This window comes from Sciurus vulgaris, assembly GCF_902686455.1.
Source record: "Sciurus vulgaris genome assembly, chromosome: 5".
Taxonomy (NCBI): Eukaryota; Metazoa; Chordata; class Mammalia; order Rodentia; family Sciuridae; genus Sciurus; species Sciurus vulgaris.
In genome coordinates, this window is record NC_136465.1 from 86245146 (window position 1) to 86317234 (window position 72089).

Here is a 72089-nt window from a genome sequence, read left to right on the forward strand (position 1 = left end):
ATCATACCAGAGACTGCAGATTATAGAAGAAAAAGTAGGTCCCGATCTTCAACATGTCGGCCTAGGACCAGACTTCCTTAACAGGACTCCCATAGCACAAGAAATAAAAACAAGAATCAATAACTGGGATAGATTCAAACTAAAAAGCTTTCTCTCAGCAAAGGAAACTATCAGTAATGTGAAGAAAGAGCCTACAGAGTGGGAGAATATCTTTGCCAATCATACTTCAGATAGAGCACTAATCTCCAGAACCTATAAAGAACTCAAAAAACTCTACACCAACAATACAAATAATCCAATCGACAAATGGGCTAAGGAAATAAACAGACACTTCACAGAAGAAGATGTACAAGCAATCAATAAACATATGAAAAAATGTTCAACATCTCTAGTAATAAGAGAAATGCAAATCAAAACCACCCTAAGATTCCATCTCACCCCAATTAGAATGGCGATTATCAAAAATACAAGCAACAGGTGTTGGCGAGGATGTGGGGAGAAAGGTACACTCATACATTGCTGGTGGGGCTGCAAATTAGTGCAGCCACTCTGGAAAGCAGTGTGGAGATTCCTTAGAAAACTTGGAATGGACCCTCCATTTGACCCAGCTATCCCCCTCCTTGGCTTATACCCAAAGGACTTAAAATCAGCATACTACAGAGATACAGTCACATCAATGTTCATAGCTGCTCAATTCACAATAGCCAGACTATGGAACCAACCTAGATGCCCTTCAATTGATGAGTGGATAAAGAAACTGTGGTATATATACACAATGGAATATTACTCAGCCCTAAAGAATGACAAAATTATAGCATTTGCAGGCAAATGGATGAAATTGGAGAATATCATGCTAAGTGAGATAAGCCAATCTCAAAAAGCCAAAGGACGAATGATATTGCTAATAAGTGGAGGATGACACATAAAGGGGGGGAGGGAAGGGTTAATGTTAGGGTTAGAGTTAGGGTTAGGGAGGGGGGCAAGTATGGAGGAAGAAAGTACTGTATAGAGGGTAAAGAGGGGTGGGAGGGGTGGGGGGAAGGGAAAAAATAACAGAATGAATCAAACAACATTACTCTATGTAAATTTATGAATACACAAATGGTATGCCTTTACGCCATGTACAAACAGAGAAACAACATGTATCCCATTTGTTTACAATAAAAAATAAATAAATAAATAAAATGTCCCCTAGAAGGGACCCTAAGGAGGAAAAAAAAAAAAAGAAAAAAGAACGATGTTGGCCATGGGCTTAGCATAAATAGCCTTTACAATGTTGAGGTATGTTCCTTCCATCCTATTTTTTCTAGTGTTTTCAGCATGAAGGGGTATTGTATATTGTCAAATGCTTTTTATGCATCAATTGAAATAACCATATGATTCTTATCCTTAAGTCTATTGACATGATGAATTACGTTTATTGATTTACGGATGTTAAACCATCCTTGCATTCCAGGAATGAACCCCACTTGATCGTGGTGCACAATTTTCTTAATATGTTTTTGGATACGGTTTGCCAATATTTTGTTTAGGGTCTTAGCATCTATATTCATCAAGGATATTGGTCTAAAATTTTCTTTCCTTGATGTGTCTTTTCCTGATTTGGGTATGAGGGTGATATTAGCTTCATAGAATGAGTTCGGTAGGGTACCCTCCTTTTCTATTTCCTGAAATACTTTGGGAAGTATTGGAATGAGTTCGTCTTTGAAGGTCTTGTAGAACTCGGTTGAGAATCCGTCTGGTCCTGGACTTTTCTTGGATGGTAGATTTTTAATGGCTTCTTCTATTTCATTGCTTGATATTGATCTGTTTAAATTGTGTATGTCCTCCTGGTTCAGTTTGGGAGGAGCATATGTCTCTAGAAATTCGTGAATGTCTTCGGTACTTTCTATTTTGTTGGAATACAGATTTTCAAATTAGCTTCTTATTATGTTCTGTATCTCAGTAGTGTCTGTTGTGATATTTCCTTTTGTATCATGTATTTTAGTAATTTGAGTCTTCTCTCTCCTTCTCTTTGTTAGTGTGGCTAAGGGTTTATCAATTTTGTTTACTTTCTCAAAGAACCAACTTTTTGTTATGTCAATTTTTTGAATAGTTTCTTTTGTTTCAATTTCATTGATTTCTGCTCTGATTTTAATTATTTCCTGTCTTCTACTACTTTTGCTGTTATTCTATTCTTCTTTTTCTAGGGCTTTGAGCTGTAATGTTAGGTCATTTAGTTGTTGACTTTTCATTCTTTTCTGGAATGCGCTCCATGCAATGAATTTTCCTCTTAGTACCGCTTTCATAGCGTCCCAGAGATTTTGATATGTAGTATCCTTATTCTCATTGACCACTAAGAATTTTTTAATCTCCTCCCTGATGTGTTTTGTTATCCATGTTTCATTCAATAGCATATTATTTAGTCTCCAAGTGTTGGAGTAATTTCCTTTTTTTACTTTGTCATTGAGTTCTACTCTCAGTCCATTACGATCTGATAGAACACAAGGCAGCATCTCTATTTTTTTGCATTTCCTAAGGGCTGCTTTGTGGCATAACATATGGTCTATTTTTGAGAAGGTTCCATGTGCTGTTGAGAAGAAAGTGTATCCATTTGTTGATGGATGGAATATTCTATATATGTCTATTAAGTCTAGGTTATTGATTGTGTTATTGAGTTCTATGGTTTCTTTGGTTGGATTTTGTTTGGAAGATCTATCTAGTGGTGACAGCGGTGCATTAAAGTCGCCCAGAATTATTGTGTTGTGGTCTATGTGATTCTTGAAATTGAGAAGGATTTGTTTGATGTACAGGGATGCACCATTGTTTGGGGCATAAATATTTACTATCGTTATGTCTTCCTGATTTATGGTTCCCTTAAGCAGTATGAAATGTCCTTCTTTATCCCTTCTGACTAAGTTTGGCTTGAAGTCCACTTTATCTGATATAAGAATGGAAACCCCTGCTTTTTTACTGGGTCTATGTGTGTGGTAGGTTTTTTCGAATCCTTTCACCTTCAGTATGTGGATGTCCTTTTCTATGAGATGAGTCTCTTGCAGGCAGCATATTGTTGGGTCTTTCTTTTTAATCCATTCTGCCAGTCTATGTCTTTTGATTGATGAGTTTAGGCTATTAATGTTCAGGATTATTATTGAGAAACGATTTGTATTCCCATCATTTGGCTTATTTTTGTTTTTTAAGTGGCTTGGTTTCTTCTTTGACTGGTTTTTCTCTAAGATAGTTCCTCCCTTTGCTGACCTACATTGTCGTTTTTCATTTCCTCCTCATGGATTATTTTGTTGAGAACATTCTGTAGAGCAGGCTTTCTATTGTAAATTCTTTTAACTTTTGTTCATCATGGAAGGATTTTATTTCATCTTCAAATCTGAAGGTTAGTTTTGCTTGGTATAGGATTCTTCGTTGGCAAACATGTTCTTTCAGAGCTTGAAATATGTTGGTCCAGGCCCTTCTAGATTTTAGAGTCTGGGTTGAGAAGTCGGCTGCTATCCGTTTTGGTCTCCCCCTATATGTAATCTCATGCTTTTCTCTCGCAGCCTTCAAAATCCTATCTTTATTTTGAATGTTAGGCATTTTCACTATAATGTGTCTTGGTGTGGATCTGTTGTGATTCTGTGCATTTGGTGTTCTGTAAGCCTCTTGTATTTGATTTTCCATTTCATTCTTCAGGTTTGGGAAATTTTCTGAGATTATTTCATTGAATAGGTTGTTCATTCCTTTGGTTTGTATCTCTGTGCCTTCCTCAATCCCAATAATTCTTAAATTTGGTCTTTTCATGATGTCCCATAGTTCTTGGAGATTCTGTTTATGATTTCGTACCATCTTCTCTGTTTGGGCGACTTTATTTTCAAGATTAAATATTTTGTCTTCATTGTGTGAGGTTCTGTCTTCCAAGTGGTCTAGTCTGTTGGTGATGCTTTCCATTTTTTTTTTTTTTTTGAGAATCTCTATCTCTTTGTTGAAATGATCTTTTGCTTCCTGCAGGTGCTCTTTCAGCTTATTGGTATTATCATTCATTGCCTGCATTTGCTCTCTTATCTCATCCTTTGCTTCGCGAATCATCTGAATCATGTATAATCTGAAGTCCTTTTCTGACATTTCTTCTTATATACTGTCATTTGATTCTATTACTATAGAATCTAGATTTGTTTGGATCATTTTCTTTCCTTGCTTTTTCATGTTGTTCTTGTATCCTCCCTTCTAGCGCTGCAGATCTGGGGTATTGCAGATTTCCCCCATAGGCTTATAGTGGCCCTATAGGTTTCCAAAACCCTTTCTTTAAGGGGAGATCAATATTAGCAGTGCCCAAATCAAGCACTATGCAATCCTAGAGCAAATAGCCCCTATGGGGACAATAACATCATGTAAATAAGGGAGAAAGCAATTCTGAGGGAACAGGTAAACAGAAGGAAAAGAAAGCAAGAAACGTAAAGAAATAAAAGCTTAAATATTTTTTTTAAAAAAAAGGAGAAAAAAGAAAATCTACTGTATAATAGTCATATACTAATGAAACTTCCCAGTGTTCAGTAGCCTGATGTATGAGAGGTACCTGACAATGAGCTTCAAGCCTCCAGCAGGCGTCTCAGGATGGGATTTGCCCCATCCGAAGATCGGAGCTAGGGCTTCCAGGATTATATAAGATGGCTGCTCTGGCTTCTAAATGTGTTGGCAAATGGGGAGCTGCAGCTCAGGGGTGGACGTGGTCAGCTGGAGTTCCTGGAGACAGGATGCAGTTGGTCCGGCAGTGGTCCTGGAGGTCGGGTGTGTTTGGTGTGGTTGTGGGATCCAGGAGGCCGGGTGCAATCAGTTGGTCTGGGTTCCCGGTGATAGGGCACAGTCAGTTGGTCTGGGGGTCCTGGCAGCAGGGAGCAGTCAGTTGATGTGAGGGCCCCAGAGGCAGGGAGTGATCCATTGGGCTGAGGGATCCTGGAGACGGTACTCAGTCAGTCCGGCCAAGGGTCCTATGGGGCCTGGCTGTTGTCTCAAAATGGCGGCAGCCACGTGTAATCAAATCTGCAGGTACTGTAACAGTGAACTTCCAGGCAGCAGCAGGCAGCTGATTCTCCACTGGCGGTCTGCAGTCAATCTGCTGGCAGCTGTTGGACGATCGGGAGGTGAATCTCGAGTGTTGGTTGATGGATAGGTGTAAGGCAGGCGATGGACAGGCGAGAGGCAGGCAAATGGCAGATGATAGACGCCTGACAGTGAGCAATTTGCTCTCAAAAAAGGCGTGGATATGCTGGCAGATTGCAGGTGATCACAGCAGACAAATGGGGTAAAGAGCAGGGGATCTATAAGTGGCAAAAAATTGCCTCATTGAGAAACAGATATCCTCTGCTTGAATCCGGCATTGCGGAGCGACAAGGAACGCAGCCTCCCTCTAGACCTCCATCTTGGATCTCCATGTCATGTCTTCTTGAATTTTTTTGTTAGTTTGTTTCTCATGTTGATGTCTGTGCATTTGAAGAAGCACGTACCTCTTCCAGACTTTACAGACAGAGTTTGGTGAACAAAACATTTGTATTTTGGTATGAAAAAAAAGTATAGCTGGATGGGATATGTTGATATTGACTTCAGCTCTGAGGAAAGCACAATGGCATATGTCCCCTGCAGGTCTGACAAATGAGATCAGCATTGGTAATGACTGTGGAAGTCATGGCTATTGTATCTTTAGGATTTAAATCTGTGAGTACCTGTAATAGTAGTAATGGTTGTTGGGCTCCTCGCTGGCAAAAGTTTCTTAATCTTTTTCCATGGGAAGAAGTCATGGCAAGGGGGTCTTCTTGGTACCAAGTCTAGTGTACAGGAAGGGCATGGAGGTATTGTCTTTATTGGTTAGTGCATGGGCATGTGGGGAAAGGGACCCAGGTACCAGCATCTATGAAAAAAAAAAAGTTGCAGAGTTAAGGTCTAGAGTGCATGTGCACAGAAAGTGATCACATTTCCATTTTCCAAGGTATAAGGCACATTCAGATCAACCACGACTCTGGGATCTAGTGCATAAAAGGTTGATGATAGCAGCTATGAAACTAGTGTCTGGTGTTGGTATGTGTAGAATGGCCACAAAGATAGAATCTGGATCACAGACACACTTATGGAGTACCCACAGCTCTGAGGTTTGAAGTACACATGCTATTGGAGGTGGTGGTGGCTCTAACAATAGTGAGGTACAGCAAGGGCTACTTTCCTCAAGTCATGGTAGCAGCTTCTTGAAGATATAAAAGGTATGCAGTGGTTTGGAGGCTAGACAGCTCTGAGAGCTGAGATCAGCACCAGCAGACTATAGGTATACTCAGTTGTTGAAATGTGTCTGCATGGTACTGCTGAGAGCTACCGATGATCTCAAGCTTTCCTTTCTCCATCCTGGGGTGATATTGGTAAGATATATTTATTTTGCTTTTCTATGAGAGTTCTATATGGTGATTTTTGGTTTTGATTCTTTTTCTTTCTGTGTTGTGCTAGGTGTTGCTTTCTTTCTTCTTCTTTTTCTTGGATGCTGAGATTTAACCCAGTGATGTACTACCACTGATTTACATCTCCAGCCCTTTTCTTATTTTAAGACTGAGTCTCACTATGTTGCTGAGGCTGACCTCAAACTTGTGATCATCCTGCCGTAACCTCCTGAATTGCAGGGATTACAGGTGTGTACCTCTGTGCCCCTGCCAATACTTAACAACACTCTAGAGCTCTCCCAAAGTTATTTTCATTGATATGTATCTTCTTGTCAGTTATTTTTGTAGGAGGGGTGACCATTGAGAACTTTTGATATAAATCATGGTTATAATACTCCTGTTTCTTTCCAGCTCCTGACTATTGTGATTACTGATGCAAAGAATATGGTAGTGACTTAATTTCCTTTGAATTTATATTTGGAAATTAGAAAGGTCATTTAGTAGTTCTGCTCTTAATTTTTTGAGAGCTTCCATTTTGTTTTTCATGATGGCTACAAAAATGTATATTCCTTCCCATAGTGATTCACTGTAAAAGAGTTTATTTGGTTTTTTTTCCTTTTTTTTTTTTTTTTTTGGTTGTTGTTGTTTGTTTGTTTGATAATAGCCATCGTAACAGGCATAAGATAATACCTCATTTTGATTACAATTTGCATTTCCTTGATGATTAGAGATATTGAACATCTTTTCATATTATTGTTGGCCATCTGTATGTCTAAGATCATATTTTGGATTTTCCCCCAGGTTATATGTTTATTTTTCTTTTATTATTCAGTTTTAGGACTCCCTTATTTATGTTTGATGCTAACTCCCTATCAGATGTGTGGTTTGCATATATGTTCTACCATTCTATTGATTGCCTTTTTATTCCATTGATTGTTTCCTTTGCCATGTAGATTTCACCTTATTTCACCACATTATCACTGCATATTTCATGCTATTTTTTTCAAAAATGTTGGGCATAATCATTTTGTGAAACTTTAAAAAATGTGCTGCTATTACTTGAAAATCATGTATTATTAAATTCTCTTTGGTGCAAAATTAGGATGCATGGGATACTCATGAATACATGTTAAAATGGAATAGTCCAAATCAATGCACATCATTTCTTCATGACATTTAGAAAACTTTTTTCCAATCTGAAAAAAGACAGTTAACACATTAGTTGTTATTGATTTGTGCATTATAGGCAAAATGTTACACTTGATAAAATTACAGTGTTTTGAAGTATAGACTTACATAATTTAATCTCTGTGTCTGAATAATCTATTCTGATATCATTGGTTTTGTTATCTGATGCACCACCCTCAGTACCATTTACATGAGACATATTTAGTGTTAGTACTGCAGCCCTCTAAACAAACCATGCATGTCAATTTTTGGAAATATAGGGACAGTGCACATGTACTGAGAATTCTAGGCTCTCAGCTTGCAATATGCAAGAAGACAAATGCACATCCATATGCCATTGGTTAATATATTTCTTCTCTGTTTAACTTTTAAACAGGATGAGGAACTATACCTTGCAATGATTATGTGATAAAAGGTCATAAATTTTTCTATTGCAAAATATGACTCGGCCATCATACAGTGGTAATGATTGTGCAATGAAATAAAGTAGTTTGAAATAATTCCACAAGAACACTTCTGATTTTGTTGTCTTTGCTTTTGATGTCATACCTAGTCAGTCATTGCCAGTTCAAGGTTAAGAAGATTTTTCCAAGTTTTCTTCTAAGACTGTTATTGTGGTGGTTTTTATGTGTGTATTTTTATTCTGCTTTAAATTGATATTTGTATATAGTATGTGGTAAAGATCCAATTTACTGTTCTGAATGTAAATATTCAACTTTCCAACATCATTAATCCAAGAGAGTATTCAATGACCATTGGATATTATTGGCATCTTAATTAAAAATCACTTGACTGCAGATGCAAAAATTTATTTCTGGCTTCTCTGTTCTATACCATTGACCTATACTCGTGTTTTATGGTTGTAACATACAGTATTGATTACTTTACTTTGTAAGCTATTTTAAAATACAGGAGTGTGGTACCTGCAGTTTTGTTCTTCTTGCTCAAAATTGCTTAGGCTATTTGGAGTCTTTTGTTGCTCCATCTAAATTTTACGATTATTTTTCTATATTTGTAAAACAATGTCATGGGAATTTTTATAGGCATTATGTAAACTATATGTGGATTGCTTTAGGAAGCATGAACATACTAATAATAATTCTCAAATCCATAATTATGAGTGTCCTTTGATTTATTTGCATCTCTAAAATTATTTGGTCCATTTGTAGTGTTCAATGTACAAATCTTTTACATATTATTAATTTATCCCTCAATATTTTATTCTTTTTAACTCTTTCAAAAATAGAAGGGAGAACATTTCAATACTCATTTCCTAAACAACAATAGGTGTTGGCGAGGATGTGGGGAAAAAAGGTACACTCATACATTGCTGGTGGGGCTGCAAATTAGTGCAGCCACTCTGGAAAGCAGTGTGAAGATTCCTTAGAAAACTTGGAATGGAACCCCCATTTGACCCAGCTATCCCCCTCCTTGGCCTATACCCAAAGGACTTAAAATCAGCATACTACAGAGATACAGCCACATCAATGTTCATAGCAGCTCAATTCACAATAGCCAGACTATGGAACCAACCTAGATGCCCTTCAATTGATGAATGGATAAAGAAACTGTGGTATATATATATATATATATATACAATGGAATATTACTCGGTCATAAGGAATAATAAAATTATGGCATTTGCAGGCAAATGGATGAAATTGGAGAATATCATGCTAAGTGAGATAAACCAATCTCAAAAAAACAAAGGACTAATGATGTCATTGATAAGCGGATGATGACACATAATGGGGGGGTGGGAGGGAGGCAAGAATGGAAGAAAGAGGGACTGTATAGAGGGAAAAGAGGGGTGGGAGGGGTGGGGGGGGGAAAAATAACAGAATGAAACAAACACCATTACCCTATGTAAATGTATGATCACACAAATGGTATGCCGTTACTCCATGTACAAACAGAAACAACATGTATCCCATTTGTTTACAATATAAATAAATTACAAAAAAATACTCATTTCCTGAAATCAGCATCATTCTGATGCCAATGCCAGACAAAACATTACAGAAAAAGAAAACTAAAAGTCAGTATTCACAATGAACATAGATGCAAAATTCTCAACAAAATACCAGCAAACTGAATACTACAGCACATTTAAAGAGTAATTCACCATGACTACATAAGATTTAACCATAGCACGAAAAGATCGTCCAATATATGAAAATCAGTATTATATACCACATTAACTGAATAAAGGATGCAAATCACATCATTGTATCAACAGATGTAGAAAAAGCACTGACAAAATTCAACAGTTTTTCATGGTGATGGCCCTCCGTATATTAGGTACAGAAGGAATTTATCATCACAGAATAAAGACCTTTATGTCAATCACACAGATAACATTATACTCAGTGATAGAATGATAAAAACTTTCTTTCTGAGATCCAGAACTTGGCAAGGATGGCGACTCTTCTTTCTTTTATTTCTTCTATTCAATCTGGGAAATTCAAGCTAGATCAATTATGCAAGAAAAATAAATATCATCCAAATTGGAGGAGAAGAAATGAAACTATCTTGTTTTGAAGATGACATGATATTTTATGCAGAAAATTCTCACACACACACACACACACACACACACACACAAACTGTTCAAACTAATAAAATCAATAGAGTCATGTAAAAAATCGATGAACAAAAATCAGTTGCATTACCTTGTGTATAGGGCCACATTTTCTTTATCATTCATCAGTTGATTCATATTTACATTCTTTCCTTTTGTGGTTATTACGAAGGGCAAAAAGAACGAAATATTTTCCTTTGCAACAACATTGATGGAACTGGCTATTGTTACTTTAACTACAATAAGCCAGACACAGAAAGATAAATTCCCCATTATCTTAAACATGTTTGAAATCTACAAAAGTTAATCCCACAGAAACTGAGAGTAGAATGGTGGTTACCAGAGACTGAAAAGAGCAGAAAGGAAGGAGAGTTGGGGGAAAGGTGATCAATGAATATTAAACTACAGTTAGATAAGAGTAAAAAGTTCTTGTTGCACAGTAGGGCAACTAGATAACAATAATGTACTTTACATTTCTAAAAGCTGGAAGAAAAAAATTTGAAAGTTTTCACCACAGAAAATATTAAATGTTTAAGGAGATAGATGTATTTAACCTGGTTTAAACATAAAATGATGTATACATGCATTAAACTATTTCATGGTACCCCATTAACATGTATATTTTTAATTTTTGTGTGTCAGTTAAAAATAAATATATAATAAAATAGGCAATTAAAAATAAACCAGTTGCATTTTTACATACTAAGAACAACCTATCTGAAAAGGGAATTAAGAAATCAATTCCACTTGCAATAGTATACCCACTTTTATAAATCTTCTGTCATAACTTGGGCACAATAATTCTGGTAATGCTTTTTCCAGGCTCCCAAACTGCATACCACAGGCATATCTAAGAACCCATTCCTGTGTATTAAATTCTGTGACTCTGAAGAATACCCACTTATTCAGCTGTATATTCTGCATTGCCTTGTTTCCACAGGTATATATTAGGCAGATCTTATCACTTGATTGACTCATATCTCTTTTCATTCAGTAGGAACTGAGTACTTAGTCTGGATATGACTATATTATTATAATGTAGCCACACCTATGTATGGTTTTTCATTGCTTTTTACTAAAATGGCAGGGTTAAGTAGTTGAGACAGACCACATGACTCGCATAAACCAAAATATTATTATTTAGCCCCTTTAAAGAAAAGATTGCCAGGTCATCACACAGACACTCTCCCCAAGAACACACCCCTTTCCACATTCTCCCCTCTGGCTTATGAAAAGAATGCAACCCTAAGGAAATTTGGTTTTCAAACCTTCTCAGATTCTAAACAGGGAACAGGAAAAAAAAGTTACACTATAGTATATTTTGACTTGTGACCTACAAAACTGTGTAATAAATTCTTTTCATCTGAAGTTAAAATTGTGATAATAATTTATGGCAGCTATAGAGCCCAATTAGACTAATTTCATGGAGAAACAAATTTGTGTAAAATAGTAAAGTCATAATGCAGACTGCAGAATGTCAAATAATTGTCATGTTAATGTAAACAGACCCACTTATGAATCTGTTAATGGTATGTCTTCATGTGATTTCATTTTGTCTCTCATTTCTACTCATCAAAATCCTAGAACACCTAAAGTTTATAACTAAATCCATACCATATATTTTGAAGTCTATAAGGGAATAGAAAGTTAATTCCAAGCATCATGACATCTAAATAAGGGATAGATTTTAATCAACACACTGAAGGATCCTGATATTTCTAGGAATAAGAACTTGACTTGCCAGAAATCTAATTTCAAGAGATGGATCTATGTTTTCCCTTATTCCCCCAAACCACCTTGTTATATCTATTATTTGAGCTGTTTCTTTGATCATTGTTTTGTCCCAATGTGCTTTTCTTAATACTGTAATTCTTGGGTTTGAAATGACATTAGAGATTTTTCCTCAGCTTTTGTCTGTAATTGCTACCATATTGATTGTATTGAGGAATGCCTGGGCCTCCACATTCATCATTACCATTCCTCATCAAACAACCATCTCTAGAATGCCCAGATCTAGACCCACATGTAGAATATTTTCCTGATGGCATCTTGTGATGCACTTAACATACATTTGCTGCATTGGTTAACTACCCATCAAATTGCATATGGAAACTGTGGATGCCAGGCATCTACTCACAGAACAAGATATTTAGTAAGTGTGAAGAAAATAAATATGCAAGACTTCATGGGCTATCTTCTCTTCAGCATTTGTTTTTCATTCCAAGATTCCTGCCCTTTGTATTTTAGTAGAATGTTCTACTCACTTCAAAGAACTCCTCCCCATCCTCAGTATAATGTACTCCAAGAACTCTCCACTTTTGTAATGGAGCATGAAGCTTCTCTTATGCTTGCCTATTGTCTCACTGAAGCAACCCAGTAGCCAGTACTGAGGATCTATCTTAGCAAACAAGGCAAAATCAATGAGCCTCTTTCCCGTTCCAGAAATTATCACAAATTCTTAGGAAATAGAAACAAGTAAACAAATAGAGGCTTGCAATTTAATAAATTTTATTATAGTTTCTCAATTTTGTGAATTCACAATGCCTTGTAATTATTATGTTCAACAGTCTCTAAGATGATAATTCTGCAACCGAACAGTGTAAACAATTTCTGACTTGCAATGATATTTTGAAAACTATTAGAGGTCATATCTTACCGACTCGTAATTTTTAAAAACTTAATTCCAAAAACTCTTTATGGTAAAATTATATTTCTAACTACTCATATTTTATCCACCAGGGGAATGATCTATGAGTTGTTCCCCAAAGTAACCTGCACATGATAGTCCATCTAAGTATTGGAGGAATACCAGGGGACAATTGAACAACCCCCTGACACACACATACTCTCAAATAGAAATGGAAAAAATTGAAATAGATATTGGAATTCTCTTGGCAAAAACCCAAACTGAATCAAAACAAAACATAACATACAAAAGTAAACCATATTCTTTACATAAATTATGCCATTCATTAAAATTTTAGGCTAGCTGCTCAAAATCTTTCTTCTCTCTTCTCCCTCCCTCTCTCCCTCCCTTCTCCTTGCCTTCCTCTCTTTTATATTCTTTGCACCGTAACTCAATTTTCTGTCGTTTTATTCTCTCAGTCACCTCTTTATTCTTACTAAAAGGGATACCATTCCGACTCACAAAAAACATGAAAAATACAATATATCTCAAAATACCGATACAAGGAATAAACAAAATAATGATTTTAATGTCTAGTACTCTTCCTGTAATTTTGTAAAAAATCACATAAATTTTATTTGTTTATGTAACTCATTACCAACATATATGTGTATATAGTATCACTGATTTTAAAAGCAATTTATAAATTATAATTCGATTATATATGAAATTAAAAGTAAGTAAATTAATCCTCTAATTAATAATTAGCAAAGAAATAATGTTTAAATATATCTAAATAGTTTAATAAATAATGTTTGAATATATCTCAATATTTCAATCACAGAAAAAAGATGTATACTTTTCTTCCAATCTATAATATTTACTATGTACTTATTATGCACTAAGCACTATACTGGGTATTATATATGGATGAAAAATTAAGTACCTACCCACATTGGAACTTATGGTTTACTGTGTAAAATAAATTATAAAAACTTAGAAAATGAACAAACAAGTGAAAAGTGTTGGAAAGGAAACAAACGGTACCGCAAAAGGAATTATGAACTTAGAATGCTCACATATGTCCCGCTGAGTACACAGTTTGGAAACTGACAGCCAAAAACTTGAAAAACAAATCACACGAAAAAAATCACATGTATATATACACATATGTATACATAATATAATGATTATAATATAAAGATCTTAAATTGCTGCAGGTTTTCTAATTTGATATGATAGGATTTCTTATAGTTGAAATTATAGCATAAACCAATATTACTATCACTAAACTCTTCCCTTGTTATAAAATTAAACTGTTCTTCATAATTTGTATTCATGTAACACCTTCAGTCACCAATGCTGTAATATTTCATATATAAAGTTACTTCTGCTCTAGAAAGAATTACCTCAAAAGTTGTTTTTTTCCTGGAAGTTCTGATTTTTCTGCTCCTCTAGAAAGCTGGAGATCAATGAATATTGGTTCATAAATAACACAAGTTTTATGAATCTGTTTGAGACAATTTTATTTATTACTTCAAGGACTAGCAATAATTTATCAGTTAGACTTAATTGTAAAAAAATTAATTTTGTCACATATAAATTTTTCCAAGCAGCAATTTCCACACAAATAAACATTGCTTTCTTTTCAACTTGAAAAGAAATTTAAAATTTGATTCATGTATAATGTTATATATGATTTTCTCAAAAAAATTAACACTATAGGCTTAATAATTAAGCATATTAAAAAAGTCATAACCCAGGAAGTATCTGAGTACTTATATAACATTTTTGTTAATGTCACCTATTTCTCCAATTAAAATCTGTTAATTCCTCAATTACTGGACTCATCCAATTCCCAGCTAAATTTCTCTTTCTTCTTTTTCTCTAGTTGATTGAAGAGTAACAGATACAAATTCTTCAGATATCAGTTGTTATAGGAATAAAATCAAATCATTAAATTCCTGTATATTTGACTTCTTTGGGGATACCAGAAATATGTTACCCTGTTTTCCTTTCATTGAAAAACAAGATAGGATAAACCACATGTCTAAGATACAAATTCTTATATTTCTGTGAAATTGTAGCTATAGATGTCATCATGAGTAGGGACTTTTATAGTATCATAAAAATTCAGTGTCACTATAAATTTATGCTGCTGAAAATGTCGACATTTATGACAACTTCTACAAGGACATATTTTAAAATGATGCTAAAACTAGATACTGCAACTTTTATTTTGTTAAAAAAGTAAGATTAGAGAACAAAAACATTTACTCTAATTTTTTGAAACTGTCAATATGGACGATTAATTTTCTAAATTTTCAAGTCATGTCAAGGTTCCATGGGTACTTAAAAATTGGATCAGTCAAAGTTAAATAGCATAAAAGTATGTTCATGTATTATTCAGATATAACAATTAATTGATGCATATAATTAATATTCATTTACAATGCATTTAATACAGACTTTTAATACCTGATAAAATTATTAATAATGTTAGCATATGATGATGCTTATTTAGGAATTATAGATAATCACAGGCTTATATAATCCTATTTTATAACAATCTATTTTCACTCATATCCTTGGGCAAGCACAGTTACCATTTTGATTAATGCAAAAGAAAAAAAAAAAACTCTTAATATTGATTGTCCGAATCTGCGATTTCATGCAAAAGGATTTTTCCCTTTTTAGCAATAGAACTTCCTTGGTAATGAGGAAGAATAACCTCATTAAAAGATCTAATTCTGGCAACTACTGAAGAACCAAAGAAATTTAACATTCAAACCCACTTGAATGTCAAAAAAATCTGCTGTGGACTTATTAGGCATATTTTGACAATGTTAGTGATAGAAACTGGCAAAGATTTTAAAAGTTCAAACCAGAGTGTCTCTCTCTCTCTCTCTCTCTCTCTCTCTCTCTCTCTCTCTCTCTCTCTCTTCAGCCATGGCTAAACAAATTTAAATCCACCAAAAGGCTCAGCCTTACCCTGTGAAAAATCCTGTCATCACAATTAGACATTTCAAGAGCACTAGTTCAACCCTCAGACAGAAGCTTGCTGCCCCATGAGTTCAGGCACTGTTTTACAGTTGCTCTATGTGTGATATTGCTCCCAGAGCTCTTCCTGAGTTCAGGGACTTACATTTAACTAAATTATGAGGCCTGAATAATTTCACCGTTCTTAAGTTTTAACCTAGAAAATGTGCTGTTATGATGTTTGGATAATGGTTTTGATAGATAGGATGCCTGGATCTCAAACTTACATAAAGCTGTAAATATGTTACTGATAGATTTTTACACAATTGGTTGTGATGTTGCATTTGAATGCATTCAGATGTGGTCTCTCAATAAGTACTTTGTTTATTTGGAATGGATAAATAATTGCAAGTTGAAGGATAATTTTCATGAGCTTATTAATTTGCCCAAATTTCTAGCAAGACACTGTGTGTAATAAAAACAAATTGGGAATTACCACATATGGGAAGATGGAATAGACATACATTTCTTTTTTCTGATATTAAGTATAACCAAAATCATTGGATATTACATACCAATAAAAAAAGAAAACTATGAAAGCTATAGTATAGGAAGAAGATTTGCTAAGGTCATTAGGACAGTGTGTAAGTATATGTTAATTTTGTTTCTTAACATTTTTTTAAATATTACACTTATTGAAGACAATTTCATTTTTGTAACACTCATTGCCATATATGGAAGTAAAATTAAATTTCAATTTTGCCTATTGGTCTTTGCATTGGTCAACTGGTTTATTAATTCTAGTGGTTGTTCTATATAATTTTAATATAGAATCACATTATTGTGAAAAAGGCTAAATTAATTTTTCCATTCCAATCTGAATGTCTTTTATGTATTTCTATTGCTAGAACCTATAGTACCATGACAAATAGAAATGGCAGGAGTTGAGAGCTTTGCCCCACTCTTGATCTTAGAGTCACAGTTAGCTTAGGTTATTTTGAAGATGATCATCAGGTTGAAGAAGTTCCATCTTAGTTTTAGTTTATTGATTTTTTTTTTATCATGAATAAGTGTTGCATTTTATCAGATGTTTTTTTCTTTATTTAAAACTATAGAGAGCAGGTAAGAAATATTTCTGCATAGAAGATATATTTAAACAAAAACTTCAAATATTTATATGTAAAGAGGTGAAGTTCCTTTTAAAATAGCAAATCCAAACTAATAATTGATATTAATAACTCAGATGACAGAATATGTGCTTATACCCACACAGTGATAGTATGAAATAATTATTTGAAAGGAGTGTGTTTGAAATATTGCAAACTAATGAAGACCACTTTTACTGGTCATAAGATGGTAATAACTTATCAAGAACAGACAATTGACACAATATGAAGATAGAAGCTACTCAGTTTTGGAAAAAAGGAGGTAAATGCAGATACAACAGTGAAAAAAGGGCAAAAGTCTTAATGCTCTTGGAAGGCACACAATCATACTAGGTTTAGAGCAAAGCCAGAGAACTAAAGGGAAATTAGGTAGAAAGAGTTTTGAAAATGTGTGAACCTTGGCAGAGCAGAAATACTGAAAATTTAAAAAGTAGAATATTAAATAAGCAAAATCTAATAGGAGTAAAGATATAAACAGGAATAGTTTCTACTCTGTATCTAAATGCTTGGGTTCCCAAAGTGACTTGGTAGGTCAGGTGGTAGGGAGTGGGGAGGACTGAAGAGCTAGGACCAGGATGTGTACCTTGAACTATTTCTGCCTTCTGCCCAGGCATTGGCAGTACTTATCTATACTAGGGAAGGGCTAAGCAAGCAGAGGGTCACCAGGGTGGGTGCAAACCCCAGTGAACTGACATTAGAAGCCCAAGATTTCCTAAGGTCCATAAATCACAAAGGCTGTCTGATATTTAGCTAGACTCCAAACCTCTACCTAGAGGCTAGCTGTGCTAAGGAAACAGTAAAGCTAGAACTCTGTTTCCAATTCAGAAACTAATGAGGTTGAATATTTTGGTAGCTAAGACTCCTGTTTTAGACTTAGAACTGAGTACTAATATTAAACAGAGTTTAGTAGCATGAGATGTGCATGAGTTACAGGGTTATTTGTTAATTCTCAGATTTGTTCACTCATGAAAGTTTAGTTTCTTTTTTTTTATTGCAGATATATTCAGAAAAGAAAAATTAGCAATGAGATGACTTCTCAAAATCAAAGTCACATATTGGACAGTGATTTAATTAGTCATTAATTCTGTTTCCAATCCCATCAGGTAAGATGAAAAAAACATTTGAGCATTCTTATTACACTTACATGCACATTAGGATGTATGGGACTACTTAAAAATAAAGAACTGGGGGATTCAAGATGGCGGACTAGAGGGTGGCTGCGTTTCGTGTTGCTCCAGGACTCAGGACTCAAGAAGAGGAGATATAGAGAGACTTGGGACCAACTCAAAGCAGCCGGGTGAGTGCCTCCCACTGGGCAGGCGTCCTGGACGGGGCAGGAGTCCCGGACGGGGTGGTAGCCCCGAAAGCAGGGATCTTTGAGAAGTAGAGCTGCCTGCGAGGCGCCCCTCCCTCTGCCGCAGCAGTGATCGCAGACAGCTGGGAGCATTGGAGAGGTGGCTGTTCACCACAGCGTTTGGACTCGGCGCAACCCACCCGGGCTCTGGGAGGCTGCCCAAAGGAGTAGGTGATTGGTGAGCTGTTTGGACTGAAAGCGACCACCCCTGAACACAGGGGGCTGCCCAGAGGAGAAGGAGAAATACGGGCTTGGCACGTCGCTTAGACTTGGAACAGCTGCGCCAGGGCTCCGGGCGGCTATCCGGAGGAGCAGCGTGGACTCAGGACACAAGAAGAGGAGATATTGAGAGACTTGGGACCAACTCAAAGCAGCCGGGTGAGTGTTTCCCACTGGGCAGGCGTCCCGGAAGGGGCGGTAGCCTCGAAAGCAGGGAACTTTCTGAAGTAGAGCTGCCGGTGAGATGCCCTCCCCCGCCGGAGCAGTGATCGCAGACAACTGGGAGCATTGGAGAGGTGGCTGTTCACCACAGCGTTTGGACTCAGCGCAACCCACCCGGGCTCTGGGAGGCTGCCCAAAGGAGAAGGTGCTCGGTGAGCTGTTTGGACTGAAAGCGACCATCCCTGAACACAGGGGGCTGCCCAGAGGAGAAGGAGAAATACGGACTCGGCAGGTCGCTTGGAATTGGAGCAGCTGTGCCAGGGCTCTGAGTGGCTATCCGGTGGAACAGCATGGTGAGTGGTTTGGTCCCAGAGCATCCGCTCCTGAACACAGGGGGGTTGTCTGGAGAAGGAGGTGGAGCGTGGCGGGGTGCTTGGGCTCGAAGTGACTGCACCAGGGCTACGGGTGGCAGTCGGGGCAAGAAGGTGTACAGTGAGTTCTTGGGACTCGTGACGCACCAGATCTCTGGGTGACTGCCTGGTGGAGAAAGAGGTGCGTGGTGGGTCACTTGGACTTAGAGCGACCGCACGGAACAACAGGTGGCTGCCGGAGGAAAAGGCGTGTGGCGGGTCACTGGGACTCGGAGCAATTGTAAGGGGCTCCAGGTGGCTGCTCAGAGGAGGGGCCGCATAGCCAGGCGAAAAGTGCAGAGCAGGGTCCTAGACGGCTTCTTGGTGGAAGAGCCCCACAGACAAACCGAGGGGCGGAGCGAAGGCTCCAGGACTGCAGGCAGCTTCTCTGAGGAGAGGCAGCCTAAGGAGATTCGTTTGCGAAGGGTGAGGCTTCCAGGCCCAGGAAGTAGGTCCGGGTCCCTGGGAACATTGCAGAAGAAGGCTGCCTAGCCCAGGTGGTAGTTGTGAATTGAACGGAACCTCTGGGAGGAAAACTGACCAGCGAGACCTCCCCACCGGGTGACTCCTCCCTGTCGGGTGAGGTTCTCCCAAAAGGACTGTAAAATCAGAGACACAGGCCCAAACTGGTCTTGCATCAGCCCAATACTACTTCCCTTTTGGATGACCATTCATCAGCAAGTGAAGGTACCTCTGCCCACTAGCAGGGAATATACCCCACCGGAAGGCCACCACCCCTAGGAAGTCAGCTCCCTTGTGGAACACTGCATTATCAACTTCCTCCAAGACTTCAGGCTACTGAAGACTAAGAGGGGATATAATAGAAATCTTCAGGGATATTATAAGACAATAGAGGAAATCTGCAATATCACAGCGGTCAACTGATACCTGAACCATATGAGAAAACAAGGAAAGAAAATGCTGCAAACAAATCTAGATGTTACATCAATGAAACCCAACGACAGCATGGCAGAAGAAATGACAGAAAGGGAGTTCAGAATGTACATAATTAAAATGCTCAGGGAAGCAAATGACGAGATGCAAGAGCAAATGCAGGCACTGAATGATCGCACCAATCGACAGTTAAAAGAGCAAATACAGGAAGCAAAAGATCATTTCAATAAAGAGTTAGAGATATTGAAAAAAAACCAAACAGAAATCCTTGACATGAAGGAAACAATAAACCAAATTAAGAACTCCATAGAAAGCATAACCAATAGAATAGAACACCTGGAAGACAGAACATCAGACATTGAAGATAAAATATTTAACCTTGAAAACAAAGTTGAACAAACAGAGAAGATGGTAAGAAATCATGAACAGAATCTCCAAGAACTATGGGATATCATGAAGAGGCCAAATTTAAGAATTATTGGAATTGAGGAAGGCTTAGAGAAACAGACCAAAGGAATGAACAATCTATTCAATGAAATACTATCAGAAAATTTCCCAAATCTGAAGAATGAAATGGAAGATCAAGTACAAGAGGCTTATAGGACTCCAAATATACAAAATTACAACAGACCCACACCAAGGCACATTCTAATGAAAATGCCCAACATACAAAATAAAGACAGAATTTTAAAGGCCGCAAGAGAGAGGAATCAAATTACATTCAGGGGGAAACCAATACGGATATCAGCAGATTTTTCAATCCAGACCCTAAAAGCTAGAAGGGCCTGGAACAACATTTTTCAAGCCCTGAAAGAAAATGGATGCCAACCAAGAATCTTATACCCAGCAAAACTTACCTTCAAATTTGATGATGAAATAATATCCTTCCATGATAAACAAAAGCTAAAAGAATTTACAAAAAGAAAGCCAGCATTACAGAACATTCTCAGCAAAATATTCCATGAGGAAGAGATGAAAAACAAAGAAACAAATCAGCAATGGGAGGAACTATCCTAAAGGAATTGTCAAATAAAGGAAGAACCAAGTTGTCTCACAATAAATAAATAAATAAAATGAACCAAATGACCGGGAATACTAATCATATCTCAATAATAACCCTGAATATTAGTGGCCTGAACTCATCAATCAAAAGACATAGACTGGCAGATTGGATCAAAAAGATCCAACAATATGTTGCCTGCAAGAGACTCACCTCGTAGAAAGAGATACCCATAGACTAAAGGTGAAAGGATGGGGGAAAACATACCATGCACATGGACTCAGCAAAAAAGCTGGGATATCAATCCTCATTTCAGATAATGTGGACTTCAAGTCACAGGGATAAAGAAGGACATTACATACTGCTTAAGGGAAGCATAAATCAGCAAGACATAACAATCATAAACATCTATGCCCCAAACAGTGGCTCATCCATGTATGTCAAACAAATCCTTCTCAATTTCAGAAACCAAATAGACCATAACACAATAATACTAGGTGATTTTAACACGCCTCTCTCACCACTGGACAGATCTTCCAGACAAAAATTGAACAAAGAAACCATAGATCTCAATAACACAATCAATAATTTAGACTTAACGGACATTTATAGAATATACCATCCAACCAAGAGCGAATACACTTTCTTCTCAGCAGCACATGGATCCTTCTCTAAAATAGACCATATATTATGCCACAAAGTTAATGTAAGCAAATACAAGAAGATAGAGACACTACCTTGTATTCTATCAGATCATAATGGATTGAAGTTAGAAATAAATGAAAGAGTAAAAAACAGAAGCTACTCCAACACCTGGAGATTAAACAATATGCTATTACATGATGAATGGATAACAGAAGATATTAGGAAGGAAATTAAAAAATTCTTAGAGGTAAATGAGAACAAAGAAACATCATATCAAAATCTTTGGGACACTATGAAAGCAGTACTTAGAGGAAAATTTATTTCATGGAGCGCATTCAATAAAAGAAGTAAAAATCAACAAATAAACAACCTAACACTACAGCTCAAAGCCCTAGAAAAAGAAGAACAGACCAACACCAAAAGTAGTAGAAGACAGGAAATAGTTAAACTCAGAGCTGAAATCAACGAAATTGAAACAAAAGAAACTATACAAAAAATTGACAAAATAAATAGTTGGTTCTTTGAAAAAATAAACAAAATTGATAAACCCTTAGCCACTCTAACAAAGAGAAGACGAGAGAAAACCCAAATCACCAAAATTCGGAATGAACAAGGAAATATCACAACAGACACGACTGAAATACAAAACATAATTAGAAGCTATTTTGAAAATCTATATTCTAACCAAATAGAAAATTTCGAAGACATCAACAGGTTTCTAGAGACATATGAATTGCCTAAATTGAACGAGGCGGACATAAACAATTTAAATAGAACAATTTCAAGTAATGAAGTAGAAGAGGTCATCAAAAGCCTACCAACAAAGAAAAGTCCAGGACCAGATGGGTTCTCAGCCGAGTTCTACAAAATCTTTAAAGAAGAGCTCATTCCAATACTTCTCAAAGTATTCCATGAAATAGAAGAGGAGGGTACCCTCCCAAACTCATTCTATGAAACCAATATTACCCTGATAACCAAGCCAGACAGAGACAAATCGAGGAAAGAAAATTTCAGACCGATATCATTAATGAACATTGACGCAAAAATTCTCAATAAAATTTTAGCAAATTGCATACAAAAATATATTAAAAAGATAGTGCACCACGATCAAGTGGGTTTTATCCCAGGGATGCAAGGTTGGTTCAACATCCGGAAATCAATAAATGTAATTCACCATATCAATAGACTTAAAGTCAAGAATCACATGATTATTTCAATATATGCAGAAAAAGCATTTGATAAAATACAACACCCCTTCATGCTCAAAACACTAGAAAAAATAGGGATAGTGGGAACATTCCTTAACATTGTAAAGGCCATCTATGCTAAGCCCATGGCTAATATCATTCTAAACGGTGAAAAACTGAAAGCATTCCCCCCAAAAAAACTGGAACAAGACAGGGATCCCCTCTTTCACCACTCCTATTCAATATCGTTCTTGAGACTCTAGACAGAGCAATTAGACAGACCAAGGAAATTAAAGGAATACGAATAGGAAAAGAAGAACTCAAACTATCCCTATTTGCGGATGATATGATTATATAGTTAGAGGAACAAGGAAATTCCACCAGAAAACTTTTAGAACTCATAAGTGAATTCAGTAAAGTGGCAGGTTACAAGATCAATGCTTATAAATCCAATGCATTTTTATACATAAGTGATGAATCCTCAGAAAGAGAAATTATGAAAACTACCCCATTCACCATAGCATCGAAAAAAATAAAATATTTGGGAATCAATCTCACAAAAGAGGTGAAAGACCTCTACAATGAGAACTACAGAACACTAAAGAAAGATATTAAAGAAAACCTTAGAAGATGGAAAGATCTCCCATGTTCTTGGATACGCCGAATTAATATTGTCAAAATGGCCATACTACCAAAAGTGCTATACAGATTCAATGCAATCCCAATTAAAATCCCAATGACGTACCTTACAGAAATAGAGCAAGCAATCATGAAATTCATCTGGAAGAATAAGAAACCCAGAATAGCTAAAGCAATTCTTCTCAGGAAAAATGAAGCAGGGGGTATCCCAATACCCGAACTTCAACTTTATTACAAAGCAATAGTAACAAAGACAGCATGGTACTGGTACCAAAATAGACAGGTAGATCAATGGTACAGAATAGAGGACACGGACACAAACCCAAATAAATACAACTTTCTAATAGTAGACAAAGGGGCCAAAAATATGCAATGGAGAAAAGATAGCCTCTTCAACAAATGGTGCTGGGAGAATTGGAAATCCATATGCAACAGAATGAAACTAAACCCATATCTCTCACCATGCACAAAACTCAACTCAAAATGGATTAAGGACCTTGGAATCAGACCAGAGCCTCTGCAGATTATAGAAGAAAAAGTAGGTCCCGATCTTCAACATGTCGGCCTAGGACCAGACTTCCTCAACAGGACTCCCATAGCAAAGAAATAAAAGCAAGAGTCAATAACTGGGATAGATTCAAACTAAAAAGCTTTCTCTCAGCAAAGGAAACTATCAGTAATGTGAAGAAAGAGTCTACAGAGTGGGAGAATATCTTTGCCAATCATACTTCAGATAGAGCACTAATCTCCAGAATCTATAAAGAACTCAAAAAACTCTACACCAACAATACAAATAATCCAATCGACAAATGGGCTAAGGAAATAAACAGACACTTCACAGAAGAAGATGTACAAGCAATCAATAAACATATGAAAAAATGTTCAACATCTCTAGTAATAAGAGAAATGCAAATCAAAACCACCCTAAGATTCCATCTCACCCCAATTAGAATGGCAATTATCAAAAATACATGCAACAGGTGTTGGCGAGGATGTGGGGAGAAAGGTACACTCATACATTGCTGGTGGGGCTGCAAATTAGTGCAGCCACTCTGGAAAGCAGTGTGGAGATTCCTTAGAAAACTTGGAATGGACCCTCCATTTGACCCAGCTATCCCACTCCTTGGCCTATACCCAAAGGACTTAAAATCAGCATACTACAGAGATACAGCCACTTCAATGTTCATAGCTGCTCAATTCACAATAGCCAGACTATGGAACCAACCTAGATGCCCTTCAATTGATGAGTGGATAAAGAAACTGTGGTATATATACACAATGGAATATTACTCAGCCATAAAGAATGACAAAATTATGGCATTTGCAGGCAAATGGATGAAATTGGAGAATATCATGCTAAGTGAGATAAGCCAATCTCAAAAAGCCAAAGGACGAATGATATCGCTAATAAGTGGAGGATGACACATAAAGCGGGGGAGGGAAGGGTTAATGCTAGGGTTAGAGTTAGGGTTAGTGAGGGGGGCAAGTATGGAGGAAGAAAGTACTGTATAGAGGGTAAAGAGGGGTGGGAGGGGTGGGGGGAAGGGAAAAAATAACAGAATGAATCAAACAACATTACTCTATGTAAATTTATGATTACACAAATGGTATGCCTTTACGCCATGTACAAACAGAGAAACAACATGTATCCCATTTGTTTACAATAAAAAAAAAGAAAAATAAATAAAAATAAATAAAAATAAAGAACTAAAAGTAGTCATATGACAGTACAATGACTTTAGAATTTTTAGTTTATTTTTATAAAACTTGAAAAGTAGCAGCATTATCTTATTTTCATTATATTAATTCATACAGTTATGGTTTTATGGCAAGTGATGCTGAATTTCTATGTATAATAACAATACATATTTTTGTTTTTAAATACATTTTTTGGTATATATATGAAAAGGTATGAAAATTGTAAAAGGGGTAAGTTGCCTAGTGATGGATGTAGCAGCAATTTAAAGGAAATATGTCAAATGACCTAACTTTAGGAAGTAATATATTAATGTAAGAAAACAGTTTGTGGCAGTCTTAAGAATAAATATTAAATGATGTTGATAGAAACATGATTTAAAAAAATTTTATCTGGGCCCTAAAAAATAATGTAGGTTAAAATATGTATAAATATAAAAACTAGCATACTCAATACTCTTTAATTAAAAATAAAACTTTTTAACATTTTTCTGTTTCAGCACAGAGAAGTCTGTTTCCTTCCTCAACCACAGGTGCAGGTGATTGACATATTTACACTCCTTTGTCCATGGCCTGCTATCTTCATTAGTTTGTCAAGCCTTCACATATTTTAGTTTCTCCTCTAAATCTTCAATATTTACTAAGTCACTACCACTCCTAATAACACTCTATTCTCTATATCACCTTGTCTCTAAATGTGTTCTTGAATAATCCTTTGATATATACTCATGTGAAATAGATAGCTTTATATCCAGTGTATGTTTGTCCTCATATCTGTATAACTTACCAAAAAAAAAAGCATATTTTCTATTTATATCTAATTGAACTTGGGTAGCATTTGGTCAAGTGGAGAAACACTTTTGAAAGTCTCTTTGTACCAGTTTCTCTTTGAATTCTGCTAATTTCTAGAAAACATAGTGTCTGCATGCAAATTTATGTAAAAGGAAAAATATTTACTACCCAAATTTTAAAATGGTGCTTTAAATGATTAAACCGATAACAGAAATGAATATAGGTAATAAATTTTCATTTCTTTCTTATAACTAATCTCTTAAATATATACATGTTCAATGTCTATTCCTTATTTAACAATTTGGAATAGATTTTAGAATTTTATAGTATAACATAAACAAGGGTTTTATTAACGTCATTATTTCATATAAGAAAAATTATTAGGTGAATTAGTAAGACATAGTACGTAAATACTTTTTCTTAATAAGCCACTTGTTCTAGAACCTAGACTATTCAGCATAGTTTATAAGCTTGCCTATTGCAATTTGGCCAAGTAATTTAATTGTTCCTTATCCAGTGTTTAAACTGGAAAAAGTTAATGTCTCAGTGTGCTATTCTACTGTCTAAAACTTAGGAGTAGCAATAATTCTCTTCACTGAAGTACAAAGAAGTAATAATAATGAATAACATACTATGAACACAAAAATTAATTTAATGATAATAATTGCTAAAATTATGGAATACATGAGCACGTACTTACAATGTGCAATTACTGTGTATTTTTTATATACTTCATGGTAGAGAATACAGTCAATAAAAGGCTGAATCCTTTCTTAGTTTTATGTCATCTTACACATATCTAAATGCTCTCCATTCATCTAATTCCTCTATTCTTTAATTATCTTTTAACCACCTAAGGATATTTAGTTTTAAAATTCATAGGTAGAAACACCTTTTCATTATTTTTAAGTTATAAGTTATTTTCCCAGAATTACACAATCTCAAGGTTGATGTTCATCTGAGTCAAGTGATGAAGCTAAGAAAATTATAACTTGAAGATATTCCAGATGAGAAATAACAATTATTTGAATATTTCCAATTATAATTGTACTTGTGCCTCACATTACAAATACTATCCTTTATTTGTAAACTGGATGTGTTACTTTGAATAACCATTTCCCCACGGTTTGCAAGGAATAAATATTTTAAGTAAGATAAGCTAAAGAACAAATTTCACTAATATGTACAACATCATATGAACTAGGCATGACAGCTACAATCTCTTATACTACTACTACACACAAGAGTAACTGTAGGTGTATGTGTGATTAAGAAGGATTGCAACAGTAGTCTCTGACATGAACATAAATGAGAATCTGCAATATTTATCACAGAGGTGCCATTCCCTGAGAGATGGTATTTTCCTTACCAGAAAGTGATAGCTGCATATAATAAAAGACTTCAACCACAAATTTTAAATCTGTCAAAAGTGCTTAATCAAGATACTGGTACTATTAAACACATATTTAAACAAAACCATGGTTACTATATTCTAGATAATGCACATTTTGTGTAGATGACTCAAATAAAAATATGGAATTACATGAAAAACAAAATAACTGAAATTGATAAGTGAATATATGTATTTTATAACTATTGAAAGAACTAAATAGAGAATTGGTGATTAGAATTAAATGTCCAGATTAAAATATAAGACACAAGAAAATGTACAGTGCAAAGTGCATGGGCTATATCATATGTTAGGGAGAGGTCTAAAATTACAGGTAATTTATATCTGATACTGGTAAATGGATGGAGTTAGAAAATATCATGCTCAGTGATATAAACCAGACCCCAAAATACAAAGGCTGAATGTTTTACCTGATATGCAGATACTAATTCACTATAAGATGGAGGGATAGGGGAGAATAGAGTTACTTTATATTAGGTAGAGGGGAGTAAAGGGAGGGGAAGGGGTAAGGGGATAGGAATGATAGTAAAGTGAAACAGACATTATTACCTCATGTACATATATGACTGCATGACAGATGTGATCCTACAATATGTATAATAAGAAAAATAAGAGATTACACTCCATTTATGTATGATCTATCAAAATGTATAAATGCATCCTACTGTCATGTACAACAAATTAGAACAAGTTAAAAATTAAATTAAAATAAGGAAAAAATAGGTAGAAAATTGAAACAATATTTTTAAAGATGGGGCCAAAGCTGATAAAAATATGGAAAAAAAGATTTTAAAAACTGTTAGATGGGCAGGAAATTCCACCAGAAAACTTTTAGAACTCATTAGTGGATTCAGTAAAGTAGCGGGATATAAGATCAATGCACATAAATCTAATGCATTTTTATATAAGTGATGAATCTTTGGAAAGAATAATTAGGAAAACTACCCCATTCACAATAGCCTCGAAAAAAATAAAATATTTGGGAATCAATCTCACAAAAGAGGTGAAAGACCTCTACAATGAGAACTACAGAACACTAAAGAAAGAAATTGAAGAAAACCTTAGAAGATGGAAAGATCTTCCATGTTCTTGGATAGGCAGAATAAATATTGTCAAAATGGCCATACTACCTAAAGTGCTATACAGATTCAATGCAATTCCAATTAAAATTCCAATGACATACCTTACAGAAATACAGCAAGCAATTATGAAATTCATCTGGAAGAATAAGAAACCCAGAATAGCTAAAACAATCCTTAGCAGGAAGAATGAAACAGGGGGGTATCGCAATACCAGATCTTCAACTCTACTACAAAGCAATAGTAACAAAAACGGCATGGTATGGGTACCAAAATAGACAGGTAGATCAATGGTACAGAATAGAGGACACGGACACAAACCCAAATAAATACAATTTTCTCATACTAGACAAAGGCGCCAAAAATATGCAATGGAGAAAAGATAGCCTCTTCGACAAATGGTGCTGGGAGAATTGGAAATCCATATGCCACAGAATGAAACTAAACCCATATCTCTCACCATGCATGAAACTAAACTCAAAATGGATTAAGGACCTCAGAATCAGACCAGAGACCCTGCAGATTATAGAAGAAAAAGTAGGTCCAGATCTTCAACATGTCGGCTTAGGACCAGACTTCCTCAACGGGACTCCCATAGCACAAGAAATAAAAGCAAGAATCAATAACTGGGATAGATTCAAACTAAAAAGCTTTCTCTCAGCAAAGGAAACTATCAGCAATGTGAAGAAAGAGCCTACAGAGTGGGAGAATATCTTTGCCACTCATACTTCAGATAGAGCACTAATTTCCAGAATCTAGAAAGAACTCAAAAAACTCTACACCAAGAATACAAATAATCCAATTGACAAATGGGCTAAGGAAATGAATAGACACTTCACAGAAGATAATTTACAAGCAATCAACAATCATATGGAAAAATGTTCAACATCTCTAGTAATAAGAGAAATGCAAATCAAAACCACCCTAAGATTCCATCTCACCCCAATTAGAATGGCGATTATCAAGAATACAAGCAACAACAGGTGTTGGCAAAGATGTGGGGAGAAAGGTACACTCATACATTGCTGGTGGGACTGCAAATTAGTGCAGCCACTCTGGAAAGCAGTGTGGAGATTCCTTAGAAAACTTGGAATGGAACCACCATTTGACCCAGCTATCCCACTCCTTGGCCTATACCCAAAGGACTTAAAATCAGCATACTACAGAGATACAGCCACATCAATGTTCATAGCTGCTCAATTCACAATAGCCAGACTGTGGAACCAACCTAGATGTCCTTCAATTGATGAATGGATAAAGAAACTGTGGTATGTATATACAATGGAATATTACTCAGCCATAAAGAATGATAAAATTATGGCATTTGCAGGCAAATGGATGAAATTGGAGAATATCATGCTAAGTGAGATAAGCCAATCTCAAAAAACCAAAGGACGAATGATATTGATAATAAGCGGATGATGACACATAATGGGGGGAGGGAGGGGTTAGTGTTAGGGTTAGGGAAGGGGGCAAGAATGGAGGAAGGAAAGACTGTATAGATGGTAAAGAGGGGTGGGAGAGGTGGGGGGGAAGGAAAAAAATAACAGAATGAATTGAACAAAATTACCCTATGTAAATGTATGATTACACAAATGGTATGCCTTTACGCCATGCACAAACAGAGAAACAACATGTATCCCATTTGTTTACAATAAAAAAAGATTTAAAAAAACTGTTAGAAGGTAAAAAAAAATACACGAAGACATATCACATAAGATTGATAGGAGGGTTCAAAATAGACAAATCAATAAACATCATACACCCCATTAACAGAAGAGGGACATAAGCCATATGATTATTTCGAGAGATGCAGAAAAGGCATTTAACTAAAATTCAACATTCTTTCCTGATTAAAAACTCTCACCAAATTACCTACGGAAGGAACAGAATGAAGGCCATATATGACAAGCCCAAGGCTAACATCATACACAATGATTTAAAGTTGAAAGCTCTTCCAATATAAGGAACAAGACAAAGATGCCTACTCTTGCCACTTTTATTCAGCATAGTACTAGAAGTTCTAGTCAGAGCAATGAAGCAAGAGAAAGAAATAAATGACACTCAAATCCGAAGGGAAGAAGTTACATTGTCTCAGTGTGTAAATGGCACAATTTTCAGTAAAGAAAAACATATAAAGCCTCCACCAAAATTCAGCAAAGTGGTGGGAGACAAAGTCCACCAACAAAAATTCAGTATCATTTCTATATGCTAATAATGGACTAACTGAAAAATAAAAAATAAAAAATAAAACAGGAAAATGCTGATTACAGCACTACAAATTTAGAGAAGAATAAATTTAACCAAGATGGTGAAAGATCTGTACAATGAAAACTACAAAGCATGGGTGAGATAAATGTAGAAGACATAAGTAAATGGAAAGATTGCTAAGACTCGTGACTTGAAAAAGTTGTTGGGGATTTGACTCCAAAATCACTACAAACAAAATTAATTGTAGACAAATGGAATTCCATCAGTCTGAACAACTCCTGCACAGTAAAGGCAACAATCACTGCGTGAACAGACAATCTATGAAATGGGACAAAATATTTGTAAGCCATATGTCTGATAAGAGGTTAATATTCAAACAGAATAATGAACACGAGCAACTCAATAGCTAGAAAAAATGAATTAAAATGTGCAAAGGTCCTCCAATAGATGTTTTTCCCAAAGAACACAGGTACGTGGCCAACATACATATGAAAAGATATTCAGCACTAATCATCAGGAAAATGCAGATTGAAATCATGATAAAATGTCACTTCACACTTATCAGAATGCCTATTCTCCAAAAGATATAATAACAAATATTGGGGAAGATATGAAAGAGAAAGAGTACCCTTGCATATTGCTGGTGGGAGTGAAAATTAGAACAGTGATTATGGTAAACAATGGGGAGTTTCCTCAAAAAATAAATAAATAAAACTGGAACTACCATGTGATCCATCAATCCTACTAGAGGATACATCTTCAAATAATATCAATCAGCATGTAGAAGAGACATCTGCACTCATGAGCACTGAAGCATTACTCCATAATAGTTAATGCCTGGGAGTGGAGAGATGAGGGCAATATTGGTAAAAGATATAAAATTTTACTAGACGGGGTCGTGCGGGTTGGCACACACCTGTAATTCCAGTGACTTAGGAGGCCGAGGCAGCAGCATTGAGAGTTCGAAGCCAGCCTCAGCAAAACCAAGGTGCTAAGCAACTCAGTGAGACCCTGTCTCTAAATAAAATACAAACTAGGGCTGGGGATGTGGCTCAGTGGTCAAGTGCTCAGGAATTCAATCCCTAGTAGCCATCCCCCACCAAAAAAAAAAAAAAAAAAAAATTACTAGACAGGGGAAATAATGTCAAGAGATCTATTGTACAAAAGGGTGATTATATCAATAATAGTATTTTATGTGTTTGGAAATTGGTAAAAGAGTAGTTTAAGTGTTCTTACCACACAAAATGAGACATGTTAATTAGCTTATTCTAGCCACTTCACAGTGTACATGTAAAGCATGTATACCATAAGTATGTGCAATTTCTATTTTTTAAGTAAATAAAATAAATTATTCAAGGTGTTAAAAACACATAAACCAAACAACAAAAAAAGCAGATTGTTTTGAATACAATACAGAAAAAGGGAGCACATTAGCTCTACATTAACAACAACAAAAATAGTTGACTTTTCAAAAAGCAGTAGAATTGTATTTGAAAAATGCTGGACAGAAAAATACCCATCTACAATTCTATACCCAGCAAAAAATGTTCTTAATATTCAAGGCAAAAATAAAACTATTTCCAGAGAAACAAGTTATTGATTATTTGTCCATTTTTCCTGGCCCAGTTAAAGTTTGCTAAATATTAATAATTACAGATAAAAAACAGGGTACATATTTTTGCTGGATAAAAATACATAAAGAGTAATTTATTGGAAAATGGAAATAACAAATGCTCTAGATTTTGTCTGCACAGAATAGTACTGGTGGCCAGCAGGGAGAAAATGTGCCCTGGTAGAATCTTCTTTCTTTAAACCTTTGAGTCAGAAGTAAATATTTTTTTTTTTTTTCTCTGCCCAGATAGGTCAAAACAGCCTCTGACTGGATGTGGTAGTAAAAGGTATTTTTTTGTTTGTTTGTTTCCTTCCCCAGTTCTCTACCCTGGGTTGCCTTTTTCAACTGTACCTCCACCCTTATGCACTGCTTTGCTAGCTATCTTAAACCATGGAAAGGGTCAGTGTAAAAACATATGGAAAAATAATAAAGGTAAAGGTCTCTGAGGGATGAACTTGGCAGAAGTTCTACTCTGACTCTCCCTTCTCCTGGGCTCTTTCATGAATTCTCTAGAGATTCGCTGATTTTCTTTCTTGAAGATTCCTTCTACAAAAGGACTAAAAACTTCTTTCTCATTCCCTAGAATTTCTGTTCCAGTTCTCTTCTAGTTCCTCAATGTAGTCCTTTGATATATAATCCAAAATAACTTAAAACTATTGTTCTTTTTCATGTGGGCCAAGAGGTTTATGCTTATATTTGTTGTTCCCACAGATTTAGAAAACACAGTTCTTTACAGTCATAGTGGCAGTCTTCTATCCCACAACATAAGATTTAATCTCTTGTTTCTGGAGTTCTTAGGCAGGATTCATACTCTAGTCTATTTTCCATAAATGCAGGGTAGGATACTTCCTGTTAGCAGCACATCCCAATTCCTGGGTGAGAGTTTCTCAGAAACCATCTTACTTAAAAACCCTCTTCCTCCCATAAATCTCTTTCTCTATACTTTGACCCATTTTCAGTCCTTCATATCCTTCAGGTTTCAAGAGTTCTGAAATTCCTATGCAAATCATTATGTATATTTCTTTTCTATTTAGTTTGGAATATAACTCTCTTTTTCTTGGCACCTATCAATTTTATGTACTTTTAATTCATTGGTTCTCTATATTTTTGAATGACTGGATGAATAATTATTTTAATTTTGATGCAAGAATTTCTAAACACTTTCTATATTAAACATAGATCATTTAGTATTTTTAACATTTGACAGCATGCAATTGTAATTGAATTTAAGTATGGGAAGACATTCATCTGAAATTTCAGAAAGAAAGAATTATGGCTTTTAATTTTACTTATGCCAAAAATAAACAACACTCTTTGTTAAGAATAAGAGTCTAGGAAGAGTCAGAAAGTCCTGAAAAATTATAAATCCATGTCCTATCAGTAATAAAAGAAAATCTGTTAGAGAATCTATACTTGAGGAAACAAAGAAAAAAGGAGTTTGGCGAAGTTGGATAGTCAAGACATATATCCCAACTTGTGATGCTCATCCAAAATGAAGCTATTTTGAGTTTTGTCGATCATCATAGTCAAGTAATTGTGACATAGTCTTTCCAGTAAAGAGCAACTTTAAGTATAGTAAACCCATTTTACACATCAGTGCATTAAAGAGTACACCTCTATAAAATATGATTGTCATGGTTGTCATCATATCAGAGGAAAAAAATGGGAGAAAGCTATAAAGGAAAGTTTACTGAGCATATCACAAGGGTGGAGGAAGGGGTACATGTTTCTTCACACTGAGACAATATCCATAGAGACATATCCAGGGCATACCTTGTGACCATTTCATGAACTTGCTTTATGCAATTCTTTTTACACCCACTAATTTGAAGGAAATATTTTATATTTATCAATATAGATTTTTATTTGAGAAACAAATGGAGCTCACAAGAAGTCCTTGCAATTCTGATGTGTCTATATTCACTGACATTCGTCACTCTTAAGAGAGATTTCTACTATTTCTTACAATATGGGGATTCTTGAATGGCTGGTGAAATAATGGTTTATACATTTACTGCTGCTCTTAAAAGCTAGAAATTGAATGTCCCTACAGTATATACTCACTGAAGTTTGTATTTTTAGATTACAATTCCCATCTCTTCTAAATCCCCCAACCCCTGCCCAACATTTATCTGAAGAAATGAGAGGTATATAAAACCTTTGACATTCAGAAGATTCCCCTATAATTTTCAGGTTGCATGTGTTGTCTTCAGTATGCATTATGAATTTTTTTCAAATGAGAAAGGATAGCTTGCATAATGAGGCAAAGCTTTTAAACAAGATTGTCTTGTGTACAAGGCATTCTAATTTTTTTTTTTTTGAAAGCTTAGCTCTGTTCTTAGTTACACAAAAAGGAAGATTTAGAACAACGTAAACCAATAATAGTTATTCAATCTAAGCTGTAAGGGTAACTTACTATGGGCACTGGAGGTTGAGATGGGATATTGTATTTGCATATATACAGTATGTGGAAAACTATTCTACCATTTTATGGAGAAGCAATCATATTTAGTTTAATGTCTTTTAAGTCCCATAAAATGATATTAGGAAATTTTGCTATTTGGATGGTGAGCAATCAAAGCTGTGGTGTTAACTCATCATAACACTACTAGTTTGACTCTTCAGGCCTCATTAAATTAGGGATATAAATATGCCAGATCAACCAAATGAAATTGGAATGCTTCTATTTCGGGGTTTAGAGTAGGCTGAATGAGTTTGGAACCTTTTATATTTGTGGTTAGGTACTGCGCTCACCTACCTTGTTATTACATGGCCATTTCAACAGGAATCAAGATTAATGAACATCATTAATTCTCAATTTTAGACCATGGCTCTCCTGAGGATCCTGTAAAACAGATAGGCCCCAAATCATTTCCTTCCCCTATTTTCTCATCTCTCTTTTCTAGTGTACCTAACACAAGTCCAAAAATGTCTTGCTGTTGTTCTACCCAATAGCACTCCAGGGCTAACCTGTGACAGCATTGTGGGGAGCTTCAGAATAATAGAGGGGTCATAACAGGTGAAATCAACAAGTCTTAACATTTGCCAATTGAATATCTGGAGTTTAGAAGTCCTGTCTTAGTCACTTCTCTTGGAACTTGCTAATTGATCCTCCAAATGAGAAATAATGATCTACAATAGAGTTCAGAATATTTAACTCATATAGAGATTAGAAATAAATTGTCTTTTATAATTAACAGATCTTAAAAATACTTAAATACTGTGGAGAATAATCATAAAAATAGGCAATATTTCTACTGTATTCTGAGATCTATATCTTATTTTCCTTTTAAACTTTCTGTATTTACCATAACAAGGGAAAATAAAAATCATCTTGAAACTATACTTCTTTCTTTTTTACAAAAAAGAATCTATATATCTAATGACTTGAGATTTTGATCTTATTTTTTTTCTAATAGAGCAGTCTCTCAAAGGTGACCACACAGCTTACACATGATTCTCACATATGTATAACTATGAACATTACAACTCTCTTATTGCTGTTGGCACCGGAGGACAATTTGAATGAGAGAGCTAAACACTGAAAAGCAAATTCTTATTCATTGCTGAGAATGTGGTAGGGTTCCTAGTGAATTCAGAGTCCAAAATTGAAATCTAGACAACATAAAAAACATAAATACTAGTAAATTTAGTTCTAATGTATCGTTAATGATTAAAGAAAATATAAACTTCATCAGTTTTAAGTTAAAAAATGTTAACTATATTAACATATTTTCTAGTCCAGAAATATAGTACATATTTGTATGATTTAAATAATATATTCTGAGTTCTAAATAGTAAACTCATAAATGACCATGTATGGATTACTAACCTGCTAGAATCCATTCAACAAATGGGTATGCTATTCCTAATTAATCTAAGTTGCTTTTAAACCATAAAACATTTCAATTATCTGTTAGTCCATTATCGAGTAACATGTAAAAGATATTGACTAACAGCTTTGAATAATTGTTATTTAATGTAATTAATTTTTAAAAATATTTCTGATTTCCTACAAATATTTTGAGCTTGTTTCAAGGTAACATAATTAAGAAAAAGAGATACTGAATGAAAAAAATAATTTGCTGTGTAGAAAACAATCATTATGATTTATGAACAAAAAGTTGGTTTAATTCAGTAAAAATTTTAGTAATTCTTGACTAGTTCAAAATTGTGATATAAATTTCTCAGAGTTCAAAATTCATCCTTTGGCTTGTATGATTCATGTTGGTATTATCTGAAAAATTGCTGCTTTACATTTTAAACTAAAATTCATTCAAAGTTACATGTAATTATTGAGAAATAAAACATACAATTATGCCACTTTAACAATATCAGAGTGGACCTTTTGCTGAATTATTTCTTTTACAGATAAGAATAACACATATTAAAGAATATTGTCAACTCATTCTTTAGGGTATAGGGAGTTCAAAATCATACATTGGTAGAAAATAAATCTCACCCTTATTTGCTTACTAGGAACATTGTCAGAAGACTCTTTTCACAGCTCAGAGCCATTATGTCCTGGAATGTCAATTGAAAGTTGTTTGCTTGGTTTCCAGTAGAGAGTTAGTTATTGTGTATCTGTCTGCACTATTCTCATCTTGAGTGACAATCACAGACTATTCTGCTGAATACCACCCCTGTCATTGTTGGTGTTTGCTATTTGACGATTTTGTCTTTTTTCACTTCACTCTTACAAGTAGATAGAAAAATCGGGTAATTCATCAGAAGAAATACAAAGTTAACTCAGCTTTCAAAACCCTGCCTGCTGTCATTTTCTATAGTTAAGACTTTTACCTGAAGCACTGAATGTCTCACCCTGACATCAGACTGCAGTAATTAATCATTAAATAGCAATTGAGGCAGTGGACCCCAGAAAATATCTCCATACACTACCATATGCTGGAGCCAGCTGCAAGCAAGTACTTAGAGAGAAGCAGCACAGAGGAGAACAGAGCCTGACAGTTCCCTGCTGTGAAGTCCAAGTACAGCGTGCTTCTCACTAAGGGCCAAAAACAGAACGCTTGCTTGTGTTGACCTTCATTACCTGACACTGTTTAAAAGACAAAATGTCAGTGTTAATGTACTGGAAGTTTAAACATTTAATCACATTTTAATGAGGACACCAGCATTTTTTTTTTTTCATGCTTTACATGAAAAAATAAAAACAGATCACTTTGGCAACATATCTGTTTACAATAAAGGGAATTTAAAACTGAACTACATGCATACACACAAACACACATACACACAAATATCAAGCAAAACAGATTAATATATTCCTATTTTTAAAAAATATTAAGGAAAAGATAGAGGAATACATGGATGTCGTCTTTGAATATTTAAAGGATTATTGTGTAGAAGAGAAAGGGAATATATGGTCTGATTCTGCCTGTGGAGTTAATGGAGCTCATGAGTAGAAGTTACTAACACACATATTTGAATTCAAAAGAAGATAGAATTTATTAACAATTAGGACTAATAACACAACTTTCTTCATCATGTGCAGTGAGCTTCCCACATATAGGGACTCAAATTTTATAGAAATGTGGTGATATCATAACAGGAATTCTCTGGGTGGGATGTTAGGTAATGCATTTCTATCAAGAGTATTAAATTCAAATTTACAGTCAGTCTTTACCAATTACTACTTAAACAACTATCCTCATTCCACATGTTATTGATTTAATAATTTAAAAATGCATACAAAATAAAAATATTAACCATTTATTTTTTTCAAATGTAGAAGATAGCTCATGCTAGTAATAGAGATTTTATTTTTACTGGAATAAAAACCAAAGGTTTGCTAGGCTGGCATCTGATATATTTTATATATGTTCTCTTCTAACATGTAGATAACATATTCATGGATTTTCTTTTGAACACAATCCATCAGAATTCATTGCCAACTTTCAGTTACTTGAGAAGACTTTTTAATTAGGGTTTTTAATGTAACGTTTAATCATTTTTAAAACGTAATTACTAATCTTAAGTTAGAGTTTTACAAAACAATTATATGATTCAAAATTTTGGTCTTCATTGTCATTTTATAAGGGTAAGAAATATATTTTCAATAAGTACCAAATAAGAATAATAAAGAATTTTAATACATTAAACCATAAATATCCCAGGTTTGCTTTATAGTAGTTTTATCAAGAAGCTCTTGATTTGCTTTTTCTTTACTTGATGCTAACATCAAAAATTTTGATAGAATGATAAATATATAAATTAGCATGTTTGTAACTCTCTACATAAGTGGCTACATTTCCTTCAAGGATGAAACTATGTGGCATTTAGTGATGCTTTTCATCCACATGTACATAGTTGTATTTGAGTGTCTGGTTCCTTCAAGCAAGAATTGTAGGACTTAATATGAAGGACTTATGTGAAACTATCTTTTGATTCATTGAAATTTGGTAGTTGTACTTTCTTCTATAATGGTTCACCAATGGAAACCATCTGATCAGATGTGTGAATACAACATTTTGCCAAATAGAGGTTCTAATCATGATGACCTTTAATACGTTTCTTTCCTTTTTTCTTTGGAATTCAAGTACATTAATTTCTTATGCAGAATTTTAGGTCTCTATTCTCTTTAAGATGCTATTGCTCTTTGCTCCTGTTTCTGATTTTTAAAATAACAGCTGCTGATTTAGACTGCAGTTAGTGTGGCAGCTACTGATATCTATCTTTAGTTGATAGCTTCTATGCCTTTCCTTGTGGACGGATGTGTGGCTGCTGATATCAATCTTTAGCGTATAGTTTCTATGCCTTTCTTGGTGGACAGATGTCTCCATTTTCCTTGTCATTTCCCTCCAAAATTCTATGTTAATGACCAACACCACCAAACAAAGGAATAAAAGGCTATTTCTCAAGTCTAGATTTCCTAGTGCGTAATAGTCTTTAAATATTTCTTAGATTGACCCAAACTTATATTTCATTTTTATGCATCTAATATTAGTTTACTTTTTCTCATATACCTGTAAAATATGAATATTTTTGACATAAAGCATAGAGATAAATGTCTCCTAAATTAATGGTAAAGACTGATCTGTGTTTTTATAAAGAATTAATGCCTCTGTGGAGATTAAGGATAGTATAACTACCTGATTTAGGACTGACACATCTGTTTTGTTTAAACATTCTAAACAAAATTTTCTTTAAGTTAGCATTGTCAGTAGCAACAACTTTGTTTTAAATATTATTCTTGTTTTTTGAATAACATACAGTTAGAAGTATTTGTAGATACAGAGTTTTTTAAAAAAAGAAATCTTTTAGCTATCTTCTTTTAGAAAATCTTTTAGAATTTTGCATAATCCTGGGCAAATTGGGAAGATCATACATTAGTGTTATGAATGAGGCAATATAAGAGGCAAAATCACAAAATTGGCATCTTGTTCCTATGTCGGTTTCTTTGGCAACTATTGAAATGTGTACCACTTGGTAGAAAATATAGTTTTTACATACATAGAAAATGAACCTTTTACACACATGGCCTAAAGTAATCTTAACATGCCCTTAATGGATACTCACAAACTTAAGTCCTTTGTGTAACATAAATGCAAATAAATACAAATTATAGAACTGAAAAATTCAAACGGAAATAACTGAAGCTACTTAAAAGGTACTGTATATCTAACTTAATTTCATGTGAAGAACCATTTCTTGGAAAACATTGTACATCTTTCACAGTATAAACGTGAAGCAATCAAAATCGCTTTTAATTAAAACTCTTTCTCAGATCACTAAGGAATACTGAGAGAATGCCAAACTATATTAATGTACTCCATTATGACTTTGACTGTATTTTACAACTTGAAAAATTTTCATTTTTATGGTGCCATCAGCCTGCTACTTAATAGAAAATGTTTTATTGACATTTATGTTCTTTACCTAATGATGTGTATTTAAATGATGGCTGCCATCTTCATTAGAAGCTACTGTTGAAAGAGTAATAAGAGGGAGAATAGGGAAACCTGGTCTCATTCAATGTGCAAACTGAGAATATAACCTTGAAACACTTCACCAATTTAGCCATAGGGTTTAATTAAAAATGCTAAACAGTTCCAACATTGTATGATTATTTTATTATGATGGTTTAGGTTTACTGATACATGAAATATATATGTGTGTGTGTTTTCTTTTATATTTGTTTGCAAAACTAATACATTAATTATTTAATTTAAATATTTAAAAATTTTAACCTGTTAATGCTATCAGTAATTTTCAAATATTATCAGGCTTGGTACAGTAGAAGTTATCACAAAGACAATTTGCCAGATCATATTTGTATTGGTAAGTATATGCCAGAGAAAGTCATTTACAATTAGAACAAATGCTCACAAGAATCCTATTCCTTCCAATAATTTGAATTGTAAGTTAAATTCAGCTTTGATTTAATTAATTTTTATTAACATCAAAAAAGTTAGTAAATAGTTCACTACAATCACCGTTTGTTCTTTATCACCTTACAATTAGTGATTTTGATTCTTAAATATATATTCAACACCATGTTCATAAATAAAAATTGGTCAATGAAGATTGTATGATCTAAAACACACAATCTGAAAAATAAATGAGGTAAAACTAAAGATATTACATTCAACTTTTACTTCTATAACAGGCAATGTACTATAATTTAATGTATTTTTCTAGTGAAGTATTGAATAGAAACCAAAAATATTTACCTCTAACAACTACCATTCATATACTCTATTTTGTTTTACTAAGGAAATTTGCTTTCCCAAAATAATATCTGTTTAGAGTTTCTATCTTTTCTTCAAATATAATTATAGTTTAACATTCTTCTCTAGACTATGTATTTACCTTGTTCAGAATGTTATTATTGTTGCACTAATACACCTTTTTTTTTTTTCTTTTCTAGTACTGGAGATTGAAACCAACAGTACTCCATCACTGAGCTACATCCTTAGCTCTTTTTATGTTTTTTAAATTTTTATATTTTTCTTTTTAAAATTATAATTTATTATACATGACAGTAGAATGCATCTTGACACATCATATGTACATGGAGTGTAACTTCTTCTTCTGGTTGTACGTGATGTAGAACCACACCAGTTGTGAAACCATATATGCACATAAAGTAATAATGTCTGATTCATTCTCCTCTCCTCCTTCCACCTGTACCCCCTCACCTCCCTTCACTCCCGTCTATCTAATCTATTTTTCCATAGTCACCCGCCCCTTATTGTGATTTAGCATCTGTATATCAGAGAAAACATTAAGGCTAGGATTGGCTTATTTTGGGGGATTTATTTATTTTACTTAGCATGATATTCTCCAGCTCCATCCATTTACCAGCAAATGCCATCATTTCATTCTTTTTAAAGCTGAGTAATGTTCCATTGCGTATATGTACTACATTTTCTGTATCCATCCATCTGTTGAAGGGCACATAAGTTGGTTCCATAGTTTAGCTATTGTGAAATGAGCTGCTATAAACATTAATGATTTTAAGTTAGTTGGGTATAAACCGAGGGATGAGGTTGCTGAGTCAAATGGTGGTTCCATCCCAAGTTTTCTGAGGAATCTCCATACTGCTTTCCACAATGGTTGCACCAGATTGTAGTCCCACCAGCAATGTATGAGTGTACCTTTTCCCCCCAAATCAACTTTTGTTGTTGCTTGTATTCTTGATAATTGTAGTTCTGACTGGAGTGAGGTGCAGTCAGTGTCATTTTGATTTGCATTTCTCTAATTGCTAGAGATGTTGAACATTTATTAATTTATTTGTTGGCCATTCATATTTCTTCTTCTGTGAAGTGTCTGTTCAGTTCCTTAGCCCACTATTGACTGGGTTATTTGTTTTTTTGGTGTTAAGTTTTTTAAGTACTTTATCTATCCTGGAGATGAATGCTCTATCTGAGGTGCATGTGGTAACGATTTTCTCCCATTCTGTAGGCTCTCTCTTCACATTCTTGATTGTTTCCTTTGCTGAAAGGAAGCTTTTTAGTTTGGATCCATCCCATTTCTTGATTCTTTATGTTACTTCTTGCACTTTAGGAGCCTTGTTAAGGAAGTCAGTTCCTAAATTGACATGGTAAACATTTTGGTCTATTTTTTCTTCTATTAGGTGCAGGGCCTCTGTTCTAGTGCCTAAGTCTTTCATCCAATTTGAGTTGAATTTCATGCAGGGTGAAAGATAGGGGTTTAATTTCATTTTGGTACATATAGATTTCTAGTTTTCCCAACAACATTTGTTGAAGAGAGTATCTTTTCTCCAATGTATGTTTTTGGTAGCTTTGTCTAGTATGAGATAACAGATCTGAGAGTTTATTTTTTATTTTGAGAAAGTTTCATCAATTTGCTTAGGGCCGTACTAAATTGCTAAGGCCTGTATCCAGCCTGTGATCCTCTTGCTTCTGACTCACACTTCACTGGATTACAGGCATACACTATGGCACCAGGTCTGATTTACTATTTCATATTCCTGTGGTAACCAACTTCTGAGATGGCACCAAATAGTCCTTATTTCTTGTGTCATTTGCTTCCTTATTGAGTTATATTTTGTCTTCTGGGACTAAATGAATATAAATTATCATTTTTTACTTGCTAGGCCAGATTATAAAAGAAAATGTGACTTCTATGACACTTTCTTGAATTACTTGCTCTGGAAAAAAATAAATGCCATGCCATGGAGATGCTCAAGCAGCCAAGTAGAGAGTTGAGTTGGAGAGAAACTGAAAATTCCAGGCAATACCGTCTCCAACATTCTGGTTGGTGAGTGGATCCTGTCCAGCACTCTAGCTAACATATGACTGTGACCTCATGGGAGACACCACATCAGATATACCATATATTGCCACTCATAGTTTTCCAACTCACAGAAACCATGAGATAAAATGAATGAGTGTTGCTATTTTTTAAGTCATTACATTTGGAGTTAGTTGTTAAAAAGTCATATATAACCAATAAAATTTCCTAGCCTTATAGTTAGGTTCTTGGATCTATAGGTTGTTATTATTTTTTTGAACTATGTATTGAAGATACGTAATTCAATGCTTGCCACAAAGTGAAAGCTTAACTAATGTGTGTTAAATTTAAATGAATAAATCTATAAGTGGTCCTATAGCTTATCAAAAAATGGCTTTAAAACAGTGAATACCTATTACTCGAATATGGTCAGAAAGAATGATTCAACATTAACTTGGCCAAAAAAAATTTCATTTTAGGCACTCATAGTATTAAATCATTTCATGCATTAGAACAATTCAATAAGTTACTATGAGCAAAAAGCTTAGCCAAAGAAAGCCTTATTCAGAATTAAATATTTCCTAAGAACTAGCTAAAATTCTTAGGTGGGCTAGAAATGTAATTATAATACTTACACTTCAATCTTTCCAGATTTGTATGTTTTTCTTATATTCTATGGCACAATAGTTTGGAATCTCAGCTTTCTACGAACATGAACAGAAACCAAAATGAATGAATAAAAACCATAAGGCAACCAAGACTTGAATTAATTCTGCACAACTCTCTGTTCTTCTTTTGAATCAGAACCTCAAGAAATTAGATTTAGTAGTTAGTTCCACTTATCAACAATATTTCCTTTTCATTAGTGGTAGTTTTATATTTTCTAATCTTTTATTGAAAGATGTTACAAGAATTTGTTATAGGTAGAATGTTTCTGTATCATAAATATTTTTGAATACAAAATTTATTAGAATATCTTAATTTATTGTGACTCCAAAATTAAAGATTTTTTTAAGGTTTGGATGTAAACAAGATTTTTAAAAAAGGTGTGAAGCAGGACCAGGACTAGACCTATCACATGAACATTGGTATATGAATTTTTTGAAAATTCAATCAACTAACAGAAATAATTGGAATTTAATACCAGCATGCCTAACTAGTCTTACTTATATCAATTAGTTAAAACAAAAAGTATTCTCTAATATTTCTTGGGTCTCCATGAATCACTTTTGAAATCTTCCTAACATCTCACATTGTAAAATGATTCTCATAATCTTTGAAGAGTTCCTTAACTTCACCTGTCACTGTCCTAATGCTCTAGGAAGAATAAGCCCAGATTAAACACAAGTCTTCTGTAATCAATGCTTTAACATGAAACAACCTATTTGAGTCAACTTCACATAAATACACCATTGATTAGCAGATTTACTAATTAAGTTCCTCGTTTTGAGCATGTCTGAGGCCTTTTTTGCAAATTAAATTTGATCCATTTGATGCTATAATGTAATTGTTTCATGATCAATATAAATAGGAGTAAGGAAATAAAGTAATGGTTTCTGTGAAGGAGCAATTTGCTTAATGCTACACAGAAGGAAAGACTGGTGGGGCAATAATAAAAAAACCAAAAAACTCATCAATTAATTGAACTGACTTCAAGTAGATGCAGTCATGTTAAAGTGAAGAATGGAAATATGGATAAAAAGAATACTATGTAGAGCAAAGAATTAAATTAGGGGTAAAAATATAAAAAGACTTATAACACGATTCACTTGGAGACATTCCCTAACTCTCTAAAATTGGTTTTTCAGCCTTGCGGATTTCTAAGTGGTCCATTTCTTCCTTGTCTTTTCTCATTGATCACAAAAAATGACAAATTGAAATTTTTTTATGACTAAATAGAAAGGCTATCTTAACTTTAATTATCTTTATAGTTTCCATGACAATGTACAAACTCACCACTTAGAAACTTGTTCAGTTAAAGAATTAACACACATGTCTTTCTGAAACATTTTATCAATCAAGTTCATTTTGATTATTAAAAAAGAATAATCTTTGCATTTGTACTGACTTGTCCTTTGGAAGAGTTAAATATATTACTTAAGACTTTAATTTTCTAACTTGCCACTTTCATTTTTAGGAGATATTGCTCCCTATTTTCTTTGTAGAAGAGGTACCTCAATCTAACATTTAATATCTTTCATGAGCTTTGTGAGAAAGTCACTACTTCTTACCTTTGATTAGTTAACCAGTGACTTTATAATTCAATGCTATTTATTTTATAATTATTGTGCATATTCATTTATTATTTAGTGTTTACCCATTACAATGTAAGGATTATGAAATGAGAAGCCTGATCCCAAAGAGTACCACTATGCCAACCTTGCAGTAATCACTAATAAATATTTGTCCAATAAATAAAATCATTAGTACATAGGAAAGATGGAACGAACAACACAATTTTGGGTACAGTGATTTATGTTCAAATATTGACAGTATCAATAATTTTTGTCTGACATAATGCAAAATGTCTGACATTTATATCCTTGAAAAACTAATAATGAGAATTTCAACTCATATCAAAATCACAAAAATGGTTTCCAGACCTTGAGCCCAATTCTGGGTGGTCCCAGCTTGCAGACATGTCTTGTTGGTACTATTCACAGCCTTAACTCTTTCTATTGGAAAACAAAGTAGAAATAACACATTAACTGTATGCATAACTGAATGGGTTGTCCCTGCTTTGTTTCTAAAGATCTAATCTTGCCTCAATTTTTATCTAATTTAATTTTTTAAATGGAGAACAGAGGACATAGAGGTATTCAAGAAGATAAGTGGAAGAACGGGGCTTAAGACTTGTGTGAGTCTAATGCTCTTTACACAATGGAACAGAACTTTTTCACTTAACACGGAAGATAAAGATATTTGGAAATATGGGAACTGAAAAGGTCGCACCTTCACTTGAAAAGAGTACTTATCAATGAATCATAAGAAATAAAGATCAAATTAGTGATATGGCCTTTTTATATATTTAAGATAGCAAGAAGCAGATGATACTAATTACATAATAGGCAAGAAATCATTTTAATGTAATGAAGCATAATATTTTAAAATAAAATAATTAGCATGAATTAAAGTATATATGTTAATTTACATGAAACTTTTGTATTAAGGAAATATATGTATATCTAAGGTATATATTTAATATGCTCTCATAGTGCCTGTTTAATATAACACATAAGGTATGAAAACTTCCCCTCTTTACACACACTTTTGCAATACTGCATCACATTAGATTTAATGAAGGACATAGTTTTCCCTCAATCCAAACCTTCATATTACTGATGTCTGGTATTTTATAGAAAAGAACAGCATAATTGATAATATATTTCAATGTATATAATATCTAAAAATTCATTATGCATCAATAGACTACATGAACACATATATAAATATATATTAGTAAATAACCTGATAGTTTTTTTCAGAGATCTGAGTTTAAAATAATACTTAAAATAACTTAAGTACTTAAAACATCTCTGTTCAACATCTTGAGTAGTTCAAGAATAGAAACAATCTTTTTTCTCAATTTCAAAACTAGAATATAAAAATTTTTAAGTATTTAAAATTTGAATTAAATATAATTCATATTTATGTAACTTCAAAATAATATGAAATATCTAAGACACTTGAGGGTTCATAGAATGACCCTCTGATCATATGCTTTTAGAGAAACTTGAAGGATGTTGGGGAAGATACATCTGAGGGAGCAAGTTGCTTTCTCATAGTTTCACTAAGAAACAAACAGCAAGCTAAAGTTTTGCTTTGTTGTTTTGTTTTAATTTTTCATTGGTCTTTTAATGAGACAAAAGTCTACTGAAACACTTCCCATGACTTCCAAACACATAACAGGGCAATAAACTAATAATTTACAGGAAGTGAATAATGTCAGATGTTTTCTAGCAGAAACTTAACATTTGCTGGTTCATCCCACACACAATCCAGTCATTGAATTTTCAGAGACATGATTTTAACTTAAAAGAGCATACTAGTGAGAGTGGCATGTGCACGTTTGATGGGACAAAAAGTACTCACATATAGGAGTCCAGGAGAGAGGATTCTTGATCTGAATGCCTAATTTTAACCCTTTCTGCCTTTTTCCACCCTCAGCTCTTACAACTCCATGTACCCAGCACAAGCCTGTAATCCCAGCAGCTGTGGAGGCTAAGGCTGGAGGATTACAAGTTCAAAGCCAGCCTCAGTAACTTAGTGAGACCGTGTCTCAAAATAAAAAATAAAAAGGATTAAGGATGTGGCTTAGTGGTTAAGCACCCCTGGATTAAATCCCTGGTTAAAAAAGAAAGGTAGGAAAAAGGAAGGAAAGAAGGAAGGAAGGAAGGAAGGAAGGAAGGAAGGAAGGAAGGAAGGAAGGAAGGAAGGAAGGAAGGAAGGAGGGAAGGAGGGAGGGAGGGAGGGAGGGAGGGAGGGAGGGGAAGTTGCCAAGGTTGGCATTGAAGTAAAAGACTGTCAATGGACATTTGAAGCAAAATACTCCATCATCAGTGCTGAGAAAGTGTTGGGTATGTGACTGGCTGGAGACCTTGTTTGAATGAAGGCATTCAGAAGAAGGAAGGAGAAAAGACAGGAAAGACAGGATAACTTAATTGAAATACAATTCATCTGAATAAGAACCTTTTAGGAGTTTCTGAAGTCTGGAGGTCAGGTACTAAAAGGTGGTTAACTGCCTAGTAATATTATACTTTCAGCACCTAAAGTTTGAAAGAGCTTTAAAAATTAAAATATTAGAATTCCTATTTGGTTGTGGCTCCTCTGGATGCAACATTGTTCCTAAACCAGATTACATGCATTACTTCTTTTTAAGCTGTAGACAAATGGCAAAATTATACCAAATTATTCACTAAGGATATACTAAAAGTGGTCCTTCTTTGAAAAGAAAGACAATGAAGTTAATTTAGATATTTGAACTTCAGACACTTTAGAAACATCAAAGGTAAAATAAAATATAGACTGAAAATAAAGGTTTGAGCCCAGAAAAGGTTTTTAGAGGGAGGGATAACCAACAGATTGATCAAGACTTGGGACAAAGAGAAGATCCCCCTTGCCACCCCATGGCAAAAATGGCATAATTTTCACAAAATTGACATGTAGCATACAGAATATTTAATTGGTTCCTGGATTGCACACATGTGTGTGTGTTTGTGTGTGTGTGTTTTGATGTCATCCTTAACATTCTACCTAAACTTCTGTTCAGATCTTGAAAGAACTTTAGGGGAAAAGAGGAATGAAATAATAAATTTCATTAAAAAAGTGAAAAGAAGAAAGAGGCCAGGAACTCCAGGATTCAATACAGTAATACCCAGACACAATTTAGAGGCCAAATAAATTTGTAGGAGCAATAATTATGAACATTTAAATTTTAAAAAATCTTAGGGAAAATTTGACCTTGAATTTTACGTAAACTTTAGGACTATATATCAGAGCTACCTTATTTTAACATTAAGAAAATTATAACTCAAAAAAAGATCATTTGAACCCTGTCTCTAAATAAAATACAAAGTGGCTCAATGGTTGAGTGCTCCTGAGTTCAATCCCTGGTACCAAACGAAACAAAATAACAAGAAAGATACTTTGGAGCATTTTATATACGTATTTTAAAAGAAGAAAAAGGCAATCTTTATAGAAGGGAAGGACTTCAAAAAGGTACAGAGACTGGAAGTGTGTACCACTTGGAAACCTGGGAAAAAGCTAGGTATGGTGAAAGCTTGGGTTTTGAGGTTCAAGTACAGTACTGGAACTGCAGAGAGTAACAAAAAAAATTGCCAATCCATCAATTGGAATTATTTTTCCACTAGTGGCAAATGTAATCTGCTACTCTTTAAATTCTGGGAGAGATTCTTAGTGCTTAGAATAGTAACTAGTGTTGCTTGGCACACAGTGAATACTTCTTTAATTAATATGTGGATGCATGGCTACATGGACAAACACACACACCCACAGGAATGTACCAGGACAGAGACAGAAATTAAATGCTTTCACTCTTGCTCTTTATTACTAAAGAAATTCTTAAAATGTTCAAAGGGTGCTGGCAAGGGGCAGGGAAGGCAGACACTTTGCAAGTAAGAGTAAGGAAAACCAACACATAGCAGATCGTCTTAAACAGGACAATCATTTAAATATGTTTTAGTAGCCAACAATGCACTAATAATCTTCAGAGATTTGTATATTGAAAGCAATAACTAAGCTATACACACTGACAATACTGAAAGGGTGACTGAATAAAATCCATATTCTAAAATGGCTGGTCCTGATTTGGGAATCAAGCTGCTGTCTATATTGAAGCAGAATTTGATTTTTCTCTTATCATGTCTGCCCTCTGCTGAAAACATAGGGTGCCAGTGGAGAATTAATCATATATTCTGATACATAGCATTAAAACTTTTATTTTTTAATTAAAATTCAAGTAGCTATAAGTGGATACAGCAGACAGTTGGACAGCCTATTTGGCAGAAGCTGTGTTTGAGAAAAAATTAAAGAGAGAGAAACAATTTCTCTACATGACTGCTTTGGATTTCTCTTCTCTCAGCCATTCTTGGTGCATAAAGTGAAACTTTACCCCAAATGCATACTATTTGGAAACAGAAAAAGCTTTTTTTGTTGAAGGGTACAATGGAAAATGCATAAATCAACCTTCTCAATTTGGATGACTTTGGTAATTTGCATTCATCTGTTTAAAGAGAGATGTCTTTGGAGACTTCCTATTTTTACATAAAAATTACACTCAGCATCTCTCAGCCTCTTTTGTTCACTAAAATTAGATTTGCTCACTTATACAATTCACAAGGCCTAATTTGTTCAGAGGGAAGTCACACACACTATTTACATCATGCCCTCCTCTCATTCACCTCCCTCAAAAAAAAAAAAAAAAATTAAATAATAATATGGACTGCAGTCCCCCTCGCACAACACAGAATACATGCACTAGTGATTCATGGAGTGCACTCCTGTGGGCAAAAGGCCACCTCTCTATTACAACCAGAAAAGAAAAATTGGCAAAGAGTAAGGTTTGAATATACCATGGGATTTTGTGAGAGTAATTACTCTGGCCTTCAATATTAATGAGCATTTAGAGGAACATCCATGAAGCAATCCACTGAACCTGTGACTTCAACAATTCCAGTCCTGTGGCTTTGCCATTAATGGAGTCCTAACTTTAAAGTGATGCTGAAAAGCTGAGAGGCTGTTCTGCTCATCATGGCTGGAGTGAAGTGTTCTTCCCATTGGATGTGTAACAACACTTAAATTTGGAAAACTATTAGCAGGGCAGCTGAAGAAAGAAGTGTGGCACATTACAACAGAAAGAAAGCATATCACAAGACAATGGGAAAAAAGCATGTAAACATTTAATGAGAACTTTTAGGATGGCATATATTTTTTATTTTAATTTTTGTTTATTTATTGGTGCATTATAATTACACATGATAGTGGGATTTGTTGTTACATATTTATACGTGCATGTAACTGTGCTTTTTAAATCCTTTAAAATGGACTAAGTGGTAAAATAAGTATTTTGTTTACACTGGGCTTTGTCCATCTCAAAGTGTGTAAGCCTGTGCAAAACAGATCTTACAACCATCAACTTTTTCATTATTATCTGTTGTTTTCAGGGATAATAGTATGTATTGCATTATATTCTTGAGGGTACCATTATCAAGTCAGCAGGGCTAGTTTCATGTACGTGTGACCTCTGCAATCACAAAGGATCCTGTACTTGACGATCACTGGTTTAATGATCTGTGATTGCTGTCTTGAAATTCTTGATAATTTTTAACAGAAGTTCCCTATTTTTTTTCCCACTGGATCCCACAAATTATCTATCTCATCTTGCAAATTAATTCATCTGACCCAGTGATTGCCATATGTTAATTGTTCAGTAAGTATTATTCTCCTCTTTACATTCCTTTTTCACCTCTTAACATACAAGATACATGGGAGTCCAGGTGTCTACATGCTTCACATTCTTGGGCTCTAGACAGAAGTTCATTGCATTTCCTCTTCCTGGTTGCAGTTGCTCTCTGTCATTGTGGTTATATTTCGGTACTGGCCACTCACAAACACCTCATATAATTTAGCCTTAGGAAATAATCACTTGGTTCTTACTAGTAGTGAGAGAATTGTTCTGATTACTAGATTGAAACATAAAGTTGAGGAAATAGTAATGGTGCATTGAAATATAGGTTGGTTTTGGTGTTTACCTCAAATCTATTTGGTTTGACTATTTGATGATGGTACCATCATCCTGTGCTTCAGACAATCCAATTTAAGTTTTGTCCCTGGGTTTGGTTATATTGGGAAATTTATACAATGGTATCATATAATGTAAGGTCTTTTTTGACTGGCTTCTTTCACTTAGCTTAATAATTTCAGGGTGTTTTCACGAGACATGTATCAGTACTTTATTTTTTTTATTGCATAATACTATTCTATTGCATAGGTACACCACATAATGTTTATCCTCCTGTTGGCTGATAAACATATGGCTTCTTTCACATTTTGCTATTATTAATAATGATGCTATGAACATTTCTCTACACATTTTTAATGGACATATGATTTTATTTCTCTTGAGTATATGCCTAGTAATGGAATTATTGAGTTTAAACTTTCAAAGAAATCATTTTCTAAAATTTCTACATATTTTATATTTTCTCTGTCACCATATTAGAGTTCTGTCACCACCTTATAGTCACCAACAAGTCTTGGAACGAGCTCTTCTTTAAAAGATTTGTAGAACTCCGCTGAGAACCCATCTGGTCCCAGACTTTTCTTTGTTGGTAGGCTTTAGATGACTTCTTCTATTTCATTACTTGAAATTGATCTATTTAAGTTGTGTATGTCCTCCTCGTTCAGTTTAGGTAATTCATATGTCTCTAGAAACCTGTTAATGTCTTCAAGATTTTCTGTTTTGTGGGAGAATAGATTTTCAAAATAGCTTCTAGTTATGTTCATTCGTGTCTGTAGTGATATTTCCTTGTTCATTCCGAATTTTAGTAATTTGAGTTCTCTCTCTCCTCTTCTTTGTTAGTGTGGCTAAGGATTTATCAATTTTGTTTATTTTTTCAAAGAACCAACTATTTATTTTGTCAATTTTTTCAATTGTTTCTTTTGTTTCAATTTTATTGATTTCAGCTCTGATTTTAACTATTTCCTGTTTTCTACTACTTTTGGTGTTGCTCTGTTCTTCTTTTTCTAGGGCTTTGAGCTGTAGTGTTTAGTCCTTTATTTGATGATTTTTTTCTTCTTTTGTTGAATGCGCTCCATGAAATAAATCTTCCTCTAAGTACTGCTTTCTTAGTGTCCCAGAGATTTTGATATGATGCGTTTTTTTCTGGTTTACTTCTAAGAATTGTTTAATTTCCCTCCTGATGTCTTCTGTTATTCATTCATCATGTAATAGTGTATTATTTAATCTCCAGGTGTTGGAGTAGTACTAGACAAAGGTGCCAAAAACATGCAACGGAGAAAAGATAGCCTCTTCAACAAATGGTGCTGGGAAAACTGGAAAACCATATGCAGCAGAATGAAACTAAATCCCTATCTCTCACCCTGCACAAAACTCAACTCAAAATGGATCAAGGACCTCTGAATCATTCCAGAGACCCTTCAACTTATAGAAGAAAAAGTAGGTCCAAATCTTCAACATGTCAGCCTAGGATCAAACTTCCTTAATAGGACTCCCATAGCACAAGAAATAAAAGCAAGAATCAATAACTGGGATAGATTCAAACTAAATAGCTTTCTCTCAGCAAAGGAAACTATCAGCAATGTGAAGAGAGAGCCTACAGAGTGGGAGAATATCTTTGCCAATCATACTTCAGATAGAGCACTAGTTTCCAGAATACATAAAGAACTCAAAAAACTCTACACCAAGAATACAAATAACCCAATCAACACATGGGCTAAGGAAATGAACAGACACTTCACAGAAGATCTACAAGCGATCAACAGATATATGAAAAAATGTTCAACATCTCTAGTTATAAGAGAAATGCAAATCAAAACTACCCTAAGATTCCATCTCACCCCAATTAGAATGGTGATTATCAAGAATATAAGCAACAATAGGAGTTGGCAAGGATGTGGGGAAAAAGATACACTCATACATTGCTGGTGAGACTGCAAATTAGTGCAGCCACTCTGGAAAGCAGTGTGGAGATTCCTCAGAAAGCTTGGAATGGACCCAGCTATCCCACTCCTTGGCCTATACCCAAAGGACTGAAAACCAGCATACTACAGTGATGCAGCCACATCAATGTTCATTGCTGCTCAATTCACAATAGCCAGATTGTGGAACCAACCTAGATGCTCTTCAATTGATGAATGAATAAAGAAACTGTGGTATGTATATACAATGGAATATTACTCAGCCATAAAGAATAATAAAACCATGGCATTTGTGGGCAAGTGGATGAAATTGGAGAATATTATGCTAAATGAGATAAACCAATCTCAAAAAACCAATCTCGCTAATAAGCCGATGATGACACATAATGGGGGTTTGAGGGGGCAAGAATGGAGGAAGGAGGGACTGTATAGAGGGAAAAGGGGGGTGGGAGGGGTGGGGGAGAAGAGAAAAAATAACAGAATGAATCAAACACCATTACTCTATATAAATGTATGATTACACAAATGGTATGCCATTACTCCATGTACAAACAGAGAAACAACATGTATCCCATTTGTTTACAATAAAAATAAATTTAAAAAAAAGAACAAATGTAAATCATTAGCCTAACTTTCTACCCTAATGAACTGAGAAAATAGACCAATAAGAACTCAAAAATAAATACAAGGAAAGATATTGTAAAGATTTGAGTGGAAAATAATGATATAGAAAAAGCAAATGAATATTGACTATGAATAAAATATTAATAGGTTCTTTCAACGAATAAAAGTTTTGACTAACCTTTAGTTAATCGATAAGAAAAAAGAGAAAAGTATAAATTTGACAAATAAGGAATAAAAGAGGAAAATTACTAGCAATCTTACAGAAATATAAAAGGTAGAAAAGGCAAACTCTCAACAATCAAATATATATGCATATATATACAATTATAGATATACTACATGTAATTATATATAATAGTATATGAGATACTATTACAAATAATTATATACTATATATAATTATATACAATATATAATATATAATTACACATAATTGTATATATGGATATAATATATATTATATACTATATATCATGTTATGCATTATATACAGTATACTATATTATATATTATATAATTGATATAGTTTATGATGTAATTGTATATAATTGCACACCTTATATGTATTATATATAATAGCGTATGTATGCTCTTTCTATATATGTATACACACATGCATATATAATATATATATAAACAATATAGTTATAATTTTTATTGTGGTACTGATGATTGAACTCATAGCCTTGTACAGGCAAGGCAAGCACTCTATCACTGAACTGCACTCTACCAATACTCCTGCCCTTGACAAATCATATATCTTAGATGACAGGTACAAATTCCAAGAAAGCACATTATTTAAACTCACTCAAGAACAAATAGAAATTTAAGAAAACATATAAAAAGTAAAGAAATGCCTTTAGTAATCAGAAGATCCTTCAATATGAAAATTTAAAACCTATATGGCTTCATTGGTGAATTCTCCCAAATAGAAAAGGAAAAATTGAAAGCAAGTCTTCATTAACTTTTCCAAGAACTAGAAGTTTGGGTAACCCTCACATTTGATAGTTTAAAGATAGTACTCTGACTCTAAAACCTGACAAAGAAATCACAAGTAAACTATAGACCAGTATTCTTTGACATAAAAATATTCAACAAAATAATAGCAAACTAAACACAGCAACACATACATCTGGACCTAATAGGAATGATTTTAGAAATTCAAGATTGGTTTAACTTCTAAACATTAATTAATATACTATGCTATATCAATTTAATAAAGGACAGCATCCATATAGTATTCTCTGTAGAAGCAGTAAAATCATCCAGTGAAATTCATCATTCCCTCTTAATAAAAAAAACAATCAACAAAACTTGCATAGGAGGAAACTCAAGTTTCTTTCCAGGATCCATTTCTAGAATATGTTTTTGACCATATAACATGCTTTCTATGATTTTAATCCTTTTAAATGTTTAAGGTTCTTTTGATTGCCTAGCATATATATTGGAAAATTTTACATATATATCTGAAAATAACATGTATTCTTCCGTTGGGTAGATTTTTTTTAGTTGTCTTAGATGGCTTATAATGGAATTTTTGTTCAAGTCTTCCATTCCATTTCTGATTGATGACATAGTTGTTCTATCCTTTGTTGAAAGAAATTAATAATAAATACTCTCAACAATGTATATTTTAATGGTTAATTTGAATTATTAAGTTGATCGAATTAAGAGATGTCAAAGATTAAGAGGTCTCTGGGTGTGTCAAAGAGGGTGTATCTAGGAATGATTGACATGTGGGATAGTGAAATGAAGTGAAGACCCTTTCTAGGCATGGGCAACACTGTACAAAGGTTGGAGGCTTGGATGGCATAAAAGTTGGACAAACAAGGAAGTAGCAGCAGATGCAGGCTCTATTCTTCTTAAACAGGTTCCTGATAGATGCTGCCATAGCCTGAGGATATAGACATTGCTCCTTCACTGTTCCAAAGTGGAGTCTGCCAGTGATTCTCCAGGGAGTTTCCAGAAGCCTTTGGTCTCAGACCAAGGTAACATCATTGATTCTGAGGCTTCAGCATCTCAGACTGGGCAGCTACTGTTTCCTTCAGCACTTCAGCCTGCAGTCATTGTGGAGTATTCAGCTTCTGACTGTGTAAGACAATCTAATAAATCCCATTTTTATAATCATACCTCCTGTTGGTTCTGTTCCTCTAGAGAGCCCTAATACATCTATTATATACCACAAAATTATCTTTTAAAAATGGAAGAAAATGCTGGGCGTGGTGGTACATGCCTGTAAATCTAGCAGCTGGGGAGGCTGAGGCAGGAGGATTGCAAATTCAAAGCAAGCCTCAGCAAAAGTGAGGCACTAAGCAATTCAGTGAGACCCTGTCTCTAAATAAAATATAAAATAGGGCTGCAGATATGACTCAGTGGTTGAGTACTCCTGCGTTCAATCTCCAATACAGGGGAAGAAAAAGAAAAAAAAAAAAGGAAGGGGAAAAAAATACCACACATTTGAGTTTACAGAGAGGGGGAGAGAGGGGGGAAGGGAGGAGATTTGCCAGAGATTGACTTCAAAAGAAATACTAAAGAAGATATTCAGACTTAAAAGAAGTAACTTCAGACAATAATTTGCATCCTTACAGAACATTAAAGAGCATTGGGACAGTTAAATATGTTACTACAAAAGACATTGGACATATTTTCTCCTTCTCTTAACTTATTTTAAAACTATATAAATAACCTGAGTAAAATTGTGTTGCTGGGCACCTAGCATAGAAAATGTAATAATTCTGATAATAATAGAACAAAGAGCGAGTTGGAGAAAAACTTTCTGGAAAGAATAAATGAAATCAAATGAAAGCAAAAATCCACAAAAAACAAATGACTAGAATAAGAAATGGTAAATAAGGAGAGGAAGAAAGATGGTGGATAAGTAATAGCCACCACATACTGGCTTCTCCCTATTTGAATTGGATCAACAGTTGTCTAACTGGTGGGAACAGAGTTAGATTTAAACTCAGAGAAGCAGTGATTAGCAGAAGCACAATACCTTTTGTTTAGAAAAATAAGAAAATTTGGGTAAAAACAATAGTATTCTACACCACCACGAAGCACATGGTAGCCCAGTGAGAAAAGGAAAACTCTATTCCAGAGTGCTGGGGGGGAAAAGGAGGAATCATGAAGATCTCAACAACTTCAAAGTTCAGCATCAGATAGCATCTGCAGTTTGAGCAAGGAAGACATTTAAATATAGCACAACAAACCTACATGACCTACATGACCCGATCTGCAATCTCACTGGAGATATACTTGCAGTTACAGGTGATCATCAGCTCCCCTTAAAAGGGTTGTAATATACTGATAAAAAGATTGGGAACACATTGACTGTACCTTTTAAACTGGAGATATTCCTCTGTTATGGAATACCCAGTAAGAGAAAGCAGTTTAATAAATTGTCTTCTAGACAACCATGGGAGAAAGATCCATTCCAGCAGACTGGCAAATATTAACATAGAAATATAGAAAACACATGAAGGTAAGAAAATAAAATGCCTTCAAAACTTTATAACTCCTAAACAACTGAAATCTCAAATATCGAAGTGAACAAAATGCCAGGAAAAGAATTCAAAAGACTGATGGTTAAAAAATCAAGGAACCAAAATATTTAAGGAATAAAATAGGAAGTAAAAATACAGGAGGTGAAACATCTTTTCAATAAACTGATAGCTATTCTGAAACTAGAACCAAACAGATATACTGGAAATAAAAGAATCAATAAATCAAATTAAAAATTCAATGCAAAGTATTACTAATAGAGGCCTCAAAGACAAAGTGTAGAATCTTAAAAACTCAGTCAGCAGTAAAATCAAGATGAAAAGAGACCTTGACCACAATATTCAGGAAATCTGGGACCAAATTAATGGACCAAATCTAAGGATTATTGTCATTGAGCAAGGTAGTGAGATATAAACTTAAGACATTGTGATAGTCAATTTTGCATTGTTGTGACCAAAATATCAAATAAGAACAACCTAGAGGAGGAAAAGTTGGTTTTGGCTCATGGTTTCAGAGATCTCACTCTAGAGATGGCTGAGTCCATACCTTTGGATACAAGGTGAGATAAGACATAATGGGGGAAGAGAAGGAAAGAGGAAAGCTGACACTCTCATGGCAGTAAGGAAACAAAAAGAAAAAGGATGGGGAAAGGGGCCTCAGGGAAGAATACCCTTCTAGGGCACATGTCCAGTAACCTCCTCTACATGTACCACCTACCCAGCCGCTACCTAGTCAGTTCACTCAAGTTAGGTTGAGCTGAGGAGGACAAAACTTTCTTAATCCAATTACTTTACCTCCAAACGTTCCCAAATTAACAGAGGAGATTTTGAGAGATACTGCATAGCCAAGCTATAATATTATTTTCTAGTTCCTAAAAGATCATATCTATCTTACAATGAAAAGTGCATTTAGTTCATCTCTAAGAATTCCCTAGCCTTAACAGTTCCAACATAGCTCAAAAGTCCAAGTCCAAGGTCTTATCTGAGACTGAAGCCAAACTTTTGGCTTTGAGCCTTTCTTAGAAAACAAAAAAAAGCAAGTTATATATATATTCAATATACACTTGGATAGAGTAAATATTTCTATTCCAAAAGGGAGGAATAGGGACATAAAAGAAGGGATGGTACCAAAATTAGACCAAAACTCAGCTGAGCAAACAGGTCCTGTAACTCCATCTATAATTCTACATGCAGCTTCTAGACCACATGGATATGAGATATTATTCCCAAAGGGCTTGAGCAGCCATGCTCAATTGACCTTCCTAGTTAGAATATACATGAGATGTCTTTTGGCTGAACTTTCTTTGCAACCAGCAACTTTACTTGGAAGATAGTCAATGATACTGGCATCTCGTAATTCTTGTGGAGTTCATTTTACCCTTGGCTTCATCTTCAGAGCTTTAGACATCACTCTCTCAAAGGAAACCACCTACATCCTGAACTCACTGCTATTTGCCTTAGTTCCCAGACTTTCCTCTGAAGCCTCAGTGGAAACCTCTACTATCCCCAAACTCCAGCATCCTACATTCCTGCAGAACCAGGGATAGGTGGAAGATACCAACGTTTGTTGCTAGTTCATGCAATGGCTGAGCTTTCTGGAATCCTGCTGCAGCCTCTGAGTTATAGGGTAGTTGGAGGTGCTGGAATGACTTCCCAAGTTCCCTGGGCAAGCAGAGCACTGCCATGATCACTTCTAAAAAAAATTCCCTTCTACATTCTTGAAACTCTATTGGGTATGGTCTTGAAAATTCCTGAGATGTCTTCAAGCAATTTTTCCACTTTTTCTGTGCCAAGCACTTGGCATGTCCTTAGTGGTTATAATATTTTTAACCAGTACAACATCCTTGGCCCCAGTTTCACAAGAACTTTTCAAGTCAAACTTCAAGTTTTTAAAATCTATTAACTCTGCTTTCTACTCCTGATTCTCATAGTAAACTTGACTAAATGCTGTCAACAATATTCATTCCCCAGACTGAATGCTGTGCTTCCTTGAAATTTCCTTTGCCAGATTAACTAGTCCATAACTTTTAAATTCAGCCTCACACAAAAGTCTTAGGATATGGGCAAAACATAAACAAATTTTTTGCCAGAAGGTAACATGAATGTCCTGCAGTCCAATTCCCAATAGAGTCTTCATTTTGATATAAAATCTCATAGACATGGTCTTTACTATCTGCATTTGGGTCTTCAGAGGTCCTACTAAAATTTTCCTCTAAGTTTATTTACAACATTCTAAAGCTTTCCCAGCTTCTACCTCAAAAATTTTCTAAATACCTCCAGTAAACCGGCTACAAATCTTCTGAACAACATGGTCAGTTTGACCATAACAATGACCCAATTTTTGGTACCAATTTCTATGTTAGTCAACTTTGTGTCACTGTACCCAAAATAAATGGTAAAGGAAACTTAGAGGAGAAAAATTTTATTTGAAGCTCACAATTTCAGCAGTCTCAGTCCATAGTCAGTCATGTCCATTGCTCAGGGCCTAAGGAGAGAGAGAACAACTCCAAACATTCTTGCATTAACATAGGAGCTTTTGTGGTACACTTAATATTCAAACCACAACAGCAATGGTGTAAGTTTTCCAGTGAAAAAACACAAGAAAAATTTCCAAATATTGAAAATGATATGGAAATCCAAACACAAAAGGCATTCAGAACCCCAAATAGATAATATCAAAAAGTTCATCTCTAAGATTTATTATAATTTTAATGCCTAATATAGAGAACAAAGTATTTTCAAAGCTGCAGGAGAAAAGCAGCAGGTCACAATTAAAGGTAAGCCAATATGAATTAGTACTGTTTTCATAGCTCAAACTTTCAAAGTTAGGAAGTCTTGGAATAATATATACCATGCTCCAAAAGTTAATGATTACCAACCAAAATTCTTTGTCCAACAAAGGCATTCTTCAGAATTTAAAGTGAAATAAAAATGTTCTAAGATAAGCAAAGCCTAAGAATTCATGACTACTAAGCCAGAACTAAAGAAAATACTTAAAGAAATTTTTTATACAGATGAAATGGAAAACAATCTTCAGAGTCAGCAAATGAAAGAATCTCACTAGAAGGGAAGCTATGGAAAGGAAAGTTAAGTCTGAATAAAATATTAGAAATAAATAAAAATGGCATGAAATAATAATCATCTGTCTATGCTACCGAATGTAAATGATCTCAGCTAACCAATTCAATAACATGGAGAGACAGATTGAATTAAAAACAGGACCTAACCATAATGTTTCTAAAAGACACACCTTACAAGATATTTATAGTTTGAAAGTGAAAGAATGGAAAAGACATACCATGAGAATGGAGACCAAAAACAAACATGAGTAACTACTCTCATATCTAACAAATTGGACTTCATGTAAAATTAATCAGATGAGGCAAGGGAAGTCATTTTACAGTGGTAAAATGAACTATTCAACAAGAAACTTTAATAATTATAAATATTTATGCCCCAAATGTCAGTCCAGCTACTACATAAAACAAACCCACCAGCATAAATCTCAGATAGATTCCAATAAAATTATACTGGGTGACCTTAGTCTCTCTTATCAATAGATAGGTCATCCACACATAAAATAAGTAAAGATTCTTCTGACCTAAAAAATACTATTAACCAAATGGACCTAAGAGCAATCTATAGTACATCTCATCCATTTCCTGCTGAATTTACTTTCTTCTCAGTTATACACGGAACCTTCTCCAAATCAGACATTATTCTACACACAAAGCAAGTCTTAACAAATACAAAAAAAAAAAAAGAAGAAGATAATTCTTGCATCTTATCAGATTATAATTGAATGAAGTTAGAAATCATTAACAAGTTTTTAAAAAAAGAAAGTATTTTAACATTTGGAAATTTAATAATACAGTTATGAATGAAGAATGTGTCATAAAAGAAATCAAGAGAGAGATAAAAATTCTTAGAAACAAATGAGAATAGAGATACAACATATCAAAAACTCTGCAGTAAAATGAAGCATGAAGGTAGTTCTAAGAAGAAAGTATTTTACTTTTGAGTGTTTACATTAAAAAAAATTCACAAGTTCCCAAATAAGAAATTTGTTTGAATTAACTCTTTCGTCATTGTGACCTAAAGACTCAACAAGAAAAAATTCAAGGAGGAAAAGTTTATTTAGGGCTCATGGTTTCAAAGTTCTCAGTACATAGACAGTTGACTCCACTGCTCTGTGCCCAAGATGAGGCAGAACACCATGGTAGAAAATCATGGAGGAAAAGCAGCTCAGGACATGGCAATCATGAAATAAAGAGAGAGCTCAGTCAGTCCACAATGGACAAAATATACCCCAAGGCATGTCCCAAGTGACCTATCACCTCTAGTCAGACCATACCTACCTGAAGTTACCACACAGTTAATCCATATAGGTGGATTAATCCCCTGATTATATTAAGGTCCTTATAACTCAATCATTTCACCTCTAAATTTCCTTGCATTGTTTCACACACAAGCTTTTGGGGGATATCTCATATCTAAATGATTACATTCTGCTCCTGGCATCCTAAAACTCATACAAAATGCATTTAGTCAATTTTCAAGAGTCCCCATAGTCTTAGTGGCTCCATCACTGTCAAAAGTCCAAGTCCAAATCTCCTCTGAGACTGAGAGCAAACTTGCAGTGTGAGCTCCCCTAAAAATGAAAAGCAATTTACATATATTCAAAATATAAAGGCAAAGAGTAATCATTTCCATTTCAAAATACACTAATAGTAGCATAGAAGGAAAGAATGGTACCAAAGCAAGATCAAAATCCAATGGGGCAAACAAGTTCTGTGACTCCATGTCCAACATCTGGGGCAAATAACATTGTGATGTTCTCTGCAAAAGGCTTTTATAACTCTGCCTCTATGGCCCTGCTAAGTGCAGCCTGTAGGAACACTCTCTTCACTTGTTTCTGTTAGATTTCTGCAGGTTTCTTTGGCAGATGTTACATGATAGTTGGCATCTCTTAATTTGAGAGTCTCCACTATAGTTCAGGTTTTCTTCCTACATCTTCATGCATTGTCTTCTCCGAGGTGCCTGTAAAGACTCTGACCTTGCTGCACTTTGCCTAGAGTCCCAGCTCTCCTTTGAAATCTTAAAAGAAGAATCCACAACTCACCCAGTCCAGCATCCTGGAATCCTGAAGAACCAGCACAATATGGTTGGCACCAAGTCTGCCACCATCTCAAGTAGCAGCTAAACCTCCTGAGATTCTAGCTGCAGAAGCCTCTGAGTGCCTGGGCAGTTGAGCATGGTGAAAAAATTTCCTAGGACATCCTATGCAAACCAAGTTCCCTCATGATCTATTCTCAAAGGAATTTTTAATTTTATACCTATGAATCTGAGATGGGTGTGGTATTCTCAATTCCTGAGATGCCCTCAAGCCATCTTTCCTATTGTTTCTGGGTAAAGTATTTAGCAGTATCTCTTTAGTGACTATAATCTTTTTTAACAATCACATCTTCCTTAGCCCCAGGTTTACTCACACTTTTCTGGCCAAACTGTAAGTTTTTCAAATCCTGCTTTGCTTGCTGCTCCTGATTATTATGGTAAATTTAGCTAAAACCCACCAGCAATAACGTGCCATTACCAGAATGCTGTACTGTCTTGAAATTTCCTCTACCAGATTAATTAGTCCTTTACCCTCACAGAAAGTCTCAATACAAGGTACAAATGTAGACAACTTATTTGCAAGAACATATCACAAATGACATCTTGTCCAATTTCCAATAGAGTTCTCCTCTGAGACTTCATGTCCCACTCTTTACTATCTATAGTCTTATCAGTATCCACAGTCTAACCAGCATTAGATGGGTTCCCATCAAATTTTTCCATTAAACTCCATTTACAGCATTCTAAAACTTTTGTAGCTTAGATCTCTTAACTTTTCAAAAGTCTTCCCCTAACAAACCAGCTCCAAAGGCTTCTGAATCACATGGTTAGGTTAATCATAGCCAGGACCTTACTTCTTTTCTATTTTCTTTTTATTTTTTTTAAATTTTTTACAGACTGCATTTTGATTCATTGTACACAAATGGGGTACATCATTTCATTGCTATGGTTGTACATGATGTAGATTCATACCATTTGTGTAATCAGACATGTACATAGGGTAATTATGTCTCTCATTCCACTATTTTTCATACCCTTCTCCCTCTCATTTCCCTCTACATAATCAGAAGTTCCTCCATTCTTCTCTCACTCCCCACCCCTGAAACCTATTATATATCATCATCCACTTATCAGGGAAAACATTTGGTCTTTGGGACCAAATGGTCTTTGGGTCTTTGGGATTGGCCAACATTTATTATTGTTTGTGTTCTTTTTTATTTTTCTTTTTTTTTCATTTTTTTTACAGATTGCATTTTGATTCATTGTACACAGATTGGGTACATCATTTCATTTCTATGGTTGTACACAATGTACATTCATACCATTCGTGTAATCAGACATGTACATAGGGTACATTTTTCATATGCCCCCACCCTTGATAATAGCCATTCTAATTGGAGTAAAATGAAATCTTAGAGTTGTTTTAATTTGCATTTCTCTAATTACTAGAGATGTTGAACACTTTTTTATATATTTATAAATTGCCTTCATGTCTTCCTCTGTAAAGTGACTGTCCAGTTCCTTGGCCCATTTATTGATTGGGTTCTTTGTATTTTTGGTGTAAAGTTTTGTAAGTTTGGGAGATAATTGCTCTATCTGAAGTACATGTGGAAAAGATTTTCTCCCATTCTGTAGGCTCTCTCTTCACATTGTTGATTGTATCCTTTGCTGATAAAAAGCTTTTTAGTTTGAGTCTATCCCATTTATTGATTCTTGCTTTGATTTCCTTGAGAGTCTTGGTAAGGAAGTCTGATCCTAAGCCAACTTGATGAAGATTCAGCCCTACTTTGTCTTCTATTTGGTACAGGGTCTCTGGTCTAATTTCTAATTCCTTGATCTATTTTGAGTTGAGTTTTGTGCAGGGTGAAAGATAGAGGTTTAATTTCCTTTTACTGCATATGGATTTCCAGTTTTCCCAGCACCATTTGTTGAACAGGCTATCTTTTCTCCATTGTATGTTTTTGGTTCCTTTGTCTAGTGTGAGTTAACTGTATTAATGTGGGTTTGTCTCTGTGTCTTCTATTCTGTACCATTGGTCTGCCTGTCTATTCTGGTGCCAATACCATGCCATTTTTGTTACTATTGCTCTGTAGTATAGTTTAAGGTTTGGTATTATGATATCTCCTGCTTCACTTTTCCTATTCAGGATTGCTTTGGCTATTCAAGTTCTCTTATTCTTCCAGATGAAGTTCATGAGGGATTTCTCCATTTCTATGAGGAATATCATTGGAATTTTAATTGGAATTGCATTGAATCTATATAGTACCTTTGGTAGAATGGACATTTTGATAATATTAGTTCTGCCTATCCAAGAACGTGGGAGATCTTTCCATCTTCTAAGGTTTTCTTCAATTTCTTTCTTTAGTGTTCTGTAGTTTTCATTGTAAAGGTCTTTCACCTCTTTGGTTGGATTGATTCTCAAGTTTGTTTGTTTGTTTGTTTCTTTCTTTCTTTCTTTCTTTCTTTCTTTTTTTTGGAGGCTATTGTGAATGGAGTGGTTTTTCCAATTTCTTTCAGAGGATTCATCACTTATGAATAGAAATGCATTAAATTTATGCATATTGATTTTATATCCCGCTACTTTGCTGAACTCATTGGTTCTAGACGTTTTCTAGTGGAGTTTCTCAGATCCTCTAAATATGGAAACATGTCATTGGCAAATAGTGATAGCTTGAGTTCTTCTTTTCTGTTTCCCTTTAATTTCTTTCATCTGTCTAATTGCTCTGGCTAGTGTGTCAAGGACCATGTTGAGTAGAATTGGTGAAAGAGGGCATCCCTGCTTGTTCCAGTTTTTAGAGGGAATGCTTTCAACTTTTCTCTGTTTAGAGTGATGTTAGCCATGGACTTTGCACAGATAGCCTTTACAATGTTGAGGTATGTTCCTACTATCCCTATTTTTTCTAGTGTTCTGAGCATGAAGATGTGCTGTATTGTATCAAAAGCTTCCTCAGCATCTATGGAATAATCCTATGATCCTTAACTTTAAGTCTGTTGATGTGATGAATTACATTTATTGATTTCTGGATGTTGAACAAAACTTGCATCCTGGGATAAACCTCAATCATGGTGCACTATCTTTTTAATATGTTTTTTCAATTAATTAATTTACTTTTTTATTGTAAACAAATGGGATACATGTTGTTTCTGTTTGTACATGGAGTAACAGCATACATTTGCATATTCATACATTTACATGGAGTAATGATGTTTGATTCATTCCGTTATTTTTTTCCTTACCCCCCACCACTCCCACGTCTCTTTTCCCTCTATACAATCCCTCCTTCCTCCATTCTTGCCCCCCTCCCACCCCCCATTACGTGTCATCATCCGCGTATCAGTGAGATCATTCATCTTTTGGATTTTTTAGATTGGCTTATCTCACTTAGCATGATATTCTCCAATTTCATCCATTTGCCCACAGATGCCATGATTTTATTATCCTTTATGGCTGAGTAATATTCCATTGTATAAATATACCACAGTTTCTTTATCCATTCATCAATTGAAGAGCATCTAGGTTGGTTCCATAGTCTGGCTATTGTGAATTGAGCAGCTATGAACATTGATGTGGCTGTATCTCTGAAGTATGCTGATTTTAAGTACTTTGGGTATAGGCCGAGGAGTGGGATAGATGGGTCAAATGGTGGTTCCATTCCAAGTTTTCTAAGGAATCTCCACACTGCTTTCCAGAATGGCTGCACTAATTTGCAGTCCCACCAGCAATGTATGAGTGTACCTTTTTCGCCACATCCTCGCCAACACCTATTGTTGCTTGTATTCTGGATAATCGCCATTCTAATTGGAGTGAGATGGAACCTTAGGGTAGTTTTGATTTGTATTTCTCTTATTACTAGAGATGTTGAACATTTTTCCATATGTTTGTTGATTGCTTGTACATCTTCTGTGAAGTGTCTGTTCATTTCCTTAGCCCATTTGTTGATTGGGTTATTTGTATTATTGGTGTAGAATCTTTTGAGTTCTTTATATATTCTGGAAATTAGTGCTCTATCTGAAGTATGAGTGGCAAAGATATTCTCCCACTCTGTAGGCTCTCTCTTCGTATTGCTGATAGTTTCCTTTGCTGAGAGAAAGCTATTTAGTTTGAATCTATCCCAGTTATTGATTCTTGCTTTTATTTCTTGTGCTATGGGAGCCCTGTTAAGGAAGTCTGATCCTAAGCCAACAAGGTGAAGATTTGGACCTACTTTTTCTTCCATAAGATGCAGGGTCTCTGGTCTCATTTCAAGGTCCTTGATCCATTGTGAGTTGAGTTTTGTGCAGGTTGAGAGATAGGGGTTTAGTTTCATTCTGTTGCATATGGATTTCCAGTTTTCCCAGCACCATATGTTGAAGAGGCTATCTTTTCTCCATTGCATATTTTTGGCACCTTTGTCTAGTATTAGAAAATTGTATTTATTTGGGTTTGTGTCCATGTCCTCTATTCTGTACCATTGATCTACCTGTCTATTTTGATGCCAATTCCATGCTGTTTTTGTTAGTATTGCTTTGTAGTGTAGTTGAAGTTCTGGTATTGCGATACCCTGTTTCATTCTTCCTGCTAAACATTGCTTTAGCTATTCTGGGTTTCTTATTCTTCCTGATGAATTTCATGACTGCTTGCTCTATTTCTGTAAGCTACGTCATTGGGATTTTAATTGGAATTGCATTGAATCTGTATAGCACTTTTGGTATTATGGCCATTTTGACAATACTAATGCTGCCTATCCAAGAACATGGGAGATCTTTCCATCTTCTAAGGTCTTTCTAATTTCTTTCTTCAGTGTTTTGTAGTTTTCATCGTAGAGATCTTTTACCTCTTTGGTTAGATGGATGCCCAAGTATTTTATTTTTTTTGAGACTATTGCAAATGGAGTTGTTTTCCTCATTTCTCTTTCTGCTGTTTCGATGCTTGCATATAAAAATGCTTTAGATTTATGCGTGTTGATTTTATAGCCTGCTATTTTGCTGAATTAATTGATGAGGTCTAGAAGTTTTCTGGAGGAGGTTTTTGGATCCACTAAATATAGAATCATGTCATCTGCAAAGAGTGACAGCTTAAGTTCCTCTTTTCCTATTCGTATCCCTTTAATTTCTTTAGTCTGCCTAATTGCTCTGGCTAGAGTTTCGAGGACAATATTGAATAGAAGTGGTGAAAGAGGACATCCCAGTCTTGTTCCTGTTTTAAAGGGAATGGTTTCAGTGTTTCTCCATTAAGAATGATGTTGGTTCCCTCCCAAACTCATTCTATGAAGCCAATATTACCCTGATACCCAAACCAGACAGAGACACATCGAGGAAATAAAATTTCAGACCAATATCATTGATGAACATTGATGCAAAAATTCTCAACAAAATGTTAGCAAATCGCATACAAATATATATTAAGAAGATAGTGCACCACGATCAAGTGGGTTTCATCCCAGGGATGCAAGGTTGGTTCAACATCTGGAAATCAATAAATGTAATTCACCATATTAATAGACTTAAAGTCAAGAATCACATGATTATTTCAATAGATGCAAAAAAGCATTTGATAAAATACAGCACTCCTTCATGCTCAAAACACTAGAAAAAATAGGGATAGTGGGAAATTTCCTTAACATTATAAAGGCAATCTATGCTAAGCCCATGGCTAATATCATACTAAATGGTGAAAAACTGAAAGCATTCCCCCTAAAAACTGGAACAAGGCAGGGATGCCCTCTTTCACCACTTCTATTCAACATCGTACTTGAAACGCTAGCCAGAGCAATTAGACAGACCAAAGAAATTAAAGGAATACGAATAGGAATAGAAGAACTCAAACTATCTCTATTTGCAGATGATATGGTTATATAATTAGAGGAACCTGGAAATTCCACCAGAAAACTCTTAGAACTTATAAGTGAATTCAGTAAAGTAGCAGGTTACAAGATCAATGCCCATAAATCCAATGCATTTTTATACATAAGTGATGAATCCTCAGAAAGAGAAATTATGGAAACTACCCCATTCACGATAGCATCGAAAAAAATAAAATACTTGGGAATCAATCTCACATAAGAGGTGAAAGACCTCTACAATGAGAACTACAGAACACTAAAGAAAGAAATTAAAGAAAACCTTAGAAGATGGAAAGATCTCCCATGTTCTTGGATAGGCAGAATTAATATTGTCAAAATGGCCATACTACCAAAAGTGCTATACAGATTAAATGCAATTCCAATTAAAATCCCACTGATGTACCTTACAGAAATAGAGCAAGCAATTATGAAATTCATCTGGAAGAATAAGAAACCCAGAATAGGAAAAGCAATCCTTCACAGGAAAAATGAAGCAGGGGGTATCGCAATACCCGAACTTCAACTTTATTACAAAGCAATAGTAACAAAGACGGCGTGGTATTGGTACCAAAATAGACAGGTAGATCAATGGTACAGAATAGAGGACACGGACACAAACCCAAATAAATACAATTTTCTCATACTAGACAAAGGTGCCAAAAATATGCAATGGAGAAAAGATAGCCTCTTCGACAAATGGTGCTGGGAGAATTGGAAATCCATATGCCACAGAATGAAATTAAACCCATATCTCACCATGCATGAAACTAAACTCAAAATGGATTAAGGACCTCAGAATCAGACCAGAGACCCTGCAGATTATAGAAGAAAAAGTAGGTCCAGATCTTCAACATGTCGGCTTAGGACCAGACTTCCTCAACGGGATTCCCATAGCACAAGAAATAAAAGCAAGAATCAATAACTGGGATAGATTCAAACTAAATAGCTTTCTCTCAGCAAAGGAAACTATCAGCAATGCGAAGAAAGAGCCTACAGAGTGGAAGAATATCTTTGTCTATCATACTTCAGATAGAGCACTAATCTCCAGAATCTATAAAGAACTCAAAAAACTCTACACCAAGAATACAAATAATCCAATCAACAAATGGGCTAAGGAAATGAACACACTTCACAGAAGAAGATGTACAAGCAATCAACAAACATATGGAAAAATGTTCAACATCTCTAGTAATAAGAGAAATGCAAATCAAAACCACCCTAAGGTTCCATCTCACCCCAATTAGAATGGCAATTATCAAAAATACAAGCAACAGATGTTGGCGAGGATGTGGGGAGAAAGGTACACTCATACATTGCTGGTGGGGCTGCAAATTAGTGCAGCCATTCTGGAAAGCAGTGTGGAGATTCCTTAGAAAACTTGGAATGGAACCACCATTGACCCAACTATCCCACTCCTTGGTCTATACCCAAAGGACTTAAAGTCAGCATACTACAGAGATAGAGCCACATCAATGTTCATAGCTGCTCAATTCACAATAGCCAGATTGTGGAACCAACCTAGATGTCCTTCAATTGATGAGTGGATAAAGAAACTGTGGTATATATATACAATGGAATATTACTCTGCCATAAAGAATGATAAAATTATGGCATTTGCAGGCAAATGGATGAAATTGGAGACCATAATGCTAAGTGAGATAAGCCAATCTCAAAAAACTGAAGGACGAATGATCTCGCTGATATGTGGATGATGACACATAAGGGGGAGGGTGGGAGGAGTTAGTGAGAGGGTTAGGGTTAGGGTTAGGGTTAGGGAGGGGCGCAAGAATGGAGGAAGAAAGGAATGTTTAGAGGGAAAAGAAAGGTGGGAGGAGTGGGGGGGAAGGGGAGAAATAATAGAATGAATCAAACAACATTACCATATGTAAATTTATGATTATACAAATGGTATGCCTTTAACCCATGTACAAACAGACAAACAACATGTATCCCATTTGCTTACAATAAAAAAAAAATAACAAAAAAAAAAAAAAAGAATGTTGTTGGCCATGGGCTTAGCATAAATATCCTTTACAATGTTCAGGTATGTTCCTTCTATCCCTATTTTTTCTAGTATTTTGAGCATGAAAGGGTGTTGTATTTTGTCGAACACTTTTTCTGCATCAATTGAAATAACCACATGTTTCTTATCCTTAAGTCTATTGACATGATGAATTACGTTTATTGATTTACAAATGTTGAACCATCCTTGCATTCCAGCAATGAACCTCACTTGATCGTGGTGCACAATTTTCTTAATATGTTTTTGAATACGGTTTGCCAATATTTTGTTAAGGATCTTTGCATCTATATTCATCAAGGATATTGGTCTAAAATTTTATTTCCTTGATATGTCTTTTCCTGATTTGGGTATGAGGGTGATATTAGCTTCATAGAATGAGTTTGGTAGGGTACCCTCCTTTTCTATTTCCTGGAATACTTTGAGAAGTATTGGAATGAGTTCTTCTTTGAAGGTCTTGTAGAACTCGGGTGAGAATCCGTCTGGTTCTGGGCTTTTCTTGGATGATAGATTTTTAATGGCTTCTTCTATTTCATTGCTTGATATTGATCTGTTTAAATTATGTATGTCCTCCTGGTTCAGGTGGGAAGGAGCATATGTCTCCAGAAATTTGTGAATGTCTTCGGTACTTTCTATTTTGTTGGAATACAGATTTTCAAATTAGCTTCTTATTATGTTCTGTATCTCAGTGGTGTTTGTCATGATATTTCCTTTTACATCATGTAGTTTAGTAATTTGAGTCTTCTCTCTCCTCCTCTTTGTTAGTGTGGCTAAGGGTTTGTCTGTTTTGTTTACTTTCTCAAAGAACCAACATTTTGTTTTGTCAATTTTTTTAGTAGTTTCTTTTGTTTTAATTTCATTGATTTCAGCTCTGATTTTAATTATTTCCGTCTTGTACTACTTTTGCTGTTATTCTGTTCTTCTTTTTCTAGGGCTTTGAGCTGTAATGTTAGGTCTTTTAGTTGTTGACTTTTCATTCTTTTCTGGAATGCGCTCCATGCAATGAATTTTCCTCTTAGTACTGCTTTCATAGTGTCCCAGAGATTTTGATATGTTGTATCGTCATTCTCATTGATCTCTAAGAATTTTTTAATCTCCTCCCTGATGCTTTCTGTTATCCATGTTTCATTCAATAGCATATTATTTAGTCTCCAAGTGTTGGAGTAATTTCCCTTTTTTATTTTGTCATTGATTTCTACTCTCAGTCCACAAGGCAGTATCTCTCTATTTTTTTTTTTTTTTTTTTTTTTTGCATTTCCTAAGGGCTGCTTTGTGGCATAACATATGGTCTATTTCTGAGAAAGTTCCATGTGCTGCTGAGAAGAAAGTGTATGCGTCCGTTGATGGATGGAATATTCTATATATGTCTATTAAGTCTAGGTTATTGATTGTGCTATTGAGTTCTAAGGTTTCTTTGGTTGGATTTTGTTTGGAAGATCTATCTAGTGCTGACAGTGGTGTGTTAAAGTCACACAGAATTATTGTGTTGTGGTCTATGTGATTCTTGAAATTGAGAAGGATTTGTTTGATGTACAGGGATGCACCATTTTTGGGGACATAAATATTACTATCATTATGTCTTCCTGATTTATGGTTCCCTTAAGCAGTATGAAATGTCCTTCTTTATCCCTTCTGACTAAGTTTGGCTTCAAGCCACTTTATCTGATATAAGGATGGAAACCCCTGCTTTTTTACTGAGTCCATGTGTGTGGTAGGTTTTTTCGAATCCTTTCACCTTTAGTGTGTGGATGTCTTTTTCTATGAGATGAGTCTCTTGCAGGCAGCATATTGTTGGGTCTTTCTTTTTAATCCATTCTGCCAATCTATGACTTTTGATTGATGAGTTTAGGCCATTAATGTTCAGGGTTATTATT

At 34.8% G+C, this 72089-nt stretch overlaps 1 long non-coding RNA gene across 1 annotated transcript; it reads right to left on the reverse strand.

Annotated features, from left to right (window-relative positions):
- Nucleotides 1-33925: 33925 nt before the first annotated feature.
- On the reverse strand, nt 33926-59858 carry LOC306662032. Its single transcript, XR_013764043.1, has 3 exons — nt 59696-59858; nt 43591-43659; nt 33926-35084 (listed from the first exon to the last, which is right to left on the reverse strand). It is a non-coding gene; the product is annotated as an uncharacterized lncRNA (long non-coding RNA).
- Nucleotides 59859-72089: the final 12231 nt, after the last annotated feature.